This window comes from Aplidium turbinatum, chromosome 3 (genome assembly GCF_918807975.1).
Source record: "Aplidium turbinatum chromosome 3, kaAplTurb1.1, whole genome shotgun sequence".
In the NCBI taxonomy this organism is placed as follows: Eukaryota; Metazoa; Chordata; class Ascidiacea; order Aplousobranchia; family Polyclinidae; genus Aplidium; species Aplidium turbinatum.
Genome location: NC_137474.1, coordinates 27820769 through 27892857, shown reverse-complemented (window position 1 = coordinate 27892857; position 72089 = coordinate 27820769). Strand labels below are relative to the sequence as shown.

General features: G+C 39.8%; 1 protein-coding gene across 2 annotated transcripts; it reads right to left on the bottom strand.

Annotated features, from left to right (window-relative positions):
* Positions 1–22028: 22028 nt before the first annotated feature.
* Positions 22029–55351, bottom strand: LOC145766109 (SLIT-ROBO Rho GTPase-activating protein 1-like). Of its 2 annotated transcripts, none has more exons than XM_082577767.1 (24): positions 55155–55351; positions 45318–45504; positions 44231–44402; positions 43590–43727; positions 43132–43227; positions 41520–41648; positions 40462–40610; positions 39957–40134; positions 38207–38431; positions 37815–37899; positions 37708–37741; positions 35527–35656; positions 34225–34329; positions 33616–33784; positions 33254–33359; positions 32612–32744; positions 31804–31966; positions 31291–31474; positions 30791–30913; positions 30453–30598; positions 30183–30358; positions 29048–29095; positions 25239–25371; positions 22029–24782 (listed from the first exon to the last, which is right to left on the bottom strand). In XM_082577767.1, the coding sequence occupies exons 1-24, from the start codon at positions 55207–55209 to the stop codon at positions 24415–24417; spliced, it is 3432 nt and encodes a 1143-aa protein (XP_082433893.1). In that variant the 5' UTR covers positions 55210–55351; the 3' UTR covers positions 22029–24414. The 2 variants fall into 2 exon arrangements, with proteins under 2 accessions (XP_082433893.1, XP_082433894.1); XM_082577768.1 differs by lacking the exon at positions 35527–35656 and adding an exon at positions 35170–35197.
* Positions 55352–72089: the final 16738 nt, after the last annotated feature.

Here is a 72089-nt window from a genome sequence, read left to right as displayed (position 1 = left end):
ACATTCCCCAACTGATAAAAGAAGTTCCATCTTTGTACCTTATGATGTTATTTTTACGTATTTTGCCCCAACTTTGGGGGCCCCTTATTCGGGAATGCCCCACCTGGAGCACCCAGATTGACTTGTTCCAAAGTCTACAAGAAGGCATAAAATCTGGCGTAGGTTTTGTTCTTGTACCTTATGATGTTGTTTTGACCCCCAAAATGGGTTTTTCACCGGGCCGTAGCCCCCAAACGCCCCAGCAGTGAAACCTCGGATGTGGGTTTCTGAACATCCCACAGTGGGGCAAGGTTGATAAAACACTCAAACCTTTTGTACCTTATGATGTTACAAATACGTCACGGGCTGCCGGACTATTATGATATAGCGTCAAATTAGGAAAGGTGAATGCTGAAGGCAGTTTTAGCGCCATGAGGCGTGTAAAAATGTAAAAATGTGGCTTCGTACCACAATGGCAGGCAAAAGTGTAAACAACCGACTGTTTGCGACTATTCACAAACAGGTGATGAACACCATTGACTTAGATGCTGTTGCAAATAAGCTCATTCGAGCAACCGCCGCGCGTAAAATGTAGGCTACTTTGGATTGAAATTCAAAGAAAATGAAGGGGTGTACCAGCAAACATTTATAGGATTGGCCCATGATACTAGAGAAGGATCCACAGAAGATACAAACTGATAAGAATGAATCAACAAGTGAATAAAAAAATAACAGTTAACCTCTCAAGTACATGTAGCTCCACACAGAGTGAAATTTAATTTCACTCTGTGTGGAGCTACATGTACTTGAGAGGTTAACTGTTATTTTTTTATTCACTTGTTACTTCGGATTGGTTTGATATTTGTTTACACCCTACTGTATAGGCCAGGGGTGGGGAACCTTTTTAGTATTGCGGGCCATATAAAATGAGAAATAACACAGGCGGGCCACTAAAAATTTCGAAATTATATTTACAGACAAAAAAATGCAGCGAAGTAGACAATGATTTATTTCACTTTCACAGCTAGTGGGATGGCTGAAAGTTTTTATTTTTGGTGAGTCGTGTGATGTCTGCTGACACGGAAGATGTTGCAACTCTTAACTGCGTCTTCACGTTTTTATCAGTCAGTCTGGAGCGAAGCCGACTTTTTGTTAGATTCAATTTGGAAAAAACTGCTCGTAACGGTAGGTGCTTTCAAACAGAGACACATATTTCAAAGCATGTTTCCGCATGACTGAAATATCATCAGCATTTATATAGCGTTGATAAAAGTTGAGCAGCGGAATGTTTTGGTACATCGCTTTCAACGTACCGTCTCTCTGGGGCTCTACTATTTCATATTGGAAGTTAGCCTACTAGGAACCATCAGTTGCAACCACATTGAAAGGAGAGGCAAAAATATCTAACTCCATTTCTTTACTCTTTATGTCCAAAAATCTTGCTTTAAGTCTCTTTTGTTGACTCTGGTGACATATCACCCTCTTCCAATCTGCCTTGAGCCAGCATGGAAGCAGTAGGCTACGGCTCATAAAATCACATGGAACCCTGTCAAGTAACCCATGTTGATGCGTAATCTGCTGCAAGCGGAGATAGCGAATGATTATTAGGGGAAAGCCGTGTAATATGAACTGCTGTGTATTATGAACCCCCTGTTGTTTTTAGAAAACGTGGCAATAAAAATGTTTGACTTTTAACAGCTTGAATTAAGTAAGTTTGCTAGTCATTTGACCGGAAAAGTTCTTTTTGAAAGTTGGCGTGTTATTGAAGTTTTGAGGGTATGAAGGTTTAAAGATTGTGTGATATTATTTTGCAGATGGAGAAATTGTTGTTTTTTTTATCAGTAGCCTATATCAATGGACTTGTATTTTTTTGATTAATATACCCTCAAATAAACGTGATGATGGAAATCACAACAAGTTTTGTTTAAAAAATGCATTATTTAGTTGATTATCAGCATTTTAACTGGAATCACCACAAGTGTGTAACATGAACCCCAGCTGAATGTGTAATATGAACCCAGGTTCATATTACCAAGTGCTTTATGATGGTGTAATGAATTTTTGTAAACTGGGGTTCTGTAAACTGGGGTGGTTCTGTAAACTGGGGTTCAGACTTCAATTTTACCAGCATTCTCAATGCAGTGCACGTCATTCGATTAATGTTGCTTATCTTTTTGTGAATTTAATGCTTGCATTTAAAAAGTAGTGCATGTTTACTAAAATTGGTGTAAATTATTTTAAAACCTTATGGTAATAAATTTTGTTATGCTGCACATGTAATGTGGCTTGCTTTAGTGCAGTTTTTGTGTAGTCAATCCACCTCTATTCAGCAATGATTCAAAGCGGTTCATATTACACATCACAGGGGTTCATATTACACAGAGGGTTGTGTAATATGAACTCTTTTGGTAAATTAATAAAATTGAAATAACTTTTTTATTGCAAAATATCACATACTAATATATTGATGGGGAATAGGTATGCATGTTAGCTTGCTGTTCTGTAAATATTGTCCATATTTTCATTGAAGTTGTGAAATTAGGAACATTTATTGTTAGGGGGTTCATAATACACGGCTTTCCCCTAAGTCTCTCTTGAGCTGTTGTTCCAATATATTTTGGGTAAAGAAATTTTGACGCGGCCACATGGAAAAGTCACGCGGGCCGCAGGTTCCCCACCCCTGGTATAGGCTATGCAGTATACAAATTATCCCGTGGACACAGTTTATTCTTTGCAGCAGATTGTGAGGCTATGAACATGAAATTTATTTTTCGTTTCTTCTTGTTCAACCTATTTTAATATATTTCATTCATTTATCTTCATCTGTCTCACATTTCGATTTATATGGTTAACGGGGGGAAAACGATTAACGAACTGTCCAGCATTATCGGTATATCTTATTTTAAAACTTACAAAAAAGTGCCCTTTTTTTATAATCCTGCCCCCCAGTCAAAAATCGTTCCGGCGCCCCTGGTTGAAAGTCTGCTGTTAAACGATGAACTGGTATCATTTTTAATAAAAATTCTGGACCGGCAAAAAACACTTAACCATAACTGTCAGAACAGTGGTTGCTTATCGTTTAGGATTATTTTGAGCTTTTCCAAAAAAAATCCCTCCGTGGTAAGACATGCTAGGCTATAGGCTTGACATATATTTCAATTTCATCTATCAAAAGAATTAGCCTACTAGATTTTGGCGACTCTGCGATCTATCTAAAATAGTTTTTAAGAAGTTAAAACCTTGCGTGTTATTACCTTTGGATGTAATTCTAGTGAGAGTTAAGATGATGATCCTTTCGAAATAGTTCATATATGCTGCTCTGGAACAAGTAAAATATTGAAAAGCTTGAATCAATATGTCGCTTGAGAATAAACTTTGCTTCTAACTGAACATGTGAAAGACATTGCTTCTCTGTAATGCAAAGAAATTTATTCTCACACGAGTCAGTTCAATCATATAGGCTATAGCTAAATATCGATTTCGATTAGCTAGAACATCTTCAGTTAAGCTTATTCAAATAGATTTATTTATTTCTATTTGAATAAGCTTAACTGAAGATCTAGCTGATCGAAATCGATATTTAGCTATATATGATTGAACTGACTCGTGTGAGAATAAATTTCTTTGCATTACAAGACATGTAACCGAGTTGTTCATATCAAGCATTGTTGTGGGTTTGACACCTGTCAGAAGATACTTCATTTTCTTGCTTCTCTGTAATCATCTATTCTAGCACTTGATTGTGGTGACTTTTGTCTGCTTTAGAAAGATAATAATTAACTGCTTCTTCAATATCTGACCACTTGTTCATTTTAACAATTCTATTTTGGTTAAAGCGTTTAATCCCAAGACGGTAACAATCAAACTTAAAATTGTTGTTCAAAGTTATAAAAAATAATGGGATTTTACGTTACTTAAATCGGTTGACTGTATCACAATGCTTGTTTCTGTAAGAAATGAAATTAGGCGGATTGAAATGATATAGCGTTTAGCTGTTTATCAGTATATCCGCATCCAAACCAGTAATTGCGTCTGTTTTGTGATACTGGTCCACTTTATCAGCAACAAAGATTCTTTTACTGCTTGTAGCCCTCTGAGTAACTATTCATTTACTAACATTTTTAGGAATACAATTGAAAACTAATGGATGTGATGCTGGCCTTAATTTGCCATAGTAGCCTAGGCTACAAAGCTTTTTCGCAATCTGTGAGCCAGTGCTTCTCACACAATACGGTTGGTCACAACGGTAAACCATAATCTCTTCGTGGGAAAATTGTAACATACGATTCCCGGATCCGTTCGTCTGTATGTAATGACCGAAAGAAACACTCCTTTGAAAACGTCTATTCAAAATTGTATTTCTGTAAAATTAGCCACCTGGTTGTCGAAATTGGGATGCAACACCGTACACCACTAAAAACTTGTCACTACGATGCAAACTACTTAGATAAAGACGGAACTTTCGTCCAGCTGGCAAGCACTAAGCAAACAGTTAAAAATGCTACCTACTTTCAAGCAACCATTTTACGAATGACCAGAATACATTTCAATATCTCAAACTCACGTACGCAGTTACTGTGACGTCATAATGAAACATTGTGAAGCAATTCTCAACAGGTGTGATACAAGTCTTACGAACGATGGTGCAATCTTGGCTCATTTTTTAGGAAAAATTCCATGATGTAATACGCTAAGATTCAGTAGACCTGAACGGTTTTATATGACGTTTGATTTGATGAACCATTGTCGGGAACATAGCGGCCACTAGTTATGACAGTCTAACATGGCATAACTAAAAAGGAATTGACGACAATTGTGAGCCAATGAATAAAAACACACGATACACAAATTGTTTGAATCACTCACGTTTAAGTTAATATGCAAATACAAAGGGCATGCAAAGAATGAACAACAATAAGAATAATACGCGACGATACATGAAATTGGTACCATAGGTACACGCTAAAATGACGCTATATACAATTGTTGCGATAATAACCGACTGTTCTGGGCTCAGACAAGGGTCGGCCACCGCAGACAAAGCTAGGCTCAAACCCTAACACTTAAGTGTTCTTTACGGGGGCGAGGCACGAGATATCCCTCAACACGTAGTCTACTTTCACTTTCCCCGTACTCTCATCATAGTTGCAGACGGCAACTTTAGCTCTACGAACCACAGGCTTCCCTTTCCTAATTTGTGGAACTACCTCATGCACCCTCCCAAGTTGATACTTCCCACGTTTACCAATGTCTTGGAGAGAACCCACCACTACAAGTTGACCAGGCTCCAAATTCTCCGCCATTTTTAACCATTTTTTCCGGCCCTGAAGCCCTGGCAAGTAAAAATCGATCCATTTACTCCAAAACTGCTGAGAAAGTGACAAATTGAACCGATAGTCCCTTCTTAATTGGTCACGATCATGTGGTTTCCCAACAGCACAGTATGGGTCTAAGTATGGGGTCAAAAGTGAGGCAGGGGTGATGACAGTAAAATCCCTAGGGTCGTCACTCAAAGGTACCAAAGGGCGTTCGTTCACGATCCGAACGGCACTGCCTGTGTACGTAAGCAGTTCAATAAAATTGGGCTTACATATTGAAGTGTCCAAAATGTGAAAAAAGGATTTAGTCATATCGGCCATGAAACCAAATCTACTAAGCCGAAATCTAGCCAAGACGTCTACCAGAGGGTTTAACAAATCAGGACCCGAAAACATTACATCATTAACACAAGTTCCTCGAAATTCAGACTTGCCATCGTAAACAATGCGCTTTTTTAATTGTGACGTCACAAAGTATGGTAAATACCACTCAAATCCCTTTACATTTTCTGCTTCACCAGCACGCTCGATATAACCATTAGATTTAAGTTCCGTCATGGTGTCAGTAAGGAAATCACGAAGTTCAGGTTGTTTTAAAGCCTTCTTCCTTAAAGCAGCAGCTCTATCTGACGCCAACACAAAATTGTTAGGTAAATCAATATCTTCCTTCAACGGTACAGGTATCTCAAATCGACCATCTTTCAACTCAATATTCGGTTCAACAAGTTCTCTAGCCAAAATGTCATTGCGAGACAATTCACAGGTTTCATTTTGCAAGGTTAAATCCTGAATGACTTTGTTCAGGTTTGCTATTTCCATATCACGAGACTCAATTTTACGCTGAAAGCCAGAGATGACATCCGACTCTGAAGACGTCTGCACTCTGCACACATTAGCAACGCTTTCATCTAAGGGTGACTTACCACCACAAGCCAACCAACCGAGAGGAGTGAATAAAGCATGCGGTTCACTACGATTTTCACCAACACGCTCTTCTTTAGCCCACATCAAATAAGCGTTGTCGTTACCAATCAGTACATCTACAGTACTACAATCATTCAAATGAAACATATTCACGTCATGAAAATGACGGAAACCACTTAAATCCTGCTTATGCGGTAAAGTTTTAACATCGTCAGCCCAAGCTGGGTTAACCACCGAAGTTATATCACAAAACAGTTCATCCGTCTCTAACGACTGGATGTTGAGTTCAATAAGGTTAGCACAAGTAGGTTTCTGACCAGCCAGGGTATCCATTTTAAACTACGTTTTATCATACGGTTTAAGGCCAAGTTCGCAGACCAAATCACTCGAAACAAAAGTCAACTGCGAACCAGGATCATGCTGACAATACACCAACTTCGATTTGCCAGTCATTGGATTCAAAACAAGAGCAGCAGTAACGCGGTTAAAGGCTGCTTTAACATTTCCAATCTTGATGAGCCCAATACTGATGAGCCAAGCCTCATGGGCGAAACACGTGTCTATCGCTGTCTATTCGATGCTACAATCGGCTGCCCAGAAACTTATCGTTTATTGGAGGTCTTAATGGCTAGCGTGGAAGCTACACCGTTATGGTTAGCGAAGCGTTACTGCTGCTCGCTGTTCTAGCGAGTGATCAGCCTTGTGCTGATGGCCGGGAAGAACACCCCTTCTTCACATTTCCAATCTTAACATTGCGCACAGGAACTCTGGCACCAGCATCATTTTTGCCGATCGAATCCAGAGAATCACGTGACGTCACATAAAAATCATGCAGAAGAAAATAGTGTTTCCTATCGTTGTTAGGCCCACATTTACGACAGTTGTTTGCATGATTACAGTCCCTAACCATATGCTGGCGCAAACAATTCAAGCATTTTCTAGCTTTCACAATAACATCTCTCCGATCTTTAGGTGTCAAGCGCAAACATTCTTTACAATTAGACAAAAAATGATATTCAACTTGACCCCGTGACGAACAATAAATACATGCCGGTAGGTCCTTGCGTCTGGCCTCACCACCGCGCGGTGCGCCAACAGCAGTCGAGTACTGCGAACTCCGTGACATTACATTATCATGGGGTTTTACCGACGTCTGCCTAACCGGACATGAAGGCAATTTTCCTTTGCCAAACTTTTTAAATTGCTGCGACTCAAGACTCACCAGAATCGCCCTGCTAAAATCAGTCGACTTGCGCGTTTCCTCCCGTACTACAAAATCGAACAAACTCTGAAAAGTAGGCTCATTAGTGCTACCATACTTATCACCTAAAAAGTCAAGATAGCGTTGTTTAGCGTCAAACGGGAGTCGCTTAGCCAAATCCAAAACAAAACGTCTTTCCAATTTATCACGCTGACCATAAGCTTGCGCGTAAAGCAGACACTGCGACAATTCATCTTTAAACTCTTTCAAATCACTGGAAAAGATCGAAGTTAATTTGCTACCATAGCGGTACTTTCTAATTTCTGGTTCGGCGAAAAGATCTCCACAAACTCCAAAACGTTGAGACAAGCGAGCTAATGACATTTCTATCCTGTCTTCTTCTGACAAGCCAGGAGTGTCAGAAACCAAATTAGCAATCGTTTGCGCAGCTGTCCTAACACAAGCTGCTTGCAACAAAGTCAAACGAGTTCCTTTAAAGGGCGAAGCTGCCATCAAGGCCGTAACACGATTTTTAAAGAAGATAAATGGCATATTGTTACCATCGTAACCAATCAAGGCCGCCTTATCGAAAAACGTCCTACTATTTTGGTATTCAAAAAAGCAATCTTGTTGTTGAGAACTCGACTTAGCGGGAGAAGACAAGCTATTTCCCTTAAGGGGCTGATGAGGCTCAGTCACATGCACAGCACGATCAAGGTCCTCACAAACGTTAAAATCAGTAGACGCGACACGCCTCTCACAACCACCCAAATTACGTGTAGCTGGGCGATCAAAACCTAGTGGCGCAGAAAACTGTGAAGGGGGCAAAACATTACTTCTGATAGCGGCCCCGTGACCTGTACGATCTGAGGCAGGAATTCGGCTATAATTCGCAGGCCTTGGCTTTAGATCCTTCGGAAGATCCTTAGCAGCGGCCCGAGACCTCCTGAAACAGCTTGAAAACGTGTGGATTGTACTGGACCGCTTACGGATTGAACAGGTGTCTTGAAATGGTTATCTAAATTTAACCGCGATTGATGTTCACTTCTGGAATGCCTAGAAGATCCCTTCTTAGAGCTACGCCGGGATCCGGCCTCTGATCGATATTCAGCTAAAGCTACCGTCCTCCTTACGTTGTTCAGCCCTCAACTGGGCGTCTTTGAGTGCAAACTCAGCAGCTCTCGCTTCGGCCTCAGCTCTCACGGCAGCCTCAGGTCGAATGGCCTCAGCTCTCGCGGCGGCCTCAGCAGCTCTCGCTTTGGCCTCAGCTCTCACGGCAGCCTCAGCTCTCGCGGCAGCCTCAGCTCTCACGGCAGCCTCAGCTCGAATGGTCTCAGCTCTTGCGGCAGCCTCAGCAGCTCTCGCTTCGGCCTCAGCTTTCACGGCGGCCTCAGCTGCTCTCGCTTCGGCCTCGGCTTGTATCTGGAGTCTCTTCTCGTCTTAGCTGTAAGTTAATTTGTGCAATTATCCGTGACGAGCTCTCAGACATCCTAGTGCTTACATTTGAGGCGCTATCCTTAGGATGGATGTCAGCGTCTAACATATCTGAGAACTCACTTACTTTTTGTTCGAAGTTATTTTTTTCGAGTTAAATTCGGGATCTACCCTATCACGAAGTTCTGCCAAAATTGCAGAGTTGAAAATTTTACTCAAAAGTGCATGGAAATGCCGTAAATCCTCTTCCCAAGTAGAGAACTTAGATCTAAAAATTAACAGTTCCTGCTTATCACTCAAAGAACCTAGGGCTACAGAAAGTTCCCCAATTTGAGTCAAAATATCCCTTCTAAGATGACGGGCCTCTTGAGCTGACTTATCCTCATCGTTACTGGGTCCCTCCCCAGAATGGCCTGCCCAACCGCAAAGAACATCATCAGGCTTAAACTCAGTCGAGTCGACGGCGGCCGAGTCCCTGTCGCCACCGAGTGTAGACATATTAAATGTTGGGGCTAAATTTAACAATTAAAAAATTAAGTTACACAAACACTCAAAATTATTACAGTAGTTATAAAAAACTTAACTGCAAAGACCGTAAAAATACAAAAATAATTTAAATGAACAATAGCCTACCGTAGTTGTAGGGGTATATATATGAAGTCCTAAAGTTCTACAAAACTTGCTTGGATTCGTCCACTTGAATCTTCAAGCACAGATCGATTGTCTTTAATCTTTTTTCTTGCCAATGAAAGTCAATGTTGTTTTTTTTTCAAAACCAACAAAGAAACGCCTTTAATTTTTAACTTGAAGTTCTTCAGTACCAACTGAGAAGAAAGGTCTTTAATTTTCTTTTGCTTTAAGTTCTTCTGCACCAACTGAGAAGAAAACGGCTTTAATCTTTTGCTCCTGCAGACTACCAACTGGTCACAACAAAACGTCTTTATTATATCTTTGCTTCTGCAGCCTACCAACCAACAACTTCGTCTTTATTATTTATAGGTATTTATAGGTCACAACTAGGGTTGTAAAAATACTGTATTTTTGATTGTGCGTAAAATACAAATGTAAAATACATGTATTTTTCGTATTTTTTTCTGTATTTTTCGTATTTTATAACTAAATAAACTAAATAAACCGAAAATTTTGTCTACTTACCGGGATGATGCTTTTACTTACAGTGAAAATTATGTCTACTTGCGAGTAGCCTACAAGATTTAAGCTGAAATCAAATCCAACAGCACCTATTTAGCAATTAGCACCAACAAATCTCTAGCTACGTACTGTACAGTTTTGTAGGTAATGTACAACTCCATACAGCTTCTAAGTGCTAGCCTCGCATTGCGAAATTGCAAGGCAGCATTCTTACATCACAAAGCTTCAGCTCTACATAAGCCCTCTAAACCTTAAACTTGCTTTGATGCAAGTGAACTAACATTATGCTGAATAGCCTACCACGTGGGCCACTCAGAACAACGTGGTGGGCGGTTACACATGTCCGCAATAGAACAATGACCTAATTGTGACCTAGATCGCCTGTGACATCACAATATATAATATCTGTAGAAGACTATAAGGCCATTGCAAGTAAGGTATTAAGTACAATCACTAAACGTTGATAAAAAAGAATATACAGTGCTCTAAAATCCGCAGTTGAAATGGTTGGATTGTGTAAAAGTCCTCATTTGTATACGTTGTTATGTAGGCCTACCATTCCGCGACCCTCAGAAGCATCCTCATCGCGATCCTCGTTTGGGTCGCGACAATGAGTTTGGGAACCACTGACCTACAAGGACTAAGAACTACGCGTAGCGAGCGGATGCTCCCTGCCATTACGCTGTTGCCGGAGCATGACGCGAGCTTTTAATAAGTTTTCATTTAATACGAAAAATACATGTATTTTTTCGTCGATGTATTTTTCTTGTATTTTACATGTATTTTACACATGTGTATTTTACACAAAATGTATTTTTACAACCCTAGTTAAGACAGCTGCTCAAACGATTGCTAATTTGGTTTCTGACACTCCTGGCTTGTCAGAGGAAGACAGGATAGAAATGTCGTTAGATCGCTTGTCCCAACGTTTTGGAGTTCGTGGAGATCTTTTCGCCGAACCAGAAATTAGAAAGTACCGCTATGGTAGCAAATTAACTTCGATCTCTTCCAGTGATTTGAAGGAGTTTAAAGATGAATTGTCGCAGTGTCTGCTTTACGCGCAAGCTTATGGTCAGCGAGAAAATTGGAAGGACGTTTTGTTTTGGATTTGGCTAAGCGACTCCCGTTTGACGCTAAACAACGCTATCTTGACGTTTTAGGTGATAAGTATGGTAGCACTGATAAGCCTACTTTTCAGAGTTTATTCGAATTTGTAGTACGGGAGGAAACGCGTAAGTCGACTGATTTTAGCATTCTGCTAATGGGCAATTCTGGTGAGTCGCAGCATTTTAAAAAGTTTGGCAAAGGAAAATTGCCTTCATGTCCGGTTAGGCAGACGTCGGTAAAACCCCATGATAATGTGATTTCAGGTAGTTCGCAGTACTCGACTGCTGTTGGCGCACCGCACGGTGGGGAGGCCAGAAGTAAAAACCTACCGGCATGCATTTATTGTTCGTCACGGGGTCCAGTTGAATATCATTTTTTGTCTAATTGTAAAGAATTTTTGCGCTTGACACCTAAAGATCGGAGAGATGTTATTGTGAAAGCTGGAAAATGCTTGAATTGTTTGCGCCAGCATATGGTTAGGGACTGTAATCATGCAAACAACTGTCGTAAGTGTGGGCCTAACAACGATAGGAAACACTATTTTCTTCTGCATGATTTTCATGTGATGTCACGTGATTCTCTGGATTTGATCGGCAAAGATGATGCTGGTGCCAGAGTTCCTGTGCGTGATGTTAAGATTGGAAATGTTAAAGCAGCCTTTAACCGCGTTATTGCTGCTCTTGTTTTGAATCCAATGACTGGCAAATCGAAGTTGGTGTATTGTCAGCATGATCCTGGTTCGCAGTTGACTTTTGTTTCGAGTGATTTGGTGTGCAAACTTGGCCTTAAACCGTATGATAAAACGTCGTTTAAAATGGATACCCTGGCTGGTCAGAAACCTACTTTGTGCTAACCTTGTTAAACTTAACATCCAGTCGTTAGAGACGGATGAACTGTTTTGTGATATAACTTCGGTGGTTAACCCAGCTTGGGCTGACGATGTTAAAACTTTACCGCATAAGCAGGATTTAAGTGGTTTCCGTCATTTTCATGACGTGAATATGTTTCATTTGAATGATTGTAGTACTGTAGATGTACTGATTGGTAACGACAACGCTTATTTGATGTGGGCTAAAGAAGAGCGTGTTGGTGAAAATCGTAGTGAACCACATGCTTTATTCACTCCTCTCGGTTGGTTGGCTTGTGGTGGTAAGTCACCCTTAGATGAAAGCGTTGCTAACGTGTGCAGAGTGCAGACGTCTTCAGAGTCGGATGTCATCTCTGGCTTTCAGCGTAAAATTGAGTTTCCTGATATGGAAATAGCAAACCTGAATAAAATCATTCAGGATTTGACCTTGCAAAATGAAACCTGTGAATTGTCTCGCAATGACATTTTGGCTAGAGAACTTGTTGAACCGAATATTGAGTTGAAAGATGGTCGATTTGAGATACCTGTACCGTTGAAGGAAGATATTGATTTACCTAACAATTTTGTGTTGGCATCAGATAGAGCTGCTGCTTTAAGGAAGAAGGCTTTCAAACAACCTGAACTTTGTGATTTCCTTACTGACACCATGAAGGATCTTAAATCTAATGGTTATATTGAGCGTGCTGGTGAAGCAGGAAATGTAAAGGGATTTGAGTGGTATTTACCATACTTTGTAACGTCATAATTAAAAAAGCGCATTGTTTACGATGGCAAGTCTGAATTTCGAGGAACTTGTGTTAATGATGTAATGTTTTCGGGTCCTGACTTGTTAAACCCTCTGGTAGACGTCTTGGCTAGATTTCGGCTTGGTAGATTTGGTCTCATGGCTGATGTGACTAAATGCTTCTTTCAAATAAAGTTACCTGAGTCGCAAAGGGATTTGTTTCGTATATTGTGGTTTGAAGATGATGACTTTGAAAATCGTAGGATGGTACCATTTCGTTTTTGTGTACACCCTCGGGGAATGAAGAGTAGCCCATATATCGCTTGCTTGGCTATAAAGAAAATGATCGAGCAGAATCCCAGCGGTGCTGGTGAACTAACTCTCTGCAATATTGCAAATAACATGTACATGGATGATTTTATATTTTCGGCTGATAGCTTAGAGGAAGCTCAGCAAATCACTCATGAATCAATCGCTTTGTTTGATAACCGTGGATTTAAACTTGTTAAGTGGAGCGCTAACAAGGAGGCTATGATTGTCTTGTCAAATTTGGATAATGAGATGCTTTCACTTTTGATTCGTGACATTGACTTTCAGACTGAAAATACGACTTTGCCATCAGCGAAGACATTGGGTTGTGTGTGGCAAACCGAGTCTGACGAGATGCGTATCGCATGTTCCTTATAGCCCTTAGCTAAACACGCGCGCCGAAGTATGCTCAGTCAGCTTGGACAAAAATTTGATCCGCTAGGCTTTGGAGCGCCATTTTTTCTAAAAGCACGCCTGATACTTCAGCAATTGGCGATAGACAAGTTTGATTGGGACACCGAGGTCCCTGATAGCTTTGTTAAAGAGTGGGAGTCGTGGCTTCGCTCTTTGGACCTGCTTAAGGGTTTTTCGTTATCGAGATGGTATTTTGCAAACTCTGGTGTGTGTAGTCCGGATGATGTTGTTTCATATCAATTACATGGGTTTAGTGATGCTTCGAATCAAGCTTTCTCTTCTGTTGTTTACTTACGTAGACTGGTTAATGGAGTTCCTAGTGTGTCTTTCGTTTTGGGTAAATCTACCATTATTGTAAAAAATCAGTTTTCTTGGCCGATAGCTAGGAAAGAGCTTGTTGCCGCTTTGAATACAGCAAGACTCGTGAAGCAGGCCTACGAGGCCTTGAATATGCCTGAATGCATTAAATATTTTTGGTGTGATTCTCGGACTGTGTTGTAGTGGGTTAAAAACCCTGATTTACGTTTGAATAAATTTATCACGCGTCGAGTTGAGCATATTTTATTGTTCTCTGGAGCCCAGGATTGGCGTTTTTGCCCTACCGATATGAACCCAGCTGATGTTGGCACACGGCCAAATCTTATTACAAAGAAAGAATTTCGAGAGTTGTGGTTGAATGGTTCTAGTCTTCTCTATCAGTGTGAAAAAATTCCATTTGTAGAAAATGCCACTTCAGTACCTGTCCATAGGCATAGCCTATATCTTCGTGACGAAGAGGAGTCGCTTGACGTTGGACAGGGTGGCCTTCACAGATTGATCGAGGCCGCACCTTCTTTGTATGTCATGAAAAAGAGAATCGCTTATTTGGTTGCCTTTGTTGAATTTTTGTGCTGTAAAACAAGAAAGCGTAGCTTTGTGAAGCCAAAACTGGATGCGTCTTATATTAATAGTGCTTTAGAGTTGGCTGTAAAGTTTGTTCAGAAGAGCGTGTATGGCGATGTGATACATTTAATGACCAAACGATCGCCGGATGCCCTTGAGGAAGTGATAAAGCGAGGTAGTGTTGGCGCTTCGCAACGTGAGAAGGAACGCTTGAAAGAATTGCGTTCACTTAAAAAGTACAGACCTTGTGTAGATGACGCTGGTGTAATCCGCATTGAAGGGCGCTTAAGTAATTCTCCCGAGATCTCTCTAGAAGCAAAACATCCGATTGTTTTGCCTTCGAAACACCCCTTCACTAGGCTTGTTGTACTGTCGCATCGTAATCGAAATGCGCACTGTGGAGTACAGCACACTTTGTTGTCTACGCGACAGAAGTTTTGGATTGCTAATGGTAATGCCTCCGTGAAGAGGTATCTTAATGATTGTGGTGTATGTGCGATTGAGAATGCGCGGCCTATAAGGCAGCTCATGTCTGATTTACCTTTGTCTCGCACAACTGTATACAGGAAACCCTTTTTTGATTGCGGCTTGGACTATCTTGGACCTTTAACCTTTGTTGAAGGTAGAAGTCATAAAAAAGCTTGGGGACTCTTGTTCACATGTATGGCATCTCGCGCTATTCATGTTGAGCTGGTTACGTCATTGTCGCTGAGTGATTTTTTACTTGCTTTACAGATTTACGTGGGCAGGTTAATGCTATCTATTCCGATAATGGAAGCACCTTTCAGGCGGCATCTAAGAAGTTACCCGAGTTGATAAAATCGGTAGGCACTTTTACGTATTACACTGCCCGAAGAGGTAACCGCAACCATGCGTATCGTATATGACATTACTGGTGTTTTAGTCACAACTTTTCTCATAAACTCCATTGTTTGCAGTCACTACGATTCTTCTTGCACTCAGTTCAGTTGAAGAATATATAGTATTAGCAGAGGGTGGGAATCGAACTCATGCAATCGAAATTACTACTCCTCGGCCCTAACCATTAGGCAACGTTGGTTGTGGCGATGCATTCAGTTAAATTTCTTTGTATCAAAATCTTTCGATAAAGACGACCAGTTAATCACGTGTTGAGTCATGTCACGCATGATAGCGCTACCAACATCAGCGATGTCGTATGTCACGCATGGTTGCGGTTGCCTTTTCGGGCAGTGTAATACGTAAAAGTGCCTACCGATAAAATCAACTGAATTTCACAACGCCCTGAGACAGAAGGATATAAACTGGGAATTTATACCTCCGTAGGCCTATGCTCCAGCGCAAGGTGGGGCTTGGAAGCAATGGTAAAACAATTTAAAATTGCATTTTTTCACATTTTGGACTCTTCAATACGCAAGCCCAATTTCATTGAACTGCTTACGTACACAGGCAGTGCCGTTCGGATCGTGAACGAACGCCCTTTGGTACCTTTGAGTGACGACCCTAGGGATTTTATTGTTATCACCCCTGCCTCACTTTTGACCCCATACTTAGACCCATACTGTGCTGTTGGGAAACCACATGATCGTGACCAATTAAGAAGGGATTATCGGTTCAATTTGTCACTTTCTCAGCAGTTTTGGAGTAAATGGATCGATTTTTACTTGCCAGGGCTTCAGGGCCGGAAAAAATGGCTAAAAATGGCCGAGAATTTGGAGCCTGGTCAACTTGTAGTGGTGGGTTCTCTCCAAGACATTGGTAAACGTGGGAAGTATCAACTTGGGAGGGTGCATGAGGTAGTTCCACAAATTAGGAAAGGGAGGCCTGTGGTTCGTAGAGCTAAAGCTGCCGTCTGCAACTATGATGAGAGTACGGGGAAAGTGAAAGTAGACGACGTGTTGAGGGATATTTCGTGCCTCGCCCCCGTAAAGAACACTTAAGTGTTAGAGCCTGGTTTTGTCTGCGGTGGCCGACACTTGTCTGAGCCCAGAACAGTCGGTTATTATCGCAACCATTGTATATAGCGTCATTTTAGCGTGTACCTATGGTACCAATTTTATGTATCGTTGTGTTTTATTCTTATTGTTGTTCATTCTTTGCATGCCCTTTGTATTTGCGTATTAACTTAAACGTGAGTGATTCAAACAATTTGTGTATCGTTTGTTTTTATTCATTGGCTCACAATTGTCGTCAATTCCTTTTTAGTTATGCCATGTTAGACTGTCATAACTAGTGGCCGCTATGTTCCAGACAATTGTTTACCAAATCAAACGTCATATAAAAACCGTTCAGGTCTACTGAATCTTAGCGTATTACGTCATGGAATTTTTCCTAAAAATGAGCCAAGATTGCACCATCGTTCGTAAGACTTGTATCACACCTGTTGAGAATTGCTTCACAATGACGTCACAGTAACTGCGTACGTGAGTTTGAGATATTGCAATGTATTCTGGTCATTCGTAAAATGGTTGCTTGAAAGTTGGTAGCATATTTAACTGTTTGCTTAGTGCTTGTCAGCTGGACGAAAATTCCGTCTTTATCTAAGTAGTTTGTATCGTAGTGACAAGCTTTTAGTGGTGTACGGTGTTGCATCCCAATTTCGACAGCCAGGTGGCTAATTTTACAGAAATACAATTTTGAATAGACGTTTTCAAAGGAGTGTTTTTTTCGGTCATTACATACAGACGAACGGATCCGGGAATCTTATGTTACAATTTTCACACAAAGAGATTATGGTTTACCGCTGTGACTACTAAGCAAACAGTTAAATATGCGACTAACTTTCAAGCAACCATTTTACGAATGACTAGAATACATTGCTATATCTCAAACTCACGTACGCAGTTACTGTGACGTCATAATGAAACATTGTGAAGCAATTCTCAACAGGTGTGATACAAGTTTTACGAACGATGGTGCAATCTTGGCTCATTTTTTAGGAAAAATTCCATGATGTAATACGCTAAGATTCAGTAGACCTGAACGGTTTTATATGACGTTTGATTTGGTGAACCATTGTCGGAACAACGGTACCTACAGTATCTTTGCTTTCTGGCATGTTATCTTATGGTATTAACTTCCACCAGCGCTCTCTCTCTTCACTATCCTTGCATAAGCGATAGGCTACATTGAAATTTGTTCACTTTCATCGTAAGCAGATCTGCATCTAGTAACACAACACTTTCTGCTATATTATCACATCAGGGCTACTGTTCTTAATGCAGTGTCACACTCGACAACGTTGATTGGAGAAGACACAGATCTGTTGGTCCTGCTTCTTCATTATGCGCAACAAGCAGACAAAGATCTATATTTCCGTTCCGACAAGGAAAATGCTGACAAAGTGTATCATATGAACGAGCTAAAAATGGTGATGGGTGAAGAATTATGTTCCCAATTACTTTTTCTACATGCCTACACTGGATGTGACACAACATCAAGAATCTTTGATGTGGGTAAGAAAATCTGTCTTTTACAAGCTGGTAAAGGGTAATGCTACTCTGAAAGACTGTGCTAATTACTTCCTTCTTCCAAAGCAGACAGCAGCATCCATTGTGAACAAAGATTTTCAAGCGAGGGCTGTGACTTTTGGGGGCACGCGGACGGATTTCCTCTCGTCATTGCACTACAGCGTACTAAGAAAAAAAGTAGTCTCTTCCCAATCATTTGTGACACCAGAACGCCTACCACCCAGCTAGAAGTTTCACGTGTATTACACGTAGATTCTACGTACCTTGGGTCGTGTATTATACGTTAATTTTCACGTATAATACACGCATATGTGTAGACACTATTTCACGTGCATTACACGTATATCTGGTGGTGGATTTTACATGTTTTACGCCCGCATTACACCTAATTTCCTCGTATCTGACAACACTAATACACGTGTTTTCCACGTATATTTGGTAGTGGATTTTACGTGTTTTACACCCGCATTACACCTAATTTCCTCGTATCTGACACGTAGATTCTACGTACCTTGGGTCGTGTATTATACGTTAATTTTCACGTATAATACACGCATATGTGTAGACACTATTTCACGTGCATTACACGTATATTTGGTGGTGGATTTTACGTGTTTTACGCCCGCATTACACCTAATTTCCTCGTATCTGACACGTAGATTCTACGTTCCTTGGGTCGTGTATTATACGTTAATTTTCACGTATAATACACGCATATGTGTCGACACTTTTTCACGTGTATTACACGTATATTTGGTGGTGGATTTTACGTGTTTTTACACCCACATTCTACCTAATTTCCGCGTACCGTATCTGAAATCAACACTTTAACACATTTGTATTTATTTAACACATATTGTTATAAGAGGCTACTGTCCAATTGTGACCCTTCTAGCACTCATTCGGAGAGTTAACGCTTGTTTTGAACTTTATTTGGAATTAGAGAAGAAAAAGAGCAATAGCAGTGGTGGGAATCGAACCCGCGTCAATGAAAGCCAACCAGCTGACAAAACCCCTAAGCCAACCAGCTGACAAAAAATCCATCACTTAATTTGCTTTGTATCATCTTCTTTTCGCCATTTTTACGTCACTTAAACCAGAGCTTATGATTGGTTGGCGGTTTCATTCTGGTCATTTTTAGTGGCAGAATTTCGACTTGTTAAAGTGGCTACCGTACCAAACCTTAGTAAGTAATTGTTTAATATCAGTAAGCGAGACCACTTAAATTTACACTAAGAACTATCGTTAAAAGATCACATTAATTTGCGACTAAAAAATGTCATGAAGTTTCCTTTTTACATAACGTAATAAAAACGTGTAAAAATACCTACAAAAACACATAATCTAACTTATATCCTAAAAAATGCGGAGGAGCGTGGTTGACACCAATCCACTTGAGTGGAGAATTCTTTCTGTTTATACCGTCCTTGGGAGGTAGTTTTACCTAACACAGATTAAAAATTGCCCAAATGAACGAAAGAACTTCAACACGTTTAATATACGTGGAAAACACGTGTTACTTTTCAACAGATGGAAACGTGCAATACACGTGGAAACAACATATAATCAACATACAAAAAATTCCGGTAAAACATCCTTCTGCTCGGGTAAACATTTCTTCTCTTTTGTATGCCCTCTTCTGGGTGTAATTTTACCTTATATACCTTAAAAATTAGTCAAATAATCATAGGAATTTGAACACGTGTAATATACGTGGAAAACACGTGTTATTTTTGCAAGAGTTATATTCAAAAAAGAATCCTTGATAAAACTTCTAGAATCATATTTACACACTAGTCATACTAAATGATAGCTAAAATATGTCTCTAAAAAAATGTTTTTTAAACAAGTGAATTTGTGTTGGTGTACACAAACTCCTTAATAACACCTGAATTTTACCTAAGATACCATACTACCTAAAATCAACCAAAAATCAACGTGTAATATACGTAGCTTTCTAGCTGGGCACCTACTGAGTCATCGAAAAAATTTCACTGTCTAAGAGTTTACTACCAAATAATGGCGTGGCTAGGACAGGAGAGTGATATGGAAACTTACGGGTGGGGTTGGAAACTGGAAGGCAGTCAGTTTGTGACATGAACGCATGCTGACCCAGATTCCCTCTTATAGATTATCCACTGCAACTGTCTGTAGCACTGCCAGGTATAGCTGTAGGCAGAATAATCTACCCTGTATTTCAGCATGTGGACAGTGCAACTTGATGCCTGTGACAATACGTAGGCTACAATCAGTCATTACTGGATGAAGATAATGACCAGGACTTATTAAGTAACTGAATGTAAATAACTTAATAAGTGGTCTGCGATTCTTGTACTGCCAGTGTTTCACTATTGTTTTTTTTCATATAAGCCTTTCCATTAAACTAATTAGTTAATTTCATTTTGAATTGTCTTATTGAATTCCATACCACCTTAAACCTAGGGATAGACACCAGAATTAGAGCTCTAGCATGAATATTAAGTGAATTATTGTCATTATACTATTTTGGCGGCCATCTTGAAAATGACAACTTTCCGGTGCTCTGATTCTTAATATTGATTGATTGAATCTTTATCCTCGGACTGGGAAAGCTTCTTGCAGAGCCTAATCCTGGCAGTTTCGCATACTTGTAGAGGCTTTGAATCACTGACGCAGGCCCGGTCACCGAGATTGACAGAGTGAAGTTTCCGATTGTTGAAGTCTTGTTGCCGGGGAATTATTCCATCCATTAGATGCCTCTGAATGGAGAGCAATCCTTAACGTGCGTTGCTCAAGCGCACACCCCGAGAGTCGAACCAGCGCAGCTTGATCTTGAAGCTTCTTTGTTCCAGAAGTGACGCGCTAACCAATTGAGCTATCGGGGCGGACTTATTCTTAATGAAAAAAAATTTGGAAAACCTTCTGTAGGAAATTTTTGGGGTCTTGACCTGACTACAAGTGAACAAAATTATCGTTTTTGGAACTACTGTATTATACATTATCGTACCGGCAGGCTATAATATTTTGTTTATGTCACTTCGTTTAAAGTCAAATGTAGATGTTATTGAGTACCTACTTGCTTATTAATTGTGACAATGATAATATCATATTCTAAAGCCGTAGTATGACGATACTTCGAAAAAATATTCAAACTTTGTTTATCCGCCAATTTGAGAAAAAAATGGCGGATTTTCAAAAAAGGCGGATAACTTTTTTTCACCAAAAGATTTTCACGGGGATTTTTTTTTGGTCAATGTACATAATCAACAGAAACAATGTGCAAAGTTTCAGCTTTACACCAATTAAGTCAAGGTTCGGCCCTTTTTTTCGCTTCAACGACTGGACTACTAGCGGTGTGTCTAAACTACAGGTGTACAGAAAAATATATGTTACTTTCAAAAGCACACAATTTAGACTAATTAGCTTGGTTTCAATTTTAATTCATGTAGCCTACTAAACATATCTAACACACTAGCCTGCTGGCCCCTGCAGCTTCACTGCCAGGCTAATCCAGCTTCACGCAACAAAAACCTCTAATTCTCTGAAAACTGCAGTGCCTAGTTTAAATTTGTTGTTATTGAGCATATTTAGCTCCCTGAATAACAACGCACTCGCAAAAATCAAAAGCACTTTGTGTGACAGCTAAAAACCTCGCTTGAACTATCCGCCGCGCGGTGTCCTGATCGTCTTGGGTAGAACAAAGAAAAAACGCAAACAGTTCTGACAGAAAGTAAATTAAGTGAACGTTCCGCAGCAGCCTGTCTTAGGGAATACATTTAGATGGCGTGGGTTTGATTCCAACCCCTGTCAACTCTTTTACTTCTGTTATTACGAAACAACGTTCAAAGCACTGATCAACTTTCTCGCTGAGTGTTATAGAAGGGTCACAACTGGACGGGAGCCTCTTAGGGAACGTTCAAATATTACGTAACGCCTTCGAGGGGGAGGGGGGGTTTATGCAAAGCGTTACGTTAGCGTCACATCGGGGGGGAGGGGGTTCAAGCAAAACGTTACGTAACGCTTTCGAGTACGGAATGGTAGTTTTTGTGCTGAATTCGTAGTGAAAAAGCGTTACATGGGGGAGGGGGGGATTGAAAAAAGCGTTACGTTGGCGTTACATGGGGAAGGGGGGGGTCAAAAATTCGGAAAAAAAGCGTTACGTAATATTTGAACGTTCCCTTAAACGTAGCTTCGGATTGATGCATACCTTACAAAAGTTATGTTCAAGTGGCTACCATAAACAAAACTAAGTTGCAGCAAAATGCATCCCACACTGTTTCGACTAATTTTCTTTGCAACAATAGCTGGCTATTTTTTTGCCCAAAGGTCACACTATAAGAATTTCGAGGGTTACACAAAATTAGGTTGCAACAAATATGTGATCCGTGCTGTTCTGAATAAGCCCAAATTTTTTTCGCAACAATTTTGGCTAATTTTATTTGCTGAAAGTTTATACTTGAGTTACTCACTCACTCAAAGATATGAGACATGCAAATAGTGTATCCATATTGTTGAGTTTCTTGCCAATTAGTGCATTTTTTTAAAATATAAAATGAACTTTTAATTAGTTTCTTAAAGCAAGAAACTGAAAAGAAATGTAGTTTTAATAAATCGATAAAAAAAATTTTTTCCCCGAATTATCGACAAATCAAAAGTTTTGGGGGTGCAACCGCACCCCCACCTCCCACGCCTATGTCCCAGGTTGACGGTCGGCGTATTTGTAATCAGCAGGTCACTACAGCATTACTCAGGTTCCGTGGTAACGTAAGTGCTTCTCATTGGATATCAATGAACTGTGATACAATTTGCCAGCTAACACAAAGCATACTTTCTGTTAAACTTTATGAGAAATCAAGGCGATACACTGCCATCAAGCGGCCATGTGATTACTGAGGTGATGACGTACAAAGGGGAAAACCAAAATTATTGTAAATACTCAACGGCTCTGGATAATTTGATCGATACGCCGTTTCAGGGAAGGAATCGCAACACGGTCAGAATTATCCCCAGGAATGGCCAGCTGCAAACTGTCAAGTCCGTGCGTAGAATAAACCGAAAGCTTTCTGCCACAATGGAGCGGTGAAAAACCGTGCTATGGGCTCCAGAGCTGACATATCACAATTCATAAGTTGACTGCCCACGTCAATTGGGTGTGAAATCATATGACAACATCGCACAAGTGCTACATGCATTCAGTGAGCTCCACGTCAAGACCAATTGAGGAGCCATCGAGTTAAAGAAGATCGGAGGTTTCCATCAACTTGTAAATAAACAGCAAATAACGCTATTTTTGTATCGTTTCAAATGTCGCAACTTTTTCCGAAAGCGTGACCGCGATCTAAAGTTTCTTCGCCAGGACATTAATATTTTGGCGTGTGGAGTTGAATACACGGCGCCACTTGCAAGGGAGGATGCCAGGCTGGCCCTGACGGCGTTGAAACCATGAAGCGTTGAAACCATCAAACGATAAAAAAAATCATCTAATGTTAGTTGTCATACACGGTAATCGAATCATTTTATACAACTGGTCCATCACTGATCAAATGATGTCACGGTTGCAAGGCGACGAAAAGTGTTGAAACAATGATCTCAATTAACATTTCGTTAAAACAACAAGAATAGTAATAATTGACGAAAAATTGCAAAACACGAGATGAGACGAGATGCATTCTGATCGCCCCATACAGAATGTTGCAGCCGGCAAACTCTGACGGGAGGGTACAGGCAATATCATGATTGCAGATGAAGAAATGCTACGAAATTGGAATAACATTAAATAAATTGTTGACGTAAATGACTAGAAACAAACACAAAGCTTACCTCAGGCGATAAATTCCTTTAAAAACAACAACTTGAACTAAAACTGAGGAAAGTGATTCACCTAAAACAAAGCGAGAGTTTGTCCGTTCACCGCATGAGACAACAGCAGGTGGGAGAGCCAGACAGAAACGCATCCTCCTCCACCACATACCAGGGGCACGACATGCAACATTCCAGATACAAACAGGAGAAAGGACTTCTGCAGCTTACAACGGTTGCCTTCATTCAGGACTTAGTTATTACCTGGACAGCAAATCAACCGTCTTTTGTATTGATTCAAAATCTTTAGACAACGAATCAATGTAAAAAAAGGTTGATTTGTTGTGTGGGGACAATCTCGAGCTGAAAGCGACTGTTGGCACCCAGAGTTGCCATTTCCTGTTTGGGTATATACAAATAGTTCAAGGTGAGTGTTTCCAAATAACATTTTTGAAAATATTACATAAGTGATGCAAAGTTGACGTTACGATGACGCAGTGAATATACAACATCTTAAACATGATTTACTTTCAACCAAAAATAACATTGATTTGACGTAACAATAGTTCAATACAATGATCAAAAGATAAAACATGTGAAAACAAAAATGATGACGTCATGATGCTTCGTTGGAGGATATCTCGATCAAAAGCAAGATGGCGGCAAATGAAGATCCGGTTAAATATAAGGAGGCAAGTCCTCCGCGAGCAATTGCGATATTACAACGTTAGATAACGACAAAAAACGTCTGTAAACATCGGTTTTATGCTTGCCGTCCAGTTCAAAAACTTTTGAAAGGTGATTCCGTTTTGCCGCGTCGTGCAGCTGCAAGAACTTTAACGTCCATGATCCGTCGCAACCACTCACTGAGCGATCTACAAAGCGGTTTTCCGTACTCCTTGCTTCATCATCCGCGGGTTGCCATACTTCAGGTCGGAAGAATTTCTCATTTTTCCTGCAACCAAATCACGTGATGGTTCCGTGGGAGACGGAGCTGACAGACTGAAGTCAGATCTTCCCGTTGTCATGGCGACCATGCCCTGGTAACGGTAGGTAGGAACCTGGTAGTGGGAAGTGTTGCTGTTGTTATTGCTGTTCTTGCTCGACTTTCCGCTTCTTCGATGATCCGTGTCTCCAGTACCTCTAGTGATCTCCGGTTTCCATTGACTGCCAGAGTGAGGGGAGGATGTCTTGTCACCACTAGAGTGGGTTGGAGAGTCGGATAAGGAACCAAGATGGGGCCCTGAATATAGTTATAACATGATATTATTATCATCAAACACTTTCAGTGAAAAGTTTTCCCCAACATTATTTCTTTACTTTTTCAACGCAGAAGATCAGCACCTGAAATATCGAGATTATCACTTTGTTAGAGGTGACATTCATGTGCGCTGTGAAAACAATACAAGCACATATTGCCAGCTCAATACAACGTATAAGTAAGATTATGTGCAATATTACAAGGTGAAAGGGATTCCTAGATGGTCCTATGCGTCGCATAGGAATAGCCAATAATTATAACCAATAAAAACAGCAGAGCAGCATAGGATAAATCATTGAGGGCTCATTGAGGATAAATCAACCAAGATCCAAGCTGATATTTTCACAATGATTCAACATCTAGCAACAACGATAGGTCAGCGTAAAGCTCATCAATACTCGGTCCGACATCGGTTTCTGTGAACGGAGACCAACTTACTCGCTCTGGCATCCAAGGTGTCCAGCACGAGGTCAGGGGTGGCTTTGTGGGAGGGCATGGGGCTGGCTTTATGGGGAGGCATGTCCAGGGCTTGAAGCTCATCCAGGGCGTTCCTCATCGTGTCATCGATGTCCTGGCAAAAGATGGAAACGTCACGAGAGTGTGAATCGGGAAAGCGTTTATCTCACATGTCACGTGAAACTTAAATAACGACAAGCTGACAAATATTTCAGAACCAGCTCAAGCTTATCAAGCGGCCATTGTGTGTCAGGCAAAACCAAGCCAGTTCGTATTGTAGACTGATTACGTTACAATGCATTGGCCACTAATGGCAGACTTCCAAATGTAAATCAGTTCATTTAAACTTAGGGTCACTACGCAAACAAAAAAATTAAAAAACCATTGCATAGGGGTGTTCAATTTCGATTCGATTAAGGTGATATTCGAAATTCGTTTTTCGTATCGGACATATTCGAAATTATAGCCGCCTTTTCCGCTGAACGCGGTTGAAAGTAACGCGAGTGGCGCGAAAGCTGTCTTGTCGGATTTTGCAAGCGAAAAAAGACTTCGACACATGCGCATCGTCTATCACGTGACTATCACACGCTCTCGCGGGTCCAACGCCAGTCCTGCACCAGGGATGCCAAATTGGCATTTTTAATGCCAAATTTCACAAATTTCTCTCAAGAATGAAGATAGCTAGGTTGTGCAATAGCAGAAAGTGTAGGCTGAGCTTTGTCGCAGTTTTATCCATTTTTTACCGAATCCATAGGCGCCTAAGCCGTGTCGTGCAAGCAGGGCCGTTGCCAGACCGCAGAGCAGAGGGGGGGGGGCGAAAAAATTAATATGGGCAAAATTATTATTATTGCAGCTGTTGCCCGAGAATGTTGAGATTTTGCCAAGGGGGGGGGGCAAAATTTTTTTCAGGGGGGCGAGGCCCCCCTGGCTACGGGCCTGCGTGGGGGCCAGGCCCCTACGCATATTTCTGTGTGAGGGCAACTTTTTATGCTGTATTGATACATAAAACAATAGATGAACTAGCCATCGGCAGTAGGAAAACACTTTTTGAATGCAAACCGCAACAGCTTCGCGATAAATAATCACTAGAACGAGTCGCGATGCTACAATCCAACACCAGACAACAAAATCTGTCATTTTTACATTGATTTAATGTCGGCAGACGTTGAATCAATGTAAAAATTACTGATTTTGCTGCCTGGGACATAGCAAAAATCAACCATTTTGTGTCGATTCAATGTCATCAGATGTTGAATGCACCCAAAAACAACATAATTTGCTACGTAGACGAAGCGTGCGTTTAGCTTTATGCGCTTGCAAACATACTCGATGTCACTTTCGAGTCGAAACCTCTGCACTCTGCAGTGAAATGTTGCGGCAGTGAATCGCTCGCTGTGAAAATGAACTTGAAGTGTTTGGGATCCCAGCAACCTTGGCTCCAGCGGAGCGATCATTTTCAAAAGCTGGCCTGACCGTCATGAAGCTGAGTTCCCGACTGACCGGTGACCATGTCGATCAGGTTGTGTTCATAAACACCAACATGGGCCTGGAGCTGTAGACGTTATTTTGTGTTCTTTTTTCGCAAATTTTCATGGCTTTTGTTTGCGTTTTCTAGCGAATTTTCGTGTCGTTTCTTTCAATAAAATCACATTTTGCAGTTTGGTGAATAGTTGTGATATTCGAAATCGAAATTCGGAAATCGAAAATAAATTGAATTTCGAATATTCAAATAATCGAAATTGAACACCCCTACCATTGCACAATGTCAAGTATGAAGTATAGCTATAGAGGAAACTCCAGAACAAGGTGGGTTGGCCTGCGCAAATAAGATGAAGATTCATGAAATACTTCAGTGCAATCAACAGAATGAAGCGCTTCTATCCATTGAATTTATAAAGTTACCACCATGATGGCAGTAGTGATGTCGTGGATGTTGAATACTGCGCGGAACACCGCATTGTTAAACGCTGTAGCGCTGTTAAGATTAAAAAAATAACTTTTATAAAGTCCAATAATCATTTGAAATAGATTGAGTTTCGCTTTTAGCAGCATGATCTTTGCTTACTTCACAATGTACATTTTAACGACCTGTTTTAGCCTGATGCTGCGAGTTCGCTGTGGTAATAGCGAATCGCACTAGCTTTCGTAACACAGTTCCCTAGACATAATCTAGTCCAGTGGTTCCCAACCTGGGGGTAATATGCAATACTTCGGGGGGAAACGCGGCACCACTATCACGCTAAAAATAAATGTTGTTCTCCACTACGAGTGATCACTGCAAAGTTTTTTCACCTGAAGTGTGAGCTGCAGAAACAAACAATGGTTGCCACAATGGCTTTTGTTTGTGACGTTGCAATGCATTTTTTGGCATAATAGTATTCCGCTAGGCTAGTTACCGCAGTTGCCAGTTCCGCGGTTTTCCAGTGGAATTGTGCTAAGACACACTAAAAACGATTTTTTTTCTTGCAGTGATTATTTGAAACCATAGGCATACGAAGCCGAGAGGCAGGTCTGAGTATCAAACTAAGATCTTGGAAGCCTTGTACATAAAACGTCAGAATCCACTTTTGAACAGACAATTGTATGCTTGCGGCTCGTCTTTCTTGCTCTCTGTAATTTAAAATTATTTTTTTCGCACCTTGCCTTTCTACCATATCATGTGATCTGTTTAACACCTTTTGATGCAGTTACCTTTGATTCTCGTGGAGCCTATATCGTTGAGTTTGAGCTAGTCAGAAGTACTGTGCAGTTTTTGTCTTTTTCTGTTTATAGATTTAGTTAACCATTGTATTTTTTTCAGATGTAGTTAATTTGTATGTATATTATTCCTGAAGAGGACATCTTGTGATGTCGAAAACGTTCGATACTTAATTTGTTGCGTAGTTTTATGTTTATGTATATGTAATAAACTTGAAGATGTTAAACTTGATCACGTGGCTCGGCTTCGTATGCCTATGGTTCAACAAGACAAACTCTCTACCGAAGCTCTATCAGTGATTATTTCTAAAAACTTACTTAAAACTAATGAATAAAGCGATATAAGTAGTAGCATAATGGTTAAGTTTTTTTACGAAGTGAATATTAAGGGTAATATGCTACAATCGCTACGTTTATTTTGGTAACAGCTCGAAAAAGGTTGGGAAACACTGGTCTAGTCACATCACTAGAAAACTGTGTTCCGAAAGCTAGTGCAATTCGCTATTACCACAGCGAACTCGCAGCATCAGGCTAAAACAGGTCGTTAAAATCTACATTGTGAAGTAAGCATTTGAAAGTTCATTACATTCCTACAAATTCGTCAAAGATAGTTGACAGGTTTGTGTCGTTGCCAGTCCAAGCAGGATCGATGGTGGGCCATGATCGAAAAATTAAAAAAAAAACAACAACAGAAAATAGCGTCACTTTCACAACAAACATGCAAATGAAAACATATATAACAAAATAACAACAAGCAAACCAAAGTCGATGTAAACATAAAGTTCAACATAGAACCGAATGAGACTTAATAAAATCAAGTTTGATTTGAGTAAAATCTCATCAGGTCTCAACAGCAACAGTTGACGCAGATTGAAGGGGTCTTGCCGTTGTCCGGCATTATTCTAAGTAGTTTTTGATGACTGGTAACAAAACAGAGGCTGCTTGAAGCAGGGATGGACCGATTCGTGGACAGTGATTGACTGATGGAAATAAAAACTTCAAATGACAACAAAATATGGTGGCATGAGCAAGCAAACATATCTGCAGTTGATCAGCGATCATAAAGCGACGATTGTTCAACAAATGTATCTTACGCCTTTCTTCTTTCCTACTGCACGGGGTAATGTGCTGCTGTTTTTTTGCTGTTGAAATAACGTTAAAATTATGTTAAGTTGTGTGTTGTTTAAAAGCTTAAAATATCTTGTACTAATATAAAAGCAGCAAACCAATTTTTAAACATCCTTCATCAGTTTATTTCCCAAGAAATATTTTGCAATTGCTCACACATATACAAGCCAAGGCAGTTTTGCAAAGTTCAATGATATAAATACACAATTTTTTTCCAGTTCCTGTATAATCTCATATTGTTACGAACAATGTGCTCAAGGAACATAATTATATCGATGAAGGGACATAATTCCTCACAGACGTCTATCGTTCAGCGGTAAGTTATGACGTAGCACAACGTAGTGTCGTGGAGAGGTGGAGTAACTTTAATGCCGCAGGTGACAAAGAGCGTCATTGTGTTCATTGAAACCGACGATGCAAAGCTGTTCTATTTACATGAACACACGCCCTAGTGACCACGCACTCAAATCAAACTAATGCTTTCACAGTCTTGTTACCAGCAAATAAGACAAGCCTGCCAACAACAACAACACACTCGTGTGACAATGATGTTCAGTGGCAATTTTGTCTTCATAAAACGACAAAATAGTAACACTGCACGCACGATGGTACTCTCGAGAGCATGCATTAAACAACTTGATCAAAAGGAGTCAATCATGAACACTCGGTACACAACACACACACTTTCATGACGCAAAACAAACACTTCAAATCCGAAAATAATTACACTTCGATCAAGGTCTGACGTCATCGGTGACGTTGGTGTGCTGTTCAATCAATTCAAAACACAATGTCAATGTACGTTCAATCAGAACACAATGTCTAATGACGCGTCAATTGGTCATCTCTGCCGACCAAAGAAAATATTGGTGCAACACATACCGAACACGCTAATATCATCTGGCAGACAACAGGTAGTGCACTTTGAGTAGGTTAAGCTGGCGGCCTTCAGATCTCGATCAATTTTCAAGAGGAAACCTCCAGTGTGGTTATGACTTGGCAAAGGAGCCAGTCAGTGTCAAACCACAGTCTCGTACTGATGCCACTGGTTGATGAAATCAAACCAAGATGGTCCAGAATTCAATCAAAGTGAGAAGTTACCTGGAGAGTGTCGGGATCGATCCCAGGCCCCTTCGTGCTCTTGCGGAAGTGCGCAATCCTATCAGCAACACTCAACGATGCAGGATCCACTCCTGCGAGCTTCTCCACATCTCCACCCTCGTCCACGGTGGGAACCTCTTCTCGAAGGCTGGAGGAGCGCAAGGACTTGACGGAAGCTGCGATGATTACAAATTTTGGTCAATTACATCCACAAAAAGAACTGTTAATTCCTCAACGATTTATAAAACAACATTTTCCCTACACACCGACCTTGTTGAGCTGCTATGGTTGCCATGCTCGCCATCGTCTTTTGCTGGCGCATGTACTCCTGCACGTTGCTGTATCGGTCCAGGGACTTGGTCTTCAACGGCGGCTTCAACCCATCCAAGTGCTTCGAGGTGTCGGCGCTCAATCTCCTGCAGCGACAAAACCGATCGATTGTTACGGATAATGGGAGGTTGAGAAGATGACCGGCATTGACCGCTCTATGCCGGATAAAGGTCAGCCGGCCATGTTTGCATTCATCCAAGATCGGTAATAAACGTTACGATGCAAAATGCTGGAACGCACAACTTGGGTAAATAAAAGACAACGAGTCGCTGAAAAACCTGTTTGTGGGTTGAGAGGGTTGGACAATGGTGGGGATGGATTTGTGGGCCGGGGACTGGGGGGTTCCTCCGCTGTCCAGACTAACTTCAGACTCGGCCCGGCTGGAGAGAACGTCACCGTCACTGTTGAGCCAATTCATAATTATGACCAAACAAAATAAAACGATTCAAAATTCTTTCACAACAAGCCGGCAATCACAACACTCAGGATAGATTACGTCATGATATCATGGTTCAATGAGATTCGTATCAAGACAAATTATACGACAATGACGCAATCCAACACGCTTAGATTTTCAATACAGCAGCTTTATATGATCACAATGGTTGGTGCTTAGCTTGTTCCATAATAACAGCAACTTTAACGTAAAGTGGATGGCGAGTATTTTATCAGATACCACACGAATTAATCAGTCGACGAAAGGCACAAACAGCTGCTCTACTCGTTCTGACATAAAACAATCCTGAGCGACTTGATAGATCACGCAGTTACCACTCACACGTCCTGGACGATGATATAGGCATTGGGTACGAGGCCATCCTTCCCCTTAAAGCTTCCAGCCCACCAGTCATCACTGGCCTGCCGGTACAACATCAGGACATCGCCTTTCATAAAGGAGAGTTCCCGATCGGATCTCCCTTTGTAATCGTACTTCGCTAACCCTTCCATGAACTGGTCCGAGTCTGGGGGAAGACATGGTGACCAGGTCACTGTTAGTCCTTCGTGTATATTTCCATGTTTACACAATCAATCTTTATAAATTATAATATTTGATGTTTTTTCAATTGGATATGTTGGTCTAGTTCAGCGGACGTGCTAGGTCTGCTTGCACCTTTCATCGCCAAACTTGCAATGCAAACTTAAATCTTGCAAACTTTTCCTACCTCCCTACCCTTAACGGGGGAAGGTCCTCACCACGTGATTCATCTGGCACTTGTTCTCCCCTCACAAGTTATTGACGAAGAAGAAGATCAAACAAAGTAGAGTGCAAACAAAGAGAGTGCATCCTCACCATCATCACTTCCACTGGACTGTGCTCCTCCCTCAGGTTGATCAGCTGACGTTCCCGCGTTCACTCCATCAGCGGCGTTACCATCCCCGGATGCCATCACCTTCTCATAAACCGGCCCGTCCATGTCTTCAGGAAAGATTTTCTCATGATTCAAAACAATTGTCTGGAGACACAATTAGTTTCATCAACGAGTTATAAAAGGTTTTGAAATCAGAGTACATCAGATAGGAATCTGAAACGAACAGAAAGTCAGAAACCAGCAAAAGAAATCAAACGGTCACATAATTACAATAAGACAGCAAACTGCTGCCAAAAGGAGTTGGTAACCCATATGGCAGTTTATGTGGTTTGCACACAGTAAGTTTTAAATCTCACATTTCCACAAAGCAGCTTCATTCGTTCATAGCTTGTCACGCCAGTGTCAAAGCAAGACAAGACCATTTTTTGTGATGTTTGTCGTCACAGGAAGGGCTATTCGTTGGTGAGGATCTGCTTCATCGTCTGACCGTCCAAGCCACAATCACACATTGAATCAGGAGCTATCTTCCATCGCAACATTGGTTTTATTTCTCGCAATTCCGCAGCGGGCTCTATTCAAGCAGCACCACTCTCTTCTCCCAAGGGTGAGAGGTTGTTGGAGGCTTTCGGAAGGACTTGGGATAGCAGGTTGTTGTGTGCTATCAAACTCGGATAACCACTGGTCTAATCGAGCAGTTGCCGCTGTGTGTGTTCCAATGGGCTAACTTTGACGGGGCTGCAGCTGCATCACTTCTAAGTATTTATCTTAATTATGAAGAGGCAATTGTACCTTTACAATTTCGTTGACATTGGCCTGGGTGGTGACCTGGTCATAAGTATCTGGCACAGGCAGCAACGTCGGTCCAAAGCACACCGCGATGTTGTACGCGTCCATCATGTTCTCGTCGCTGTTTTGTGACAAGCTGCAAACGATAACACTTGACTTACTCCCGACCTTCAATCGTCACGCCATAGTGCATTCGGGTGCCGTGGTCGTACGGGAGATGTCTCTCCCACTTTAAGTTAAACCAAGGGGGTGGTTTTTATTGTAAAGAAGTTGTGGCCATGACAAGCTGGGGCCCACATTCAATCTCACCCCCATAACTATGCAGAATGCAGATCACCATCGTGGGGTCGGGAATTGGGGTAGATGAAAACCACCTCACATCTAGTTTGGATCGGTGGCACGGACGGGCTTTTGGAGTAGAGGAGGAAATGAAGTCACACAAAATCTGGACATCAACTTCCCGATTGATAACGAATTGGATGACATCGGCTAATCCAGAATATCAAAGCTAGAAACTGAGGTTAAACGTCTGGCTACTTAAACTAACGTAAAAGTACAGTAGAAGCTTTCTGGTCTTAGGTAAATACGCAATAAAAACAAACATGTTACAATCGCTGAAAGATGCATGGTCTTAACAAGACTTACTGATTGAGGAAAGCGAACAGGTATCTCATGACAACCAGAACGGACTCTGGGATGTTGAGGAGGATCTGTCGGATTCGAACCGTCCGCTCTTCCGTATCAGAGATGTCTATGAAGCGATCACGATAAGAATTGAGATTTTGAAAAGTGTATACAGATCTTTGATAACCGGCCTGGTATTTGGGACACCAGACTCTGCATCCATAAACCTGTGTTCGATACCTAGTCGGGCTAAAACATTAAGTATGAATTTTGTTGTTTGTGTTAATAAAAAGCGATCGCATCCTGCAGAAATGGCCAATGTGTCCGACCATTCATCCACATCGTAACAAGAAATGCAAGAAATAATTTGAGATGGAACTCACGAGCGCATTGCACAAGATCGTCAAACACAAAGTGGGGGAACAACTTCTCATCGAGCTCCCGGAAGTAAAGTTTAAGGAGGCCGGACACAGTGTTGATGTCAGCTTCATCCTCCTTTTCACTGACGGGGTCCTCGCCTTTTTCAAACAAGCTCTTCATCTCCATAATGTCCTAGGAACAAACGGAATCGGCGTTAAAAAGTCTGCTCATCATGCGTAAAGAGAACTAAATTGTCAAAAACCAGGAGACCGAGCGAATAAAATACCGAATAATGTGGTACCTGGCACAGTTAGCACGTAACACATAAGTAAATAATATTAATATCATTCAGACATTCACAACGCTACACTTCTTGTGCAAACTGTGCTCACATGCGCTGCAAACGACAATAGTGAAGTTTCGACATATATGATTGTTCTATTTCTTTCTTAATTTTCTATGAATATTTTTGTAGGCAAATTCCTTAGACATGGTGGCGTAAATTACAGACAGCAACACTTTAACCACAAGGGGAAGCTATATGCGCTGTCAACCTTAGTGAGAGCGTCTGTGTGGTTGGTTTAAAACTATTGGAAGCATAACTTCCACAATCCAGCATGCATGTTACCTACCTGATGGGAGCCCGGGACACGGAATATGCCCTGATGGTGGAGCCCGTACAAGTTGATCATCCGAATGCAACTTTCAACCACTAGAGGGATCGAACGACCTGATTCCTAGAATAAGCAATGGGAACTTCAATAGATGCTTGACGATATGCTCTTGGTGAAGTAAATACAAAAACCGCCAACTCAAATGATCCCTACAAATTCTCTAGATAAACATAACCCGTAGATGGATTTAAGAAATTCCCGAATCGGTTTTCTTCGAAAAAGGCTGTCTCCGAATTGGGATTTCTCCGAAACGAGCCATTCTGAAGTTCGAAGCAGCAACAAAGCCACCTGTTCCGTATCTTTGAAATGCAGCATTTGCGTTTTATATTATCAAACTTTAAAATTTATGAGAATCAATAGCATTTCCATCCAGATCAAACTCTTGACAAATCACAAACCCATCAAAACCCAAGAACCCATCTTAGAATTAGTAAGCGATCAAGGGCAGACCAAGTGGCGGGAGGTATAGCAAAGTAGACAACACACAACACATTGGTAGATTTTTATTAATTTCCTTCTCAAATGTCGCATCTCTTTGTTTCACACAACTTTCAATGAATCAAGATTTTTGTTTCTTCATTCTTACATAAAAAAGTTAAAGGTGGGTCCCATACTTGATTCAAGCATCGGGGAATGAGAAGATATGGTTCTCATTGTACTAAGCCTTCGGCACTAACATTCTTACATAACTACTGATTAAAACAAAATCGAATAAAATAGAATGAAAACACTGCATTTCTCACCCAACACTAACCCGTGTACGAGATGCTGCAACAGCTATTTCTAGCTGACAAATAAAACCCAAACCACACCAACGATATCAGGACTACCATACGTTATAGTTAGTTGATTGTTAGTCACAATCCTCACTAACATGTCATCGTCATGCACCGCTAATCTTACCTGCAACTTTCTCAGCGACCTGTGTGGCCTTGGGTAAAAAGAACAAGTTGTCAATAAAAGCGAATAATAATTACACAAGGGGCATCATGCTGTGGTATCATTGCAAATCTGCCTGCCCATGATGCTGGAGCGGATCAGAAGGTGGATTAAAACAGGTATTTCGAATTAAGTTCACATACCGGTGAAAATAATTTATTGTGTGTCAACTTTTCATTAGAAATTATCTTTTTTAACGGAGCATGCTTCCATAATTCATAACTTTTTTTGACCCACAGCACACCAGGCAGCATGACGCATCTTACATCCACAGACGCAATTCTCCACAGCATGATGCTCGCATCCCGATCAGCCCAATACCTTCAAATATTTTTGCAGATCGTTTTGAAAATGATTGATGGGTTGGCTGTCGCTTGGTTTCGCCTTCCCTCGTTTCCGACGGACGAGGGACTTTTTGCCGGGCTTAGGGGCGACACTTGGTGGTCCAATTCTAGACATCCCCACAACAAACATGCAACATTCGGTTATGACACTCTCACAATTAATACAAGCAAGTCAACACGATTTAGAAATGAAATAACGCTCTAGTTAATTAGTGATTTTAAAGAGAATTAGAGACCATGTCATACAACAAGCGTGTTATGATTGAAATGTTATAAATGTTTGTTTAACGGTCAATTAAAGCCAAGTTTTGTTTCACCAGAGAGTGTCAGATACTTTTAAAATGAATAAAAAATAGGGTGCAAGGACAATTTGTACAGATAGCTGCAAAGTATAACAACACTGCCCTCTGCTGGTCAGTGAATCATCACAATCGCTTCCAAAAACAAATCGGTACTGGACACAGTAAACATCAAATACATCAGCATTGTCAGCAAGTTGAACCCCTGCGATTGGCGGATATTTTTGCTCAGGCTTGAAGCAAGCCGCGTCGGATAGGCTGTTACTGATAGCAGTGTACACGCCACACGGCCTTGGTCAATAAATTCAAAATAAGACAGAGTCATACTAAGAACGGTCCACCAGTACTGGTGGCTTCTCAATAGTGGCTCGGCATACTTTGAGCAAATTGTTTTCGACGCAAACTCGGTAGATGTACGTTAAATGTTGCTGTGTCCGTTTGCATAAGTCAAGTGCATATAGAAAATGTATTTCCATTGACAAATATTGTTTTACAAAAGTGTTTGCCCTTGGAACCAGTTCAAAGCTCTAGTGCTAGTGCTCTTGACACAGATGCATCCTTACGCCTTTGCAGCAAGTAATTAAAAATTAATGAACTTGCTTCCTAGCATATTCTCACACATTTGCAACATTAAACCAATCCATCAACTTCTAGGTCGATGACTATGAGAAGAAACCGATCGAGTGATGTCTAGATCAGTCGATGTTTGTCCAGGCAACGAAACAGTTCTTTTTTATACAGTACATAGAGTCAACATAGATTACATAGTTTGCAGACGTTGACTATATGTAAAAAAGGCTAATATGCTGGCTGGGTGCTTACAATCTTCTTTCTTAAAAGGTTAAGGTAATGGATTTAAGTTTGCTATGTTTCATCGATTTAGTCAAAAACAATATCGAGAAGTACAAAATCAACTGGAGTCATTTAAATCCAATTAAAATGATCCAACTCGTGTGCTTCCGTATGTATCGATCTGTAACAGACCATAAGGTGACGTGCTTGTGACTGCCATGCAGGAATGTGACGGGAAAGTAACAACCAAGTGAGCAAAATATCATTTCTTGAGCAAACATTAAAAAAGAACTTTCCACTGCAAAACATCACTGAAAACCTTGGTAGAGCAAATGGGTTTTAATTCTTTGTATTTACTAACACCGTAGCAATGTGGTGTGTTATGGATAGATCAGAAATGCTCTCAGAATAAGAATTGATCAAACTTTGAAGTAAATAGATGAAGTAATGACAGCTGAGTAAAGTTAGTTTGTGCAATGATCACAAGTTAATGATGTGGAAAGGCAAAGTGACACAGGGTAGAAGTATCCCCAGCACACAGCAGTGCAGTAGTAGGTGGATAGTGACAAGCCATGCGCTCATATGGTGGCGTGTCCACCGCACGTCATCACCAGGATGAATATGGAAAACAATCCACACAGATGTTCACGATATCGTCAAACTGTGATTTTCATTGTGCCAGTGGTGACACAGCATCAATGCAACCTATTTCCTTCGCTCTTCAAGCACTACAGGTAGATGAATCTCACAGTGAGAATAATGCTTCTTTGCATGGACACACAACCGAATTGCAAGGGCTGCAACATCGTGAGCAAACAAGGTCTTTACAGAGACCCGAGTTTGATCCCAATACATGCTAATGTCAAATTACTTCAAAATATTTTTAACTACAGTACAATATCGGTAGGCAATAAGTACAACCAAATTGTTTTAAAAAGTTGGCGTGATTTCTCTTACGCACAAACGTTTTATTTGGAGAAATGAATACTCTAGTGAGCCTACGCCTTTTTCATAAATGGCAGTGTCATTACAAAGGACGGACGGAAAACAAGTATCCTTGCACTTACTTTGGAAATGAGCTGGTGTCTTCAAGAGGAATGTCTGCAACGTAAACAAATTGTTATTCTTTCGGCACGTTTGCAAGGGGGCCCAGATAAGTGGAGACGATACCTACCTTCTTTTAGCGCCTTCTGCATGACCTGAAGACGAGCTTGCAGACGGTTTAGTTGATTGCTTCTGTGGAGATACTCTTCGAATTGCTGCACAAATAGCGAGAAAGTGATGATTTTGCGCTACAATGAGAAATGCTCACGACGCACAGCCTAGCCGGAGGCAGTGAACCAGAACAAATCATCACATAGCGGTTCTACAGTAGAACTGATGAATGTAACAATGGCAAGCAGGGTGATGAATGTAAACTGTGGCCTACGAAGTTCACAGGGCAGGGAGCCAAAAATGCCAAGGGGAAGACAAAAACGATATGAAAACATGGAATTGAAACTTTGGTGGCAAAAGTTGTACCACCGAAAGCAGAAGATATATGAAGTTGACTTAACAAAGACATACCTGCAGGTAAGAAGTTTCAGTGTCAGCCAATTGTTTTCTAATCTTCCCCACATCTCTGCTTACGAACGACTGAGGAGGAGGAGCAAGAGACACAAGCAATCCTGCTCCGATGGAGCTCCCATCCGAGTTGCGGCGCCCATGGAGGAAAGCGTTGGAAACATCACAAGGGATGCTGGCAGCCAGTTGGTTCATCGTCACTAGAGAAGTCGTGAGATCTTTCTTTAACTGAAACCAGAGTTGTCGTCAATCGTCAATTCAATTTTCAGCATCGGTGGAGTGTTGAAAAGTCAAAGCAGGAAATGAATAATGTCTAAATATCTGGCTGACATTAAAACTTTCATTAAGGGAAAAGACAATCCGGGATTAAAGGGGACCTGAAATGAAAAATTAAAATTTTTTTGGTGATTCTTTAGTGTTTAAGTATTATATTTTTCAAAAAAATTTTTTGATGTGCCTTTTTGTTTGGGAGATATAACCAAATGAAAATCGGCCACCTGATGGCGCTATGTGTCTTGTGACGTCATCGGCTGGCAACCAAGTAAACAGCTTCATGCATTTGCCTTAGAAACGTCGCATAGGTCATTGTATATTGAGCATAAACAAGATGTCTGAAACAAGACAAGGATTTCTCTTTGAACCAAAAAGATGGCGACTTGACAGCGAAGAACATCATTCTGATTTGTGCTCTGACAACACCAGTTCAGACAGCAGTCGGATGGAAAATTGCATTGAAAAAAATGCAGGAAAATAATTTGCTTGAACCAAGTGGTTTATATCAACTAAAAGTAGCCTATGCATTCAGAGTTGCCTAATATGCCTTTGCCTACCCTGCCAATGTTTTACTGTCCTACTGACCTGTTTCAAAGTCTTGTTGTTTTCTCGCTTTGCTATTCGATCCAAACGCCCGATCGTAGGCTACTCACAGACCTGTTCCTAGGTCGATCGAGTTTTGTGCGTACTGTACTGTATTGACAGTGGCTTTCACATATCTTGAAAAATCAAAGACAGAAGAAACAGCTTCAGGGATGAGCAGGTGTTTGGACTTCGTGCCTTGTAGCTCTGCCTGTAGATCGCGTTGGTAATCGCTAGCTAGAAAATGATTGGTGCACACACGGCAGTGCTTGTTTACAGGTGGGTTTTTGAGTTTCATCGCTGAGATCCATTTCTTCAGCATGTCGTCATTATTCAGAGGTAAACGATGAAAGATTTGACGATTTCCCGGTTAGTACAACCGGGAGCCATACAAGTAGCCACCATTTTAAGGGTGTAAAAACTCCCTTAGCACAAAATTGTTCGCTGTTTCGGTAGCCTACGCGATTTGTTCCTTGTGTTTGTACGCAAAACAATAGACCTTGGATGCCGCTTTGCCAGCCAATGACGTCATCAAAAATTTTGACCAATCAGAATCATTCAATTCAAAAAAGTTTTTTTAGGTTTGTTAATTAATGGTAACACAAAAAATAAAAAAATTGTTGAAAAACGTTTTATTTCAGAAAGATCTACAAATACAAAAGCTATGTATTTTCGTTGCAGTGCACCTTTAAGGAATCATACATTGAGGTGGCTAGATTGTAACATTTTGGCTGTGGCTAATTCATACTTTTTGTAAGCGCGTGACAGGCTTAGGAGAGCCAAAACAAAATCTGCTTTAACAATATTTCAATGTTTGCCATGATACCACGCAATCGGAAGTTGTAACGGAAGTCTTGCGCATTTTCCCCAGTACGCATGAAAAAGCACAGTGCCTCACCTGGTCTTGGTCGGCGGTCATCTGTCCAACCGTCCGCTCCATCTCGCTGCATCGTTTCTCAATCTCCTTGTGGAGCTGAGGGAGAGAGAGCGATACATTCTTCACCTCATCATCGGCATGCCCGGTGAAGACAAAGGAAGGAGGCTCAACAAACGAGTTGTGGTTGTTATCGAGGAAGCTGTACAAAGGATGAAGTTGTTGTGACAAACATGAAAAGATGATGAATGCAACTTAGCATTTGATTAGCAACTGAAATGTACTACGGACGATCGTGTAACAGGTTGGCGTTGGAGCTTCCAGCAGCAAAGTCCAATGTACAGTTCAACAGACAGCAACGGCTGGACAAATAGAGAACATGTTTATAAGCCAAGAGAGCGATGATGACGACACAACCAAGATTATTTGCTTTATACAAAAAATCACAATGCTGTTGAGAATAAAACATAACACAGCACGATTGTGGCCATGGGGCAGCAGGGGATTCCCTCAGTGAGGTAGGGCTTACATTTTCTTATCTTTTGTCGGATCCAAGTTGGCGACCGCTTGCTTCAACAAATCCACTCCAGTCATCTTTGAAGATTGTGCGGCGATCTCAGCATCGTAGTAAGTGCTCCAAGTCCTCTGAAGGGCAGTGTGGTATCCGATGCTTGATGTCTGGAGAGATCAAACAATCAATATCTTTCAAATGCAAACAAATCATCAGTGGATCAACTATGACAATTGGTCGGCACGGTGATTTTAACTAAGTCAACCATACGTCTTCTTGAATCCTGCTATAAAGTTTACTGAGGAGAAAAATGGTAAAAAGAGTGAAACAGAAATTTACAGCAAAAGTTACTCAATAACAATGTCATATATTTAGAACGCTAATAAAATATTATTTGTGGATAAATTTGTTTTATATATTGCAAATTGGATAAAATTATACGTTTCCAGCGGTAAAATGCTGCATTTACTGTTAAGCAAACTTCTTTTCGAACTAGTTTGTGGAAATCTCTGCCCTTGAGGACACCAGATCCCACACAAAACAATTACGTAATTGAAACAGATTGGAGATGAGTGCTTGGATCAATGAACTGTGCGTTAGTGGGAGAAATCAATTCTAACTTATGTAGAACAAATTAAGTAGCGGCTTTGTTTGATAAGGTATAAACACAGCAAAGTTGCATTCGTGCAAAGGTGCAAGTCCAAGATTGCATCTATGAATGAGATATCACTGATCACCCAACGATACATTCACATCATAACAACAATACAATGTCTGATGTGGTGAGGGGCACATGGGGGCCAGGAAACAACTACATGAACAATGAACATATATGGGTAAGCGTAATGAAGATTCTGCCTAGTCACTGATCATCACCATAACCTCGTTGCAAATGCTCTTTTGCCCGTGGAACCTCTTGTGAGCTCAAGCAACAAAACTATGAGGTAACCCGTTCCTTGGGAAGTTTCTAGTGATAAGAAACAAATAATTAGAAGAAATTATCCAACTGACTGCAAAATCTGTGTCTGCCCTTACAAAGTAAAATAAAGCAACAAATAGTGGACAATGAGTCTCACATCAAGCAAGTTCCCGATGTCCATGCTATAGTATTTCTTAAGCGTTGCATTGGTCGCTTCCAACTGGAGGATGTATTCGTTCCTCGCTTTCACGCACTTGAGTTTGCACTCGGAATACTTCACCAAGCGCTGGAAAAATAAACAAAATGTTAAACCGCGGTGGTTTTGATGGCATAGAAATTGTAAATCCTGATGGCAAGTAATAGGGTTTCAAGATTGTTGTGATAGAAGCCTGGTTTGTTGAGTGGGATGCGGCAACAAAGTTGGGGATTATGATTAAAATAAGCCAGGGAGACAAGACGGGCTGGTGTGATGGAAGTAATTTATACCGCACATTCTTTGCGTCACAAAACTACAACTGCACATCAGCAACGTAATCCATTACATATTTTCATGTAATTGTAATTGAGACTTTTTGTTGTGTAATTGTAATTTCAAAAACATTTGGTCGAAATTACTATTACATTTGGTAAGTTGAACGCATGATATCAGTACTTTTGTTGAGCCGCCTGTTGGGGTTCAAAAAGGACTCCTACATTGCAACTTAATCTGTATCAATGCAATTCTACTTGTCTCTGAAAAAATCAAACTGTAAAAAATCATCGATGAACATTCATATTGAAACATTTTAATTTTTGCCTTGAAACGTGCAATTATATAATTACATTTGGAAATGCTTTGTTAGGGAATCTCCTTCATGGCATCACAAACAAAATAAGACCAGACAATGGGGTTATCAACAAACACTAATCCACAAATCGTACAGTCTCAAATCCAAAAAATCTAAATAATTCCAAGAAAGCGAGGTCTCAAATTTACACTCATACTCAATTAACTCATTATTTTAACTTAAATTCAATTAAAAATTATTTCTTTGTCATGAAAACTGAACATTTTTATTTATTTCAAATTTGTTGCTTTATTACTTAGAACAATTTTAAACCATGTTAGTTGTTTAGCTTCGAAAGCTCTCTCAGATTATGTTTTTCGGGGACAAAACATCACTTTCATAAGTTTTGCTTGTAATGATTTCAATGGTTTCTGTACACAATAACCTCATGTTGAATGAAGCAAAGGGGTTCCTAATCACTTCACTTCATTAAGGGGATCGATGAGCGAACCAGATAATGGTGTATGGATTGCTCATACTGTAGTTAGACAAAACAGCTCAAGTTAACAGCCGCAAGATTCATTCATAGCTTGTTACAATGTTACACGAGTGTCGGAACCAGACGAGAGCATTAGCCCATGGTTGCGACAATGCATCTCTTGAGTGAAGAAGTTAACACACGGTGAGAGAGTATGCTGGTATCAAACAAACGTTTGCGCTTCGATTCGAACAATGGCAGCACTGCGCTGGCAACAACCAGGCCACTATGGTTGATAGTTGTACGTGAAAATTAATTAACAAGTGATTAGGTACAACAAGACATTGCTTAGACGTTCGTGTAATGTCAACGTTAAGCTGCAGTAAAAGATTGATGCTACTTCGTGAAAAACTTGCTACACATTGCCACAAATATCTATAATTCAATACAAATGGACAGAAAAGAAGTGATCACTTTCCGATCATGTGAGCTTCGCTAAGTCCGCCACAATACAACAGACAAACCTTGTCTCGCAGCTTTTCAAGTTTCCGCAGCGAGGTTGATCTTCTTACTTTTCCGTCACCTTTGGGCAACTCTGTCTTTTCATGTCTTTTCTCGAACTGCGTGGAACGGCGATTTGTTAGTTCCCATGGGGTTGAAGCGATTTACGAGATAAATAACGTAATAAATGATAGGAGCGAACTGACAAAAAGAAAGTAAATTGCTGGATATTACGCAACAGCTCTGCGCTGTGACCGTCACAGACAGTTATGACTATCACACCAATAATTAATTGATTCACAGTTAATAATGATATAATTTTAGGTATTAAATGTAAACCGGCCAGTTGTAATCATTGACATTGCAGCACGTTGAATTGAAGTCCACATGAAGCCTCGCTAGCTGCGTTTGAGGCAGCGTTTACAGTTTACGCGTTATTCGTACATTGCTTGATCGCTTCATGAAAGAAAATTCACTGTACCTGTTTATCCACTTGCTTGAACTTATACTCGGCTTGCGCATTCTCGGCCCAGTATCCTTGGTAGAGCTGCATGGCTTGATAAAGCTTCCTCAAGTCTTCTAGGAAGTCTTCATGAGATTTGGAGGCTATTTCCCGGCTCTGCAACACACAGCTAGGTTTGTTGGCCGTGCTGGCTATACATGTACGCACTCTATCACACCAAACACCGATTCGTACAGGTAAATCTAGGTTTAACCACCCTTTCCCGTTCATCGACGTGCTGGAATGCGATACCGAACACACGATCTGTTCAAGCTAATGGCAACTAATCATGCTACTTTTTCGCCGTGACTGGATTATGACGATAAATAAAACATCATTAACAAGGTGGCAAAAAGTTAGTTCAGTTATCGCAAACACAATCAATTGCTATTTAATCTTCTGAAGTGGCTCACAATCGGAGGTCTAACGACGCAACAAATGCTTTAGAATGCCAATGATTAACGTGGCAAACCTTTTGCCTTCGATATCTATATTATCAACAACTGAACATTGTGCAACGGCTAATCAAATACTGTTGGTAATTTGTTGACAAATCACCAAAACGCAATTTACTCTTGACGGGCACAAAAGCACATGATCGAAAAAAGTTGTTATTTTACCTTTTTGTGCAAACGAGCAATGTCTTCAGCAATGGCTTGCAACCTCGGCAGGACCTGAGAAGCGTATATGTTGGATATCATCCCACTGTCCTTGCTCTCGCGCTGGCACTGCTCAAGCATCTGTGCCCAACATGTCATGGAAGTTTGCAGAGCCAGGTCAGGTTGTTCCTTCCTGTTGACACATAGACGACTTGTATGTTGTTACAATGTTATATTGTGAACGTACAAAACTTATTCTGGAACTTTGTGGTTGTAATAACTTTGCATGGGATCTAGCTAAATGCAAATCAGGCAATCACAAAGACCACGCTTTGAGTAATCAATCTTGATTGTCAACGCAACAATCTGGAGATTGTTGCACTCTGGGAACTATCAATAGCTTTCAAATAATCAATAGAAATTGATGCAAAATTGGGGGTAAAAATAACGCTTCTTCAAATGATAGACAAACGAAATGCCCTTTGAAAATAAGTGCGCAGGCAACTGGGTACTGTGTAAGTACGCTAGGCACAGTGTGGCTACTAACGGTAACACTCCAAATATAACGGAAATTCCAACACAATCAGTCAGTTTGGATATATTGGATCAGGGACTACGATGTGGCAGTCGCAGTCCATGCCAAATTGTTCCCTAAACAGCAAATCAGTCCCTTTTTATACCGCTTCATCTTCAACGTTTGCAAACCTTGCTTCAACGTAAAAAGGGGTTGATTTTCCGACTGGGTCTGGATAAAACCACTTAATTAAGCACACGTTTGGTGTCATGCTAGCAAAACAAAAATACTGGCAATGGAAGCATCGAAAAGTATATCGGTTGCACCAGGTTTACCCAGTCGATGACGGAACATAATATTGTGTTGCCGGTTGGCTCAACAGAGTCAACAGCCATACCTGAAGCAGAGATGACGAGACTTTATGCAAATACAACAAGAACCTAATCGTGATGGTGGAACGTGATTGTCGATTATGACCGGTCATGCTACTGTGGCAATGACGTCACAGATAGAGCGCAGTCTCTACTTGCCCCTATAGGTCGACTGTATTTAATTTATGAGCTAAACACATAATAACAATAATAATAAACGTACTTGACAGTGAAATAGCTTCTCTGTTTGGATAGGTACTTTTCCGACAAACCTTCAAGTTTTCGAGCATACTCTGATTCGATCTCCGATTTTCGTTTGAAGAAATCCTGTATGTCACCGAGCAAGGCGGTCCGCGACTCAGTGTGCTGGTCCATACACTTCAATTGCTCGTTCAGTTGCAAGCGGATTTCTACAAATTAAAAGTCGGTCATGAATGAAAACATTCTTCTGACGTGCCACCGCCAAATATAATGGTTATCATCACTCAGCCGTAGACATGAGCAACCCGTGCATTGCCCCCACACAAACCCGGCAGTCATAATTAGCGCACAGAAGAAATGACGAGAAGCAATCTTGTCATGACAAGATAACAGTTACTATTTTTACACAGCTTCTCCCATAACGCGTAGTAGGCATTGTGTTACCTCAGCCAAACCATGAAACAACGATCAGAGTTGTCTCTGCGGCGGTAAACACAAGCTATAACTTGATTAGATAGGAAACGAAGCTGAGGCCAACAATTCCATAGAGAAATTTAATCGAGAACGAACATGAATCAATTTATTATTTCACTATCAGGTTTAAGTAGAAAACAAAATACATGGCGAGGTGCGTCCAGCCTGTCGTATGGCCGGTGCTCAAATGCATGATCAGATGCCCCCGCGCGTGTCAAGCGACTGATTGTGTTCAATGGAAGCTCACACCCGGAAGTGATTACAGCGGTGTGCGGAAAAGCTTGTTTACAGTTACAAACTAACTCATCAAGAAAAATTTTAAGTGTGGCAGCCGCCAATTATGGACTCGCCTAAATCGTTGGTAATTACGCGTTTGTCAATATTTGTTCATTTTTGATACGAAATCAAACGCATGACCTTTCGGTTGGCATATTAACCAGTCCAGTCAAACTTTGCTCGACTATTCTTGACACTTCTGCATAGGTCCTGAGCAGAAAATTATTTTGTATTTTGTTCTAGAAATAATTGAGTGACATGTTCGCGATAAGCGATCACAACTAACTACCGTCCCCAAGGGCATAAAGCAGAAACAGTTTTTGTTGAAGTTCACAAAAAATTCTTGAACTTCAACGATAAGATCAATCAGTGGCTCTTTTCTTGACTGCATAATGGCGACTACATTGCAGCAATTATTGCCGTTGAAAACGATGAGATAGGAAAGTGAACAAGGCACTGGGCTAGTGAGCTACCAATAGTGTGATCATGGTTTGTTACCCAGTCAACTAATCTGTTCATCGTTACGAGTGTGGGGTTCCATTGTGCAGTTTCGTGGCACTCGGTTGCTACGCTATATCGTAACTTCCTTGCGTAATTTCCGCCACGGTAATTTTACAAGCTGCCATGAGAGAAAGATAGGTACGACTTAGACATCATACAATCAGTAACCCGCAAAGTAACTCGTACAATAAACATCATCCATTTAATTATTGATGAAATAAACTTGTGCCACAAACCTATAAAACCAGTTTCCCGGTACGGTACTGTAAAAATACTAAAGCTGTAGAAAACTAAAGTTGTAGTCTTGCTACAACCACAGTCATCATCATCATCCATTCAGTCGGTTCCAACTCTCGGTCACTCTATAAACTTTCTCCCTACACAGCTCTCGATTCCTCACAACCTCCTTCAGCTCTTCCATTCCCATCTCGCTGTCATTCGTCACAGTATCGAGCCATCTTGTTTTGGGACGATCCTTCTCTCTTCCTCCACTAACCAAACCAAGCATGACATATTTTTCTAGTGGTGTGCTTCTCATTAAGTGGCCAAAATATGAAAGTTTCTGTTAAACTATTCAAGCTTCTAAGGATATGTCCAGTTTAATTTGGTCTAAAATCTGTTTGTTGTTTTTGCTGTCTAAGGAACTGGCAGCATCCTTCTCTATAACACCATAATTCAAAAACTTCAATCCTTTTTCTGTCTGCTTTGTTCATTGTCAATTGTCACATCCGTAAGTTGTAATTGGAAATATTATACTTTTGATCAGCTTCTGTTTTGCTTCCAGTTTGACATCTTTGCTCTTTCAAATCAGTTTCAAATCCTATTCATTCCAACCAATGCATTTCTTTCCAGTAAGTTGTGGTAAATCGCAGCACAACAGCAAAAACTACATATAACCAATTAGAGGTCGCCTCTTCTGCAAGGCGTGTTGGCAATCCGTCAGTGGAACTTTCAAAATGGGTTGTTTGAAATAAGTGTAAACAACGCAAGTGAAGCGAAAAATTAGACGAATAACTTTGGCTTGTGATGAAGTGAAAACAGAGTGACAACAGCTCACACTTTGAGACTAAACTTTTTCTGTTAAAAGACATTGTAAAAACATGACAATTGCAAAATGTGGGGATACTTGATTACTTGAAGCTAGTCAAACCCAGAGCAATCTTCTTCACTTTTAAGGGCTAAACTTCATTGCACCTATTCATTATTCAACGTGTGCTACTTAGTGAAAATGAAGGCAATATATTGTCTACTGGTATGGAATGTCATTGATATCAATTGCTGCACTTCATTTCAGCGAACGTACGATACTCCGTGTGTAGCCTATTGCTGGCGCGAACGAGCGAGTGGTCAAAATTTAATGACAAATGGCAACCACCAAATGTCATTAGAACAATATTGTGATTGCTTCCATCACAATCTGCAGACGGAGCAAACCTCGGTTTGGTCGAAAAAAAATCTCATAGAATCGGGAAGTAATCAAATTCAATGATTAAATGAAAAACAAACCCATCACAGACTCGCACATCACGGCCAATCACCAGGCTTAATTGGGAAGGTTTGAGGTCATTCATTGGCAAAAAAACAAAATGTCAGTAACTTTGAGTTACTTTAAAGCAAAAGTGTGTGTCTGATTTCGGTGACTTACTAAGTTACGGCTTCATTGCAAAACAATGCAAAACAATTTGCAAAACAATGCTTCATTGCAAAACAATGAAGTGTGCAACGATATTTCAACTACATTCAGAAAATAAAAACGTTTTTCCTGCAACGTTGAAGCTTCTTGTTAAAAAATAGCCTGACGAGACAGCAGGATGGCTTGGTCACTCACCTTGATCACACTGTTATCGATTCAAGTTGACATCAAGTAAACTGTTTCGATGTGAACCAGTCAGACTGTTGCCTCGCAGTTAAGATATATTGTAACATTGATAAACTGAACTCAACTACTTGACCAGACGCTAAAATCACCTAATGGATGGAATAATTCCCCGGCAACAACACTTCAACAATTGGAAACTTCACTCTGTCAATCTCGGTAACCGGGCGTGCGTCAAACGCCTCTACATTCTACAAGTATACGAAACTACCAGGAATAACCTATGAAGTCTTTGTTAGTCCAAGGAAAAAAGATGTAAAACCAAACCAATATGTCATTGGCACACGTAGCGCGATGTTGAATGGACCTCTGGAGGAACTTTAGGGGATCTTTTTCATTTATTGAGGCACAAGCCAATGGAGTTGTGCCAGGTTTAAATTGCGGATGGTTAGACAATTCTTCAGTAGTTTAATCTCAAAAGCATGAAAAACTTCGTTCCAACAACTAGTACTTCGATAGTTACAACGCAGTTAAACAAAAGTTAGACGTCATTGAAACTATATCAATACATACTTTTAGTCAACAACTGTATTCTTTTAAGGTTTTGAATTATAATGATGCCTCACTGTTAGTATACGAATGGTCATGAGGTTATTGTTACCAAATACCAATACGTTGCAAAATAAAGGAAACCTTTCTTGAATGTAAAGAATGTACCGTTTGGTGAGTGAGCTTACTAATAAAATAGGATTTAAACAAACTGATCTTTCTATTGTGCGTAATGATAACTCTGTTGAGATGACAATACAACCGATGATTCCGCAAGGTACCAGTCATTTTATCGCAGATTCCCCAGTGCGTACCTTTCCACAAATTACGTTACATAAAGGAAACAATGGAATGACTTCTTAATCGCAAGATATTTGCACAAATTGCTCTTCGTGAGGAACAATAATTTCACCAACAATAGCAAAGCATTAATAAAATGCAAATGAAAACCTCACATGCACCAGTTCGTGTTGTTTAACTTTATCGATCTCAACTATGTTAGTTTCTTTGGCAACAGTGAAGCCAGTACCGTGACGACGAACCACCAGCGAACACGTTAAAACAGAGAAGTTGAGACAAACTTGAAGTCACAGCAATTCCAATTTCAAGAATGTTCTCTTAGTCTTATCATTTACTTGACTTAGTTGAATGAATGCTCTGTGGCTGGTGAGGGCGGAGTGTGCGATATACCCATCTCGAACTAGATAAAATGCATGCACGGCTCATGTTTTCAACTTCCTGTTTAAACACACAAGATAAGAATGCTAAGTCATCCACTATTAGCTACCCTGTACTTTTATGCTGCTGAGATTGTAATATGTTGATCAGCCAATAGAAAAGCAAGGAAAGTATTCAGTATCACAACATTATCTGAGGAGGAGAATTGACCGCAGTAAACCAATCTGTCACTACAAAGCCGTGTATTGGCTGTTTGCACGGTCAGAATGCACACGCAAATTGTAAGCATCAACTTTACACCAGATTGGATGTCAACAACATCGTTGAAGCAGTCGATAGAATCTGGCCACTTGAACTACTTGTCGACAATGCACCAATAGTGGCAGAATTGCCGATTGCGCTAATCTGCTGATTAACCAACTCCGTTCGCAGACTAAGTTTTTTCGGAATCTATAGTTAGAATCGCATATTAGTGATCCACATTCCACAACCACAGATGAACTTCGCACAAACTGATTACCTAACAAATTATCAGACAGTTAGCCTAATTGGTCGCTTAAAAAATCCGCTGTTGGTGGATCCAACCCTTCATCCAACAACTTGGCTTAAGGTTGGAAAGACAATACTGATCCCTCACAGCCCCTGAGACAAAGCATTCGACACAAGACCACGCATGCGTATTACAGATGACAGTGAAGAGGTACCTAGCTGGTCACACTAGCTTGTTTCGAACGCAAGACTTATTTCCTTAGAAAACCATGCAACCACTGACATCATGTCTGTGTGGCGTATGTCGCAACACGAAGACAGCCAAGCGGCATTGATGTTGGTATAAAGCGATGTTAAATCAGGCTAACACTGGTATGGGAAAATGTCTCCTCTGATTTAATCTCAATATAGTCGAGGTTGGGAGATTACTACCGGCGCAGCATATCTTCCTTTTTCAATCCGAAGGCCGAAATGATGAGAATCAGTCAAAACAAAGTTAGTGGCGCAGTTATTGACATCAGCTCCGCAACAACCACCAAACATCGTTCAACCAGTCCATTTAATGACCTTTTCTTAGCTCTTGGCTTGTAAACTCAAATTTTCTTTAAGTATTGCAGGCGAGATTATGATAAAGATTGCTGGCAGGATTCTTTTCACATTGTTTTGTTTCAGGAATTTCTCTCTGCGTTTCACCAAACATTAGCGAAGTCGCCGGCGTTGCATGCAAAGCAGATTAACAAAACTTTCTCATTAGCCAGATTAACAACAGGATGGAAACACAAATAAACGTGAAATGTCAAGTTAATGTCATCAGCGCCTTTCTACACACGTATTTTTACAACTTTACTCATCATCACTTAGAATGATAAAAGCCTGTTATATAAATTATTGTATACAGTAACTCAGTTACGATCTTCAGTCATGTCTCCGTCATCGTACACACGGTATATTTCAGTATTCTATTTTCATTCACAATTCAGTCGCATGATTTTTTTTCAGTTGGATGAATCTAGCAATCGCTAGGCATACACTAAAACTGCCGAGACTTCACTGGAATTATATTTTAAACAAAGATACAAATAAGCAAGCATAGAAATGTAAAGCAATGACCGTACAGACGTCAAGCTGGATATGGTACTGTACTCTCTTGCAACGATAAACAAAATCATCAAGTGGTTCATTTAAATTCCATTGACAATATTATACTTCTATATCCAGAAGCAATACTTTTCGTATGAGCTTTCTGTTTTATCATAAACAAAAAAATAAACAAACAAGAAGAGTAGGAAATTGCATAAATCTAAAGTTATATATATACATACGGTAAGTTTTATATCGTACCATATATTCAAACATTTCCGTTGTTGCTAAATGTCAAGTCCTACATTAGTTTGACAACAGTCCATAAAGAACTATGTCATTCAAATGAATTACAATCAACAGACTCCGTTTAACTACACAGTAGGGTGGTTCAAATGATCGACTTTTGAAATGTTTAGGGGCTACCTTCTAAAGACCTTCCAACTGCTAAAAAAACACCTTGTGCAAAATATTTTTGAAAATATTACTGTTTAGGGGTGCCCAAGGCCTCCGAAACTTTGACTTTTTTTTAGGAAACTTGAAGATTTCAAATGGCGGTATTACGAAAAATATTGATGCAAACATACAAGTTTTGGAGTTCATTTTCATCAGCATAGTGAGCACTGTCATTTGGTCCATAGCAACAGTTTAAAAGGTGTTATTTTTAAATATCCGTCTTTTCAAATTTGATCAGATTTCAGAATTCTAGACAATTGGTTATTTTCAAACTAAGCTCTACCAGTATCCTCTGTTTTGCCGTATTTGTACCTTAGGTACGAGAGATGTAACTAAATGAATGGAATGATCAGAATACAGCAGCAGTTTGGAGCATGGCAGTAGAAATGTGATTTCAATTTTAGTAGTAAGTCAGTAAGTACAGTATAGTAAGCTAGTCATCAGCAATTTTTTTTTTAATTTCCAGATGTTTAAAGCAACGCTGTTTATTCTCATTGCATTTACGTGAAATTAAGATATAAAAATACTAATGAAAGCTATATATATACTGCCTCTTACATTTCTGTTAAAATTAACAGTACCCAGTACTTAAAGCAAAGCCATTGTAGAATTCACTCAGATATCCCTGAATTCACTTAAGAGAAACATTTCCAGAAGAAACTCTATCTTTTGGATTAATACATTCCAGAAAACAGAGGATCAAAATTTCCTTCAAACAAGCTTTAGCTACTTCCTATATCTTCACCAAGAAGAAAAACACACCATTTGAGAGGCAGCATTACTAACGAGGGAAAAGATTTTTGTATTTTGGATGGTGTGTTAGTGTGACTGTGTACTTCAGTGAAATAAAAAAACTGATTCTTCTTCACTGGAGAAGAAAAGAAATGATTAGGCTTACCCTATTAGCAAGTCTTGATCGTGGCAATGTTTCAGACAGAGCGGCTATGTGCATTGAGCATAGTCAGTGAAATTGCTAAAAGCCTTGAGCACAACATGCAAGAGTTAAGTAGTCTATTTAAGTAGTCTGCATCAAGCATAAGACGCTGCAGGCATAGTTGTTGGGAGGAGTTTGTAATGGAAGTTTTGATCTCCTAATGTACATTGGGATAGAAAACTTTTTTCTGATTTAACAGAAAGTGAAAAGTTTAATTGCCTTCCAATACTTGTGTCTTTTCAGGGAGAAACTCAGCCCCATCAGTGCTGAAAGCTTCCATGCGGTATAGGAGAGGCTCATACTCAAGCAATATATTTAATGCATTTAAAGAAAATTAACGCTGAAGAAAATGTTGACTGTTGAGGCCATGTATTTTTAATTCCTTATATACACCAGCTTTAACACTAATTAAATAGTTGATTGTAATTGCTGCTTTTGAAAAAGCAATGTCATCATCATTTGCAGCAGATATCGAGTTTTTCAAATGTTTTGTAGACTTTTGGGAGTTTATTGATCAAGACAAATTTGAACAGATGAGATAGTTGAGATACCAGCAAGTGGTACCAAGGACTAGTTTAATGATGAAGAACTAGTCGAGTTCATTGACATAATATATATTGACAATGCTGTTTTTTAGAGCTTCATCATCTCATGAAACTCGATTTTGACCACTTGGAGCTAACTATCACGTACGCTGGATGGCTAAGGTCATCTACACATTCAAAGTGTGGTGATTCGGCAGTTTTCATCTTACTTCCCAGTTCCCATGAGCAGAGAAGACTTCGAAATCTGTGTATTTGCTATTCATTATGTTTACAGTATGTCAAAGCATGGATTACGATACCACTCCACTTACTGTAAAAGCTCCCAAAAGCGACTTGCGTTTGTTGAAAAGTTTGAAAGAGTATGCCACCATAAACGAAGCAATGTATGGGGTGAAAACTGAGAAGATGGCTTGCCATTCATGGAACCTTTCAGATGAGTAGGGAAGTCTTTTACTCTTTGATGGTTATGTTGTGTCAAACGTTAAAGACCTGATGGCAAAAGCTTTGTTGCAGAACAAGCTAAAAGAGATTCCAGCAAAGAAAGTTACTGTGTCATTGATTGGAAAGTAAATATGAGAGTAATATGGGTAATACAGTATTTTCTAATTCCAAAACAAGGTTGCTGTTTCAAAAATTAAAATCTCAGATTCTTTTCTTTATCCTCCAAAAACTCAATGGAAAAAATCTGCACGTCAGCATCGCCCTTCTACAAACGATTTCTGGCCGCTTAAGAAAAAATGAGGTCCAACTACAGATCTCCTGCAAGTAGTTTCGCAGCACTGCAAGAACATTCCTTCACCACTCAAAAACACCTTTGACAATGAGTGGGAAGTAACCCAAAATAATCTTGTGTGAATTGTGGAAATAGCTGATTTACTTCAACATAGCTACAACATTCAAATTTCAAAATATAACCTCACTACGATAATTTTTGCTATTATTATATCGGAAAAAACATGTAATACAAAATTTAAACTGTTTGACTTTATCAAACGACAGTGCTCACCATGCTGATGAAAATGAACCCCAACATTTATATGTTTGCATCAGTAGACTACTTTTTGTGATACAGCCATTTCAAATCTGCAGTTTTCGTTTAAAATTTTGGGAGCTTCGGGCCACTCCTAAACATTAATATTTTTTTAAAATATTTTACACTAGGTGTTTTTTCAGCAATTGGAAGGTTTTCAGAGTGTGGCCCATAAACATTTACAAAAAAAATAATCCTGATTTTGAGCCAGCCTATACTGCACAAGAACACTGATCGAACACAAATAGAACTTTTTCAATGTCCAACGCAAGGAATGTATCACCTATGCATTAGACTTTGGTTGATTCTGATCTAAGGAAACTGTCTAACATAATAGGAGAAACATTTTACTAACATTTGTGTTTTGTGACTTCAGTCAGAATTACATATCATGTGCACTGCATTACCAAAGAACAGTGTTACATAAGGCAGCAATATAGCCTATTATTATGTTTTGCATGGAAACTTATGGATAGTCTCAACCTACAAAATGACATTTGTTCATAATGGAGTGTCAAAGTTTCAGCTCTCTCTTGCACTGAGACATAAGCAAACACTTTTAGAGCTTACAGACAAAAGCATATGACAAACCATACATTGGAAATTGTCAATCGATGTCAATAACTCAATAAGTGCTCAAGATCACATGTGTAGGGCGTAGGCACTAGGCTACCAACATCTACTGATATGTTTTAATTTGAAACAGAACCCGTTAAAATAAAATTTCACAACAGCACACACAAAATAATGCAAAATCAACAACACAAAACTGTCAAATAAATTTGTTGTAGTCATAAATAAAGATAATATTTAAAGTTAATTATAAAAAAGTTAATCCTGCAGTTTTTATAAATAACAGCATGCTGTACAGCTAAATTGTACAGTCAGGTTCTAATCTACAGTCTAAAAACTTTTTTTTTCCAAAGGTCATTATTAGTTATAGTGATAGACTAGAAGCACATTGTAGCACCAATAAAGACATCACTAGTCACTACTACAGATAACTGATCGTCAAAGGAATTTGTATTCACCTTTAATTCTTGCATCACATTCTGCCAAAGGTTGTTTCTCTTTCTTAGTATTCATATTGTGTCTTTGAATATGTCACAGTAGGCTATGCTAATTGTTACTATCCGTTTTCTTGTCACCACAGCATGTTGGGTTAAACCATGCCTTTATACACAAGACAACCAGCAGACCTACCAACTCCCTAAATCAATATTTCCTAATTCAATGATATGACCCTGGAAAACGTCAAACTTTGTTAGGTAAATTTTTACAAAATAAACAATAAACAAAAATAAACAAATATTAAAAAATAAACAAACCTTTCTCTTTAACCAAATTAATGAGTAATAAACAGGGTTGCCATACAGTCCTTATTTTGAAGGGCCAGGTCTTAGAAAACTTAAATGTCCTTATTTCTAAGTAATGTCCTTATTTTCGATTTGCGTCCTTATTTTGTCTTATTTTTAACAATCACAGAACTTTGATCATTTTCCTCTGATATCCGGTGTTGCATAATATTCTAAAATTAGTCTAATTAGTTTCCTCTAGTCATCAGAGTCTTCAACGCCAAAGTTGTAGTGCGAGTGCGTCTTCTTGACTTGCAATCGATGCCAGGCGAGACCTCGGCACAGATCACAAATTTTTTTCTCTCCTCTATTCAAGAGAATGGCCTAGACATGAAACAACTGTCATCCCTTTGTGCCGATAATGCACCAGTGAATTTTGGAGGATCACAGCATAGTGGAAAAAACAACGTTTTCTCTCGTCTCAAAGACCAATCATTGCATCTGATCCCAATCGGCTGTCCTGCTCATATTTTGCATAATGCAGCAGAGAAGGGATCAGAGCGCCTCACACTTGACACAGAAACAATCGTGCTGAAGATTGGTAGCTACTTCAAAAGCCAAACTGGTAGAACGATGAGGTTCAAGCATTTCTGTGAGGAGCTTGATAGTAACTACTCGACTCTACCAACACACAAGCCGACTCGATGGACCACACTTGATGCTGTACTCAAGCGAATGATCGATCTCTGGGAACCACTCAAGTGCATTTTCTTTCGCTGATACATCCACCAAGAACATTGGAGGATTTTTTAAATCAGAAGAGTCTGATCATCGTATCATTCCTCCACAGTGCTTTATTGCTCCTCAATAAACCACTGTTACTCCAGCAAAAGTCAACTGCATTGATTCCAGAACTGGCAGAGATAATTGAATTTTTCAAGATCAAAATATTGCAACGCCAGTGTTCAGGGTTTTTCGGAGCAACAACAGACGAACTAGCCTACTAAGAACAGTCGATGAAGAGCATGCTAAGGTTCTCAAAGCAAGCTTCCAGAAGTTCTACACCATTCCTTTGGAATATATCAACAAATGGTATCGATTTGAGAAGCATCCAACGCACATCAACTGGAAAGCTGAAAGATCAAGCAATCGAGTACGAGGAAGTCAAGGGGTTGGCGATGCAAGTTGATCCACTAATGGCAATGAAAGATGAGTTGTTTGATGAGGTCTCGGCTGTTTACGCTATGCTCAAGAAGATTCTAGATGATGTGTTCCGCAAGGATGAACCTGAGGCCAAGTGGATGAAGATCTTTACCGGAAACAACTCTTTCCCGCTGCACTACATGCTGGTTAGCATCATTTTCTCCTTTCCGGTCAGCAATGCGTTTGTGGAAAAAGTGTTCTCTCTTGTTTCGGCGCAGTGGACCAAGGAAATGATCAGACTTAAAGCAATGACAGTCAAATCCCAGCTACAAGTAAAGATAAACCTATACCTGAGCTGCCATGACATCCATGAAGCAATTTGACAATTTCTAATAACAAGGAGTTGCTGGAGCAGATTGTTTCTGGCAAAAAGTATGGAATGTGGTATGACACGGCTCGTATAAATACAAAGTAAGTCCAAAAACGTTTTTTAAATGCTAATCTAATTTTTCGGTTGTCCATATTTTTGGGTCGATGGCAACCCTGATTATAACAAATAGACAAAACATACAGTAAACATTAGAAATAATATTAGAGATTGTAAACATAAGAATTTTTGGAGCTGGTATACATGTCCACTCCCCCTTGGCAACTCATGACAAAGAGGAATTGACCAAAACATGTGGATTGAAGTGTGTGAACAGTAAAGCAAAGGTAAAGTAGTTTCACCCTATATGTTTGGTTGAGTCCTGTCTTTGTCATGAGTTACCAAGGGGGGGGGGACATGTAAACCAGCTCCGAATTTTCTTCTTGAATTTGTATTGATCGCTTTAAATGGATGATTTCGTCCAGGTACAGATAAGGCAATCAAGGCCAGGCTAGAATAGCTAATCCTTTGTCTCGATTGGGATTACGAGAATGAGGGTGGAGAAACTAAAAGGATTTCTTTTCCTTTCTTTGAATTTGGTTTCTAAAATTTGGTAAATTGGGTAACTTAGGATGCAACCATATTAACCCACAATGAAACTGCAGCTGGCTTTAGGCTAGTCTGATTTGTAATCTTCGTATGGTCGCAACTTCACACATTCTTAAACCAATTTTATAATTTTAGTATCAAAAAGACGGCAATTAAATTTTCTTTACAATCTTGTCAAACTTGACGTGTATCCAGCCTCCAGGCCCTCAATTTGTGTGGACTACTTTTTAAAATGTGGGCCTGGAGAGCAAACAATTTGCTGCCTACTTTCGAAAGCGCAAGAAACTTGTTTTGAGAGTGAGTAGCAAGCGCAGACAAAGCGAAAAAGGTCGCTTCGCACGTCACAGAATTAGATCATTGTGCTGTCAATTTATACTAGGCTAATATTCTAACAATTTAACTGTGATATCCGCTTCTACAAATAATTGTTAGTTTTCTCTCTCATTGCCGACCCCCTTTGATTTTTTCTAGTTGCGCCGCTGGTTGCCTACATATAGCAGACTCTGCAAATTAGTAACTTTAATGACCAGTCACATAATTTCAATTTGGGCATAAAAGCTATTAGACTAAAAACAAAACCAAGAAGCTTTGTTACCCATAATTCAAAAGCATTAAAAACAATGTTCATTCAGAAAATGAAAAACAAATCAGTTTGTCTTTTTCGTTTGACGTGTACAGGGGACGACATCGGTATCATCCCGTCAAAAGGGGATGTGACCAACTGACCATGTTTGCCGAACCAATTTACATGTGATCTCTACTGCACAATTGTTTGTTCTGTATCACTGAGTCAAATTTTTGTCAAACTTGCTAGTTCAGTTTAGGGAAAAGACTGTTTCAACACACTAAATTTTTGGTAACAACAAGTAAGTTCGGTGTGTAAAAACAATCCTTGTTAAAAAATAGTTTCATCTATGTATAATTTGAAGGTTTGATTTTGCATTTTGTTGGTTTATTGTTGCCGGCTTTTATACTTTTATTATGTTTCACAAAAAGATAGGCTACGGAGCTGACGTACACAACTACACAGCACTAAAGAGGGCATATTAAGGTCTTGTTTGAGTAAACGAGAAAATATAGCCCCAAAGACTATATATGTATTCTCAATATAGTGTTGGGTGATATATCGAATTTTCGATACGATATCTTTTCAATATCGATATTTATTTCAATAACGTTCAATATTTTAACTATTACTGCCCTAACTCGTAACTGCAAACCCCTACAAAAACGTTGCCGAGACCAAATAGCAAAAGTTGAAATTGCCTCGACAATTGCTGTGAACGTTTATTACGAAAAAAATTGTACCAAAACATGTAAAACAAGAAGCGAAAAATATACCAGAGTAGTCTCTCCCGACTGCACTGTTTGATTTGTTGTGATGTAATAATACCAAAAGTAGTAATAATACCAAAAGTAGCGATAAAGCAAACAACGCGATACGCACGCTGTTACGGTAATTCACAAATTCACGTTGATGAATTCAGGGGGAGAAAAAGTAAGTTAATTTTGGGTTGATTCAACGTTAGAGTCAGTACAAATCAATTTAATTTTCCCGGCGGGTTATATTGCGTAACAACAATGCCCAATAAGAAATTTACGTTTGTTTTACATTCTGGGTTTTTTATTCGCTGAGATTTTTCGGTCATTTGTCCGAAATGACTTGAAAAAATTCGATCATTTTTTATTTATTTTGGTCATTTTTTCTGATGAAAATGTTTCCTTTTAAGTAGCTGATACAAACCAAAATTTGCACTTCTTTACTAGCTACAACATTAAGTTTCGTTGAGAAACGTTTTTTTCGGACATTTTGAGCGAATTGACTATATATTTTTTTGAACATTTTGTCCAAATTGACTATATTTTTTTCGGACGTTTTGCTAAAAAATCGGTCAATGACCGATAAATGACTAAAAAAAAAAAAAAAACAGTTAACATTAATTTGACATCTAGCGATGTTGAATTATCATAAAATAATGTTAATTGCTCAACCAAATACCGGTAACAAATTAATAGCTCCCTGTGAGAAGATTGCCTCGATTTACGTATGCACTGACATAATTTCGGCACAATTGGGATACTGCGAGCATCACAAAGTCTGTTTGATGAAGAACTAGATGTCAGAATCGGAATCATCAGATGCTGTATCGGAGGATGAGGTTGTCGTGTCATCACTGGAATCGGACACATCAAGAGGCTCATCGCTTGGCTGTAAATCTACACTGTCTTTGCCGTTCGCAATGAAGCGTCCCTGTTTTGCCGTTTTCGTGCTATTGATACCCATCCACAATCCACACGCCTCTTTCGCAGAGCTCCATCAGGGTATTGACTAAGGAACAAATCTATGGCTGTGGCATAACGACTGGGAGGAATGTCTAACTTTAACCCTAACCTTACAAGCGCTAGTGTGGCCTCGGCATTTTTATTGCCGACGCTAATGCGCCATTCATGCATCTGCGTCAGAAATCACCTGGGCAATTGCCGATACTAATTTCAAAGACTGAGAAACTCTTTTCTTAATTAGAACAAAAACATCGAAAAGTATCGAAATATCGAGTATTTTTTCAAATATTGTATCGTTTTGTTTTTTTCTATATCGCCCAACACTATCTCAATCATAGGCGTCGAAAGAGGGTGGGCGGCGCCCACCCTGCCGTGAAACGAGGGTGGGCAAAATATGTTTCGCACACCTTGTTTTCATGACACTTATGAAGTGTTCGTTACAATTATTTCCTTTTTTCTTAAACGCTGGACTATCCAACCAACTGCAGCGCAACTTCTTGTTTTACGCTATGTCTCTCGCTAGGTATCCGACAGAACAAAGCAATTACGCAACAACGCTGCGTGGAAAAAAATGCGGTACTCACTGCATTGTTGTTGCTACGGCAACTGCCACAGCTGGCAATTCCTGGTTAGAGAAAGCCATGTTTGATTTTTTTCTCCAAATTTGCATCGGCAATTTGATTTTTACTCCGAATGGTCTCATTTTCGTTACGTCACAATAAAACTTCAGTTCCCGGTCAGCGTAAAGGAATGTAAATATGACATCATAATGAACATGACAATAAAATAACCGATAAGAACTAAAGACGTACTAAAACAATCGCTTTTGCTAATCAAAATCCGGCAAATCCGAAGGTGCCACTTTAAAGATAACAGGCCTGAGGCGCTTTTTAGGTCGCAACGGAAAACATAAAAGAAGTTTGTTTAGTTTAGCAGCGCTCATAAGATCGCAAGATGCAAGAAAGAAAACATCCAACCTTTTAAAGCTTAATTGCTGCAGCGATGCTAAACGCAGTCCTTGTGAGAAAGACTAACCACACTTTTCAAAATTAGCGTCGGCAATTGCCGAGGTGATTGTAAGGACCACAAGATTACAAGAAAAAACTAATTTTCTTAAGACTACACCAGACTAGGAGATTGAATCAATCTTACTATTGCTGGATGTTTTATTTGGGTTACTTCCTACTTCGCCGGCGCTTAGACACATGCCCAGCTGGGAGATTCTTTTATAAAAATATCACCCTATTTGCATTGACTTAACTCCAGTAGACGTCAAATTATTGTAAGCATCCACTCCTTGTGGCGCCTCGCTTTCCGTTATCTCGTCCAGCTGATACAGCATCTGATGATACCGATTCTGACTAGTTCATCAAACAGACTTTGTGTTGCTCGCAGTGTCCCAATTGTGCCGAAATTATGTTGGCTTATAAGCTTACATGAATCGAGGCAATCTTCTCGCAGGGAGCTATTACTATGTTACCTGGACCTGGTTGAGCAATTAACGTTATTTTATGATAATTCAACGTCGCTACATGTCGAATTAGTGTAAAACAAACGTAAATTTCTTATTGGGCATTGTTGTTATGCAATATAACCCGCCGAAAAAATTAAATCGATTTGTGCTGACTCGAACATTGAATCAACCCAAAATTAACTTACTTTCCCCTCCCATGAGTTTTTTAATGTGAATTACCGTAACAGCGTGTGCATCTTGTTGCTCGCTTTATCGCTACATTTGGTATTATTACATCACAACAAATCAAACAATGCATTCGTAATAGACTACTCTAGTATATTTTTCCCATCTTTTCCTACTAAATATTCACAGTAATTGCCGAGGCAATTTCAAATTTTGCCGCTTGGCCTCGGCAACGTTTTTGCCAAAGTGAAAATATGCTCATTTTGAAGACTGAACCATTGCGAATTTGCAAACATACACATTCAATGAAATCTGTTTGAAAACTCTCGCCCGCCCAGAATTCCTCTCTTCTAAGAAAAAATCGACGCCTATGATCTCAATATATGATAAATATACCATAGCCCCTGCCAATCCTTTAATTTTTGGTAGTGGCTATTTGACCGGCTTCGGCCTTTTAATCTGAAACACTATTTGACCGGTCATGATGTTTTCTATTTTTCTTTGAAAGCAAAAGACGAGAGGAGAAAAAAAAAGTGACTATATAACTTCTAAACTCAACTATTTTATTCAAGTGATGAGGGAATGAGTTCGATACCACTCGGAAGCATTTTTTTAACTAAATTTTGACCCAAAGTGACTCAATCGTTAGGCTGCTGCATTTTTGTGGTCAATTTTTAATTCGAGTAGCTGTTTTATGTCTTTTTAAATATAAGTAATGGATGCAACCTAGTTCGTACCCTGGACAGTTTGTACCCTCAGTTTGTACCCTGAAAAGATATAAAAAAAAAGTTAAAAAAATCCGAAGTTGCTGAACAAGCAAAAACTCTTAGGATCATTACCGGAAATTTTAAAATGTTTGCGGAAACTCCGATCAATCCTAACCCTTTTAAACTGTTTGCGGAAACTTTTGCGATCAACTTCGGCAAACTCTTAGGATCATTACTGGAAATTTTAAAATGTTTGCGGAAACTGCGGAAAAACAATTCTATTTGTTCTGTTGATCTTTTCAGTTTGTTTGTTTGAGGAAACTCCATTCAACGACTTTGGCTTTTTTTAATTTTTTTCTCTCGATTGTTTCCTAACCCTAACCCCTTTTAACATGTTTGTGAAAACTGCAATCAGTGACTTCGGCAAACTCTTAGGATCATTACAAGAAATTTTGAAATATTTGCGGATACAGTGGAAAAACGGAAACTGCAATCAGCGACTTCAGTTTTGTTCTATTTTTTTCTCTTGATCTTTTCAGTTTGTTTGTTTGCAAAAACTCCAATCAGCGACTTCGGCTATGTTTAATTTTTTCTTCTCAATCTTTTCCTAACCCTAACCCTGCCCTAACCCTTTTAAAATGTTTGCTGAAACTGCAATCAGCGACTTCGGCAAACTCTTAGGATCATTACAGGAAATTTTAAAATGTTTGCGGAAAAACGGAAACTCCGATCAGCGACTTCGGCTTTGTTCTATTTTTTTCTCTTGATCTTTTCAGGGGAAAAACTGATTTTTTCTCTCGACCTTTTCAGGGTGCAAACTGAAGGTACGAACTGTTCAGGGTACGGACTAGGTAGCGCCCTAAGTAATAAAGTTAGAACATTTTTAATTTAGTCATTCTCTAAAGTGAACTGCTGTAAATTTTACTGTAGTATGCTGTTGAGTGTTGATAAAGCTGTAGCCTACTAAAGAGGGTTCAATATACCTGAAATCGCGATATGCAACAAAAGAATTTCAAATTGGACTTTGTCATACTTTTTTGAACATTGAATTTCCAGGCAATGTAAGCTATCTCTTCTCATTTTTTTTTCTGTTTGAATTAACATGTACTCTAAAAGGTCGTCATAAATATTATAGTATTCCCATTTTTCTCAAATTTATTGATGCTTTTGTATCTGCTTTACACGGATCCCCGATTAACTATACATTGATACAGGTTTAAAGTAATCGCCCCTTTTTATTAATATTTTTAATTTTCTGGAATTTGAGAATTTCTCTGGGTAATTTTCCGTTCGTCATAAGAGGATGTGACTGTGTTTGCCGAACAACGCATTACACTTTTGCTCTTAACAAGTTAGTTCGGTGGCTGTAAAAAGTGACAATACTTCTTTTAAAAAAATGGTTTCATCAATGTCAAGTTTACTTTTAGACAGTGTTTTTTAACAAGCAATTTTAGTTTAAAATGAAATGCTTCTGGGTAGTATCAAACTCATACGGTACCCTTGGGGATACAAGACCGAGAAAGATCGCACGCGCCACTGACTCAGTTGAATAAAACAACTGAATTTTGATGTTATAAGCACTTTTTTTTCTCCTCTCGTCTTTTGCTTTGAAAGAGAAAAGAAAAAAGAATACGTCATGACTGGTCAAATAGTGTTTCAGATTAAGATACCGGAGCCGGTCAAATGGATGCAACCTAATTCGTACCATGAACAATTCGTACCGTCAGTTCGTACCTTGAAAAGATCGAGAGAAAAAATTAAAAAAAGGTGAAGTCACTGGTCGCAGTTTCCACAAACATTTTAAAATTTTCTGCAAAACAAAAACATTACCAGAAATTTTAAAATGTTTGCGGAAACTCTGATCAACCCTAATAGTCCAGTCAAATTAACCAAAAAACCTGGAAAACCCGGAAAAAAATAGTACAAAGCTAAAATTTTGTCACAAGCATCAGTGCATGGTCTGAAACAAATATCAAAAATCCGCAAAAATCCACCTTGGGCAAAAAAAATTATGGGATTTTTGAAAAAACGAAATTTATAAAAAAAATTATCAAAAATGACTAAATGGCAATATAGGCAAGTGATATATGAAATTGAAGCTAATGATGAGGCAAATACAATAAGGATAAATTTAGGTCAAAATGAAGTTATTTCAACGAGGTATGGTCCTTTCAACATAAAAAGCCTATACATTAAACCAGGGGTCACCAAAATTTTTTCTCTGAGAGCCGGATTGCTGCGAGATTACAGCTGCGGGCCGGATGCACATTGCGAAAAGATATACAACTATTTAGATTCTCCATTGACTTAAATTGTCCAAATCCTTCTGCTTATGATGTCTAGTCTGGCTGGTATGATTTGCCTAAACAGAGATATCGCACTGATCAAACATTGGTGTTTTGAACAACAAAGTTTGTGATGTCATAAGAAGAAACAATATGGAAGAATCATTATTTAGCACTTAGCAGGACAAGCAAGTTGCGTGTAGCTCCACAGCAACGTCAGTCCTTTACAAAAAGTTTGGTAACTTTTTTTCTTAACAGTTGTAGTACAGCTGTTATTTCTGCAGCATGTAGCGGGCCGGATGAAATCAGTTCACGGGTCGTAGTTTGGTGACCCCCTGCATTAAACTAATAGGACAGCAAATATTTTCGTCTTACACATTAAAGATATCAAATATATTTCTGTGTATTTCAACAGGAGTAGTAGTGTTTTCGCATTCTTCTGATTCAAGTGAAAGAGGCTCAATATTTTTAAACATTCCTGTGCAAAAGGTACAGGCTGAAACACACTTCAGTCCATTCCTCTTGCAGGAATATGCTGCATTGCACCCTTTCATGCATTTACACCTAATAATGTTCAACAACTCTGGAGGTGCTGCTTCCATGTCCGTCATGATGGGAAAGTATTTTCCACATATAATCTTCCATGCCCAGTTTTCAGGATTGATAACCGTAGCAGGAATAGGATGCTTCCATTGCAAGACCTGTAGATGCACCAGCTGTGCATGATACTTGGCAGCACATTCTGTTGGCAGTAACTTCTCTGGACGAACACCAACAGTTGAAGATGCGACTGCAGACATGTAGCGATTGTATCGTGGCTCACAGAGTTTCTCGTCCTTACCACCATACATTAAGACAAACAACTTCTGACATGCAGTTGAAATTTCTTCTACGTTAGCGTTTGTTGAATAGAAAAGCTGGCTTATTGATCTGATCTCCTCTTGTCCAATGTCTAAATGTAGCTGAGGTGGTGTCACAACCGCTCCATGCATGCAAAAATAAAATGTTTTTTACTATTTGTTGACCTATGCTTTCCGCAATGTCACGAATTCGGAACATCTGCAAACCAACCTTCGACTTTTTTCTTGCGTGCGAGAAAAAATATATATCATGTAGTATATCCCGCCCATCCCAGTGGTGAATGAACAATACAAGAATGTCAGTGTCATCTGAAACAACCACTGTGTTATGTCGGGCAGTAGAGAGTGTTGGGTCTGCTACTATTCGGTGAGTCCGATTCGGTGAGTTCCTAACCTCTAACCCAGTGGTTCCCAACCGGGGTGCCAATTACAATGTTCAAGGGTGCCGTGAGATATTGCAATACTGCCGCCCATTCTTTATTTTAACTTTAACCCGTTAAGTGTGGCATTTATTTATTTTAACTCTAATCCACAGTAAGCCTTTGTTTTCTCGCCTAGGAAAAACAGCGTAAACATGATTTTGACTCGTTGCTGTTCTTTCCATAAAAACGTTTGAAACGCATCATTATTGCTACGTTTCATGATATTATTTTGCGTTTCACGGCGCACAAAGTCAAATTGCAGTGATGGATTATTGAATTGTGTGACCCAGCACGACTAAAATTGCATGATTGTTTGTGAACCCTTATAAAATTGGAAACTTTTGTTGGATAAAAATTTGACAAGTTTCTGGATAAAAATTCAAAATGAATTGAATATCCTTGCGTTGGAAAGAAAGCTATTATGCTTTTGCTGCAGTTTTCCACGTCATGCCGATGTGAGAGTGGATTTTCCGTATAAACAAACAAAAAACTAAAAAATGAGAACGACTGCTTATAGTCGAGGAAGAAATGAGGGTGGCTTTATCGAATAGTGCCCTTAAATATTAAGGGACTTTCTGAAAGAAGTCAAGCCCAAATCTCACACTGACTTTTAAATAAATACATTTATTTACGCTCGCTATACTGTAGAACTGATTCTGTGTTATTTTATACAGATATTTGAAATACAGAACCTCATAAAATTGATCCAGTTTTGCCAGGGTGCCGCAAACTATTTATCTTTTTGATAGGGTGCCGCAAGGTTAAAAAGGTTGGGAACCACTGCTCTAACCCCTAACCCTAAAACGGCAATGATAATTAGGCTACGGTACCCGATAATTTAAATAAAAAAATGAAAAAATTTCCCGTTAAGGGATCAGACTCACCGAATCAGACTCACCGAAACGAACCATTCCGGAGAGTGTTAATGCTTGTTTCGCTATCATGGTGTCTGCATCATTGTTACTTTGGTACACATCATGACCATCTTGTTCCAGACCTTTCATCAACATTGCTATGAACTGAGTCTTGTTTGAGTCATTTTTAGAAAATCCTGCTGGTTATCTGGAACGATGAGATGTTCTGCAATCTTTGTGTAAGCAGCTGTTCGTCCACCTTCTCTGCGGCTGTGCTCGTGATCCTTCGTTGAAGCTGTGTATCCATCAAAGACAACAGTAGAACCATCTCCATAATTATTTTTCATATATCCCACATACCTACTTACAACTTCCTTGTATGAAGAAGCTGCTTTCCAATAGACACGATGTAATAATGCGCCTCCATCTATAACAAATTTGGCATCTGTTAACTCGGAAAGCTCTACTGGTGGCACACCCTCTTTTAGAACGGAGACAAGTGATGATTTCTTTCCTTTTCTCATTATGCCATCCTTGAACAGAGAAGTTGGTATAGGAGCTAACTAGAGCTGGGCGATATTACGATACGATATTTTTTCGGCAGCGATATTTATTCACAAAGCTCCGATTTTATCGTTTATAAATGTACTGAAATTATAGCAACATTTTCGCATGCGCAGTGACACAGACATCGCATGCGCAGACAACCCAGTGCGTGTGCTTTGTTTACGCATTGCGAGCAGTCTGACATCGCATGCGCAGACAACCCTCAAACCTGTGTGCATTGTTTATGCATTACAAGCAGTCTTAGTGATTACGCAATCCTGCTTACTGATTCCCACGTGTTGCGTTGTTGCGAAGGATGAAGTCCGGTAAATACGATAGGAAACTTGCAAGCTGACTGAATTTACGTAGCATAGCGTAGCGGCCGTAGCATAGTGTAGCAGCCGTAGCCTACGATAGCTACAGCTAGGTAGATACTTTATTTTGTTTTGCTACTCAAAGCTGCATCTCCATTTTGCATCAAAAACTATCAACAAGGATAGCTGCATCTGTACATGGTGGCGAGCTAATGCACTGACTTTTCCTACACTTGCAAAAGTTGCAAGAAAACTTCTGTGCATTCAAGCCACCAGTGTTAGTAGTGAAAGAGTGTTTTCACTTAGTGGCTCAATTGTTTCCAAGAAGAGATCGTGCCTAAAACCCTGCAATGTCAACATGCTGGCATTTTAGTTCAAAAATCTTTGATTTGCGACAGTTAAATCGCAGCATTGTTTACAATAAATGTTGTTCATTTCAGTAGCCTACCAGTGCTCAGTATGTTTTTCATGCAGTTATAGAAAGCCGTGCTTTGCGATTTGCTGTAAAATATCAAAACTTAGATAATATCGTTTATTTTTGGTAATATCGTATCGAAATTATTTTGCCAATATCGCCCAGCTCTAGAGCTAACTCATAAGCAAAAAGAGACTTAATATTGTCACTCCTTTCAACTTGAATCAACAATCTGGAAAACAGCAGCGTGTATGGTGTCATCTGCAATTTTTGTTCCTTTTCGAAGATTCTCCAGAGTCCTTACTTGGTCAGTTCGCTTAAAGGACATTTCCATGTAAGACTTGTTGTCCATTTTCTTCTACATCATGATTCCAACGTCTTCCACAATGTCGCAATTAATGCCGTCTTTCTCATCTGATGCTTGTGCAGATGACAAGGATCGTAGAGCCGGGTCAGTGTCATCGAATGGGTTGTGATTCTGTAACCACGTGATCATTTTGCTAATGTCTTCAGAATCACGTTTTATTCTGCTGACTCCCATTTCAGCGTGTTGTTCACTGGTGGCCACGTGCAGTTCAGTAAAATCACTCATGGAATGATGGATTCCAGCACACCGGTGCATACTATAGATCAGTGGTTCTTAACCTATGGGTAATTACCCACATGTGGGTAATTTCAGGATAGCAGGTGGGTAATCAGCTGAACCAGAATATTTAGAATTAGCCTATAGATGTAACAAACAATGTCACAGTTGTAAGTGGTAAAGTTGCTTTATTACTTACACTTTTTTTGATGTTTTGAGTCCGTTCAAAACAACCAAACAAGTACAGTGATATTTTATCATTTTTAGAATTGTTTCATCATAGTGATTTATTTTTTGCACCATTTTTGTTGCCGGTTTTATGTATTTCATTTTTGTGACATAATAGTAAGATGTTTCTTGTATAATCAGTTCATTTACAGTTGTTTTATGAGCAAACTTGATGCGTTGCTGTTAGAAGTTGTTTGAAGTAGTTTATATAGTGTATATAGTGTACATTTAGAGTTACAGTAGTGTTGAGACGAGCGAGCCAGGCCTCGAAATTCACGGCGGACACGGCGGACATGTCCGCCGTCACAGCATGTGATGTCCGCGGGAAGTACCCTCTAGATCGGTCATATTTGTCCGCCGAGAAATAACGCAGGAACTAGCGATGTAAATCGTCATTTATAGCACGAGCAACTGTTGCAAGAATATAATTTGCGCTGGGAATGCGAAATTATCGCATTCTCAGCGCGCATCTAGAAAAAGTTAATACTGTATCTGTATCCCTTAGCTTCCATTCAAGCAGGAAAACTTTCGATTTTTACGTTGCTTCTACGATTGATGACATTGAATCAGCGTAACAAGGGTGAATTCTTCGCTAAGAATCGATGGGAGTACCGACCGCTACTTCCACACTAATCACGCCCAACTTAGTTCAAGTCTTATGTCACAATGTTTGGCTTTGATCTCCGAGTAATATTGATAAGGCAATGTTGGTCACAAAGTTAGATAATACGAGTAGGTTACTACAGCAAGATGCAGCAAAACTTAAGTTTTGGTATTACAGTAAGAAAGAAAAGACCCAGAAAAAATTCTGAAAGTGAGAATAAGGGCAATCAACCTACTACTAGGAAATTTAGTGGTGATAGACGCATATATTAAAGGAACAACGAATGTAAGGATTAGCTCTGTCAAAGATCACAACACATCGTTACCTCATATGGCTGCAGCTTCAACATATCTGGCCGACAATACTCCAAGCCATCAATTTCCGATCACCAAGGCCCTCGACAATATGAGTGACAACGAAAATAATCAAAATTAAGAGGTTGTTTGAAATCGCACATTTTATCGTTAAACAAGAGCCCGCATTTACGCTTTTCCCTCAATTAGCCAGTCTGGAGAGAAGACACAGAGTAGATTTCGGTATTACGTATCTTAACGACAAGCAATGATCGCGTGGAGATTGGCGCACGTTTTTGAAGATCGATACTATTGAAGCCAAGCCTTAAAGCAGCCGGCGGCCATGGCCGCTAAGTAGTGCTTGAATGACCGCCGGTGCTACCTCCTCCGTCGGCCAACTTTGGCCGCCGGTTTCTTCTAGTCAATTATTTAATTTCGCAATAGAATGATCGTGGATTAAATGTCGAAAATATGTAGTATCAAAGAGTGACGCAGAATTAGGTCAGCGCTGTATAGTCACTACTGTTGTATTGAATATATCCAGCTGCGATCACCAGCGCTGTAAGTCTTGTTTGCAATTCCCGATGTTTATTTTAACGAAGTGTTAATCCGAAGTGCTAATTTGCATCGGCTGGCAATATTGTCGTTTTTATATCGATTCAATGTTGTCGGATATTGAATCGTTGTTAAAAAGGAGAACTATGTTAGTTGACATCCGTGGATAAAACACGTGTCTTCATCATAGTTGAGAAGGCTGTGGGACGTGGGTTAGTGACTTCACACCCTCAATGGTGACATCATAACGGAATAAATGGTCAGGTTTTATGAAAGGCGGTATGCAGTTGAAACAATTTACTGAGCTGCGAGCAGTTAAAACCAATTAGGGTCGTTAGATGGTCCCGCAATACCGGATTACAACCCCGATAAAGCATTTAATGCGTGGTACAACGACTCTATTGCAGGACGTCGCCAGGCATCAACAACGCTAAGTGATCATTTTAACATTGTTGCAAGTTTAATGCTATTTACTTGTGCTATCGTTATTGTATTTTGGCCTCCAAGCACGCAGATTTGGCCGCCGAGAAGGAGCTCTCGGTAGGCCACGATGGCTGCCGGAAAAAAACACGAGTTTTAAGGCCTGGAAGCTCTCATGCGCATATGCCTGGACGGCCCTGACTGCGCTGATTATAGCCCCGAGCCTGTCGTGATCTCGTGGAATACTGATACTATTTTGGAGAGGCGACCGCATCACGGAGAGATCAAAATGTAATTGCGCTGTTTCTAATGTTTTGTTTACTCTTTTCGTCACTTTCGCTCACATGACACGCAAAAATAAACCTAAAGAAAAAAGCCTAGTGAAGCTTCGCACAGTAGAAAATAGCGTTAGTGTAGAAGTTTGCCGACTCGTGCCTAGAGCATTGTGACGCAAGAAGCCATACGACCTCGGAGGTGGAAGTTAATCGGTTATGTGACGTATTATTGTTTTATTATTTATTTGCATCAGACACAAAGTCCATAAAATTCAAAATTTTAACAATCATCATCATCATATTTAGCAGCTACACGGCGCTTTGACTCTTCAAGCGCACCTCGTTGGTATGATGAAAGCCTTTTAGAGTGACTTCGCTGAAATTTTAAAAAGCCTAAACCGTAACTATGGTTCTCAAATGGCGAAGACTTATCAAGATAAAGTGATTAAGTATGACGATCGACGTTAAAACTGGTGTGTCCGCCGTAAGACTTAATTTGTCCGCCGAGATAGCTGCTCAGACCGGACACGTTTGTCCGCCGTCAACAAAAACGAATTTCGAGGCCTGCGAGCTATATTCTTTTGAAGATGAAAGCTTGGGAAAATTGTGGGGAATGATGAGGAAAGCATATCCATAAGTTGTGCAAAACCACTAACATTGTTGACTATGTTCCCTTCCACTTATCTCTGTGAATTAGCATTTTCAAGGGTTGTTGCTTTGAAGTCAAAATTTCGAAACAAGCTGTTAGATCTGAAGTCAGATTTGCTTTGTGCAGTATCCAAAATCGCACCCAATATTGCATCGATTGTACACAAAAAAAGCGCAAATGTCTCACTGAAACTATTGATGCTGTTCTTTACATTAAATGTTGTTTTTGTTGAATAACGCTGTTTCAGATTTTTAGTATGGTAAAATAGGTAAAAGTAGATTTTGGGTAATGGGACTCTGATCTGGACAGAAATGGGTAATAAGAGAAAAAAGGTTAAGAACCCCTGCTATAGATCCATAAAATCCTAACTGCTTCTGTAAATCCACGTCCCCGTGTCAGTCCATACCTCGGCGTTTTACGGTTCTCATCAAGATCTGTTCTATCGCAAGGTCTGTGGAGATGCCACACCAAAATTTGTCAGACCTTCTAACAGCCTATGATGTCCACGAGCTATGAATTGATTGTACAACCATGGATGACTTTTAGGAAGATCGTGCATTAGTTGTAGATACAGTCGGCTAGATTTGGCATAATTGTTGTGGCCTGTCGCTGCAAACAGA

Coding starts and splice junctions, on each gene's coding strand:
- LOC145766109 (XM_082577767.1), bottom strand. CDS start 55,209: ATGAATACTAAGAAAGAGAAACAACCTTTGGCAGAATGTGATGCAAGA. Junction 41,649..43,131: donor TTGAAAAGCTGCGAGACAAG/GTTTGTCTGTTG, acceptor TTATTTTTCCAG/CGCTTGGTGAAGTATTCCGA. Junction 34,330..35,526: donor ATCTGCAAAAATATTTGAAG/GTATTGGGCTGA, acceptor TGCTTATTCTAG/GAATCAGGTCGTTCGATCCC.